Genomic DNA, 72,089 nt, shown 5'->3' with positions numbered 1-72,089 from the left:
TGCTATACATTCCTGAAGATTTGTATACCTGTGTCTGCCCTTGGGTGACAGAACCTACTGCAGAGAAGGTTATTGGTCAATGTATCACCAGTTGTTTTTGTCTTTCCTTCCTGGTCTTGCTTTTACGGCATTCTCTCCTTGCAGGGGAAAAAATACAAGTTGGTTGAATGCCTCTGAAGTCCCCAAATGAAATGACAGAGTTAACACTTGGCACTTACACGTATCAGGCCAAGATTTTCTCAATAATTTGCTTCCAAAGTTAGGTTCTGAAGTCCATATTTTAGATAATTGACTTAGCAATGCAATTTATCCCTGACTTTTCAAATCTAGGAAGCATATAAAACCAATTGGTTCCTTCCCATATAATGCCATGTTTTTAAACTAGTCTCTTGACTCTAGGGACCCAACTTCTTTTGGCATGCCAGAATCACTTTGTTCGGCCTCCTTTTAAAGAATAAAATCTTGGAAGCCAAACTTCTGCAAAGTGGATTTGTAATTGAACCTTTATTGTCCTATCTGTCTCTGGGCTTTTATCAACCTCTGCTTCTCCATTTGTCTCTTTACATAGTACTGAAGACACATTCTTGAAAGGTTCCCACCCCAATCTTCCAGAAAAGCATATAGGATGAAGTTTTAAAACATCCCAACACCTGTCTTCGGGTCTAATCTTTGGATTAGATTTACAAAGATATTCAGGTGCCTACACATGTAAACAGTGCTGCTGAGGCTTCTAGAAAGCCTCTTCATTACAGGATTTCTAGTGGCCTGGACTGCTTTCAGTCAGTGGATAGACAGACATCCTTCCAAGAGTAATGCAATTGTCTTGATTAAGGAACTAACTTAGACCAAACACACTAGCCCAAGGTGAGATTGTTTTCATCTGATCTTCACATAGCTTTAACAATCTTGCAGTAGATGCCAGAGGACAAATGTTCTCTTAAAAGATAAGACCAGTATTATCTACCTGTATCAACATTCATAGTGCACACATAGTGTTCCGCTATAGATGTAAATTATATCAGAACAGGTTCTCCTGACACCTACCCCAAGGAAAATAAACCACATCTCGTTTTGATATTAGAATTGGGTCTGTCTGAGGAGATCCTGCCAGGGCAGCTCCTTTGTTCGTGTATCAAACTCCACAACACTTCTGACCAGCCCAGATCTCTTAGACAACACCAAGTAACTTGGGAATTGGAATGTGAGTAGACTCGAAAAGGTCTGGGGTGCTCACCTAAAGCAAGTATACAACCACTCACTAGCCTTCTGTGGCATTTTTCAATGGAATGCAATGATGGCAGCAGGCAGCAACATCCTCATCCACATCACCCGTTTTAAGGAGATTTTCTTCATTGCTCTGCATACTATTGGAAAATTCTGCTTGGACCTTCAGTGTCATTTGGAGGCCTATATCCCACCATCTGTGGCTAGATTTCTATTTCTGCCCCTACCCGGCTCTGAAAATATGGGCCAAGGACGCTAGAAAATCCCACTGACATTTGATGTTATTTAGGTTCCCGAGACACTTCATTGCTCTGAAGAATTTACTGCAGTTCTACTGTCTGCAGCAAATATTATTTCACATTTCCTTAGTTTCACATAAGAAATCTTCTCAAATGGTTACCTTGCTACTTGAGTTACTCTATAAAAAAAGGGAAAATTTACAAAATTATTTTCTTCTGTGCCTGTTCTTCCTATGTATAAATAGTAACCTGTGAATTATGTGTAAAAAAACCCTTGTGAGTTATATAAAGAAGCCTATACTTCAACATCAGGTAAAACCTGAAAAGTCACAGTGTATTGCTCTATAACAACACTGCGCTGTGGTTAAGTAACCTTTTTTTGAATTACCTCCCAAGCTAGCTGAACCACTTTAGGATATCATAAATGTGAAACGTATCTGGATCGTTTGCTTACTTCTTCTCTTCGCAATTAATGAAAAAATGCATGGAATCTTCATTCCCATTTCTTTTATCCTAAATACAGTCTGAACAAAACTAAAGTTCTCTAATACACTCAATAGACTTCCCTAATCCAGGTAGACAATAAGAAATGTGTAGTACTTTGCACATACTGCATGGCACAACCAATGAAAAATTCATTACTGCAGTAACACTAATGAGCATTCTCTACAAAATGCAAGTAACCTATGCAGTGCACAGATATGCGCTGCTAAATGAGGTTGTCTGCCAACCCACATCCTCTGAAGCAGCATTAAGTACTCACTCATACTGAACCCTTCCAACCCATATTGAATGATGCTGTGGGCTTTCTAAGGGTATGCCCTTACACCCTACAGTGAGGCTTCTTGCCATTCAAAGTTCATGTAGGTGTCAAATAAGACAGCAGAACCGGGGCTGAAATTATTGCTTATGAACAAAGCCACTGGGTGGCTCAAACCAGAGTACATGAGTGCAATGGGTTTTGGTTTCTTAAGTGTTATATTTTGGGAATGCTTTGCAACACAGAGTTTGAGAGTTACATTTTATCCAGTGGAAGATTTTATTTCTTGAAAGTCTACCACCTTAATTTGCTTCCTATATGCCTAAAAATAGAATCGTATTAAATACTGACACCAAAAATATCTAAAAACGTGTTATTTTCTGCTTGGTTAGAGGAGTGCTTTTTTAGAGGAAGAGGAAACATTTCTGGTTGTTTGGAAACTGAGGAGCTGGTGTTCTTAATTTTGAATATGACACAATTCCATGAAAGCAAACAGAGAAGACTAGGTGAATAGTCATTGTGAAAAATTAAAAGTGTTTCTTGGACATCCATGTCTTAGATCTCCCTCTCTCCTTATTTGAGAAGGATTACAGTAACGCAGAGGTAAAAATAAGGAGAATGGTGCCTGGTACAAGCCGATCAGCAATTAATGCAGAAGACAGACAACGCAACTATGTCATAAAAAATGTCCATGAGTCTCCAGGCAGCCTCATACAGCTCATATAGCTAAATAATGCCTCTTAAATTGTCCTTTAGCTTGGGTACTTCTAAGTACCTTAATTAGAATAGAGGAACAACGTGGATAACAGAAAAGCACAAACCGGTATGTATGATTTTCAGATATGATTGTAAAGGTCTGGACAATTAATACTACCATGAATTTTGAATCAGGCACTGCTGACTCTGTCTGAGTAGCACCCCTATATGATTATTATTTATGTTGTATTAACTGTTACACACTTCCTTTCTGTTACTGCTTTAGCTTAATCTGATGCATACTATTGTTTCTGTCCTTGCAAAGGAAATCCTTACAATAGCTATCAAAAGTAAATTCCAGGCAAAATATGTTCTGCACACTGTATAGCTTCATAAACCTTCAAAAAAGTTCATTGATGGGGGTTTCCAAAATAGTTCATATCTCCTGAGAACGAGTGGACATGTTAAAATTTTTCTTCTTGATTAGAAGGTGGCCCTGGCCAATACAAGGGAAAAAACAATACTACTGCACTTTCCTGGCAGGTTTCTAGCAGATGGAGAGAAGAGAGTAATTAATCCTGTTTAATCTTGCCGTAGTTATATACACACTTAAAGTATAATCATTTTTGTTTTTCTTTAGAGGACCAGGAGGCAAAACATTAGGACTGATCATTTTCGGTTAACAGAGCAAACGCTTTTGGCTTATATTTGGCTTCGGATCTTTTCGAAGGTAACAAATTCACACATTCAGGTGATGATTATTGAACAGAAGTCGTGTAAGATGATGCAGGCTGGGATATACTTTGCACTTATTCTAAGGAAAACTTTTTTATTTCTTCTGACCTATGTGTAAATTATTTTCCATGGGGAGGTTTATATTCCATATAATTTATGCCCCAGTGTTATCTATTAGCCCCAGTTAAAATCAAACATCCTATCTAACCTAATTATACCTACAAGAATCCTATTTAAATACTCAAGACAGACAAAGGGCAGGAGAGCCAAACAACTGTCCAGATTTTCACAACAGAACAAAAGTTTCTGGTCACAGAAGTCTGCAGCAGGACTAGAAACTGTGACTGCAGGAATCCCAAGTAATAGTGTCTACAAATGTTTTGTAAAGGTACTTGCATCTATTGAGCGGCAGGTCACAGGAGAACATCATTAACACATAAAAGGGTAAAACTAGTTTGCAGTGGACATGCTTGACAAATGAAAGAGAAATATAAAAAATTAAGATAATTTTATTTTTGTTCATACAACGTTTTGTTCATTTTAAATGTTTTATCTGTAGCTTTTCAAATTGTCAGAGTTAGCTTCTGTTCATCCACAGATTAATTCCTCCTTGCTCTAGTGTATTTTTGTTATTTAAAGATGTGTTTTGTTTTCCCTACCACTTTTTCCTCAAGAACGGACTGTAAATGTTATTTTTTGATATTCAGTTATTGAAACTAGGCAGTTAGTTGCCATTCCTCAAATACTTGCACTTTTTCTTTTTTCATTTGCTCTCTTTGTTTCTCAAGAAGATGATTATGCCCAGTCTTTTGTGGGGGGAGCAATATGTGAAAACTTCAGAACTGATTTTAAGGCATGCAGCTTTGCAAACATTTCTGCCAGTCAATTTTGGGGCAGATGGGTCAGCACCTGCTTGTAGGCCCTGCAGGAGACTTGTCTGCGTGCTCCCCGCGGAGAAGGGGAAGAAACCACTGCCTCCTCATAGCTGCTTTCTTTCTTCCTTGTTAGGCCCAAATGGGTCTTCTGCCCTCTTCCTAAAGCTGGCGATTCTCCTGCTTGCCTTCACGTGCATTATGGTACCCCTGTCCTTCACGTGGTGAGGACAAGGCTGGCAGAAGCCGGCTCTTGCCTTGGCTCTCAAACAGGCTTCTCTTACTCTTCGGTACCATCTACTGGGGGAAGCTGGGTAAGGCACCACCTTAGAAACTCCCCACTCCCAACCCTCTCCCTGCCAGGTCAGTGCCACTCAGGAGCGAATCAACTGGCACAAATCATCTACACATGACAAACCTGACTTATGGCAGCATCTGGCACATGCCAGCTATCGAACATGTCCCCATCTTATGAGAAGGGGACAGATACAGAGCTATCTTGCAGACAGGAGGCTGAGGCCAATGCCATTTAAAACCTCACAGAAGCAGTGAAGTTTTCGTTTCTTCTGCTGCAGGTGGAACTTGTGCCATAATCTACATCAAGTAGACACACAGTCTGCTCTTTGAGACAAGGAGAGCCATGAGAAGACAGCAACGTCAGTGAACAGTTTGTGAGAGTCATGAACAAGCAAAATCCATCAATGATATTTCAGTGATGGAGAGCAACAGAAATCTTTTGCAACCTGAGAAGCAGGTATTGTAAGCAGCACTACTGTACCCCCATGGTAGACAACTAGTACACACTTCTGTCTCAGAGGAAGCCCTGCCTCAGTGCTTATATGTGCCCAGCATACTTTAACCTTTCATACATTACTGAAACACCAGTAAACCCTCCCAGGGTGCTCCACTCCTGATAGCTCTTGACAGTCCAAGTTTCAGTCACAGTATTTAAAGCTAGCAGGGCAGGCATACCCAGTCGTATTTACCTGGGGTATAGAAGGAATGCACCCCCAAACACTTATCTACAAAAGTCTCAGCCCTGAAAAACCCGCTACAGGTGTGATCTACCTCTGCCAAAGTGTTTCACCACTGGCTTCAGAAACGGGTAAGTATGAGTACTTTTCAGATTCTACATCTAGCATATCTTACTGGGGTTATTCAAGGAGAAGAAACTAACTTCTCACTCTAGTCAGGTGTAAGTGTTTTACTCTCACTTCCAGTAGCACAGCTGAAGTTGTCTAACATTGCGCCCGTGCAGTATGGAGATAGTGGATATTGAGTGACAGTGGAGCACTAGGGAGCCCAGTCTCAAGTGCTAAGGTGCTGAATTATAGCAGTGCTATAATTGCTGAAGCTAATTATAAGCTTCTGCTTCCTGACCTGGGAAGAAAACCACTGGCAGACTATCATAAAAACTGGTGTTTGGAGCCAGGAAGATACACAGTACACAGTAAAACAAAGCATCTTCAGGACTCAAATTCATGTACTCCCCATCTACAGGGACCAAACGGCAGGATGAAGAAGAGAAGGGGGAGTGGATATGCAACCAGTAATGGAGTATAATGCAGCTGCCTTGGAAGGCAGGAAACATTGCCTAGGAATAGACCTTCTGTATACCCAAACACTGGTAATAACAGGTCAGAGAATGTGTTATTGGTCTGCTCAGTGACAAAAGGTGCAAACTGCATCCCCAAAGACTGCTGAGGCTTGTTTTTCAGAATGGATTTAGCAAATGCAGCTAGTAAAAGCCTAAAATAAACAAACAAACTAATTTCAGGTACAAAATGCTGCAGCAGAAGGTGTTCCTGCCATTAAAGTTCTCCCTTTGTTTCAGAATCTCTTACGAGGATCCCAGCAGAAGGCTTTTTAGCAGGATCTTTCTTTCACTGCAACCCAACAACTTTCTCACTGCTCTCCTCACTCTCGCTCCCAATTGTGAGAAAGCATAGATTTCCACATTTGCATGGTTAAGCACACTTTATTGTGAAGCTTTCTAAAATACACTTTGTTGCCACACTAGGCATTACCACAGGTATAGGTAAGTAACCCAATGCTTTCCATTATAAACTGTTCTTGTGGCTTCTTCCATTTTATTTTTAAATGGCACAGACAGCTCTGTATCTTGTATTTCTCAACTTTTCCATGTTTAAATCTTAATTTAATTAAAATTAGATATCTTTCTCTTGACATCTGTTTTTACACAGCTCTTATTGTATCTAGAAGAAGACAAAGAAGGGACTATGCAGCTCAGGAAGCACTTATTTAGCTCCATCCTGATATTTGGATAATTCAACATTTGAATTTTGCAGGCAATTTTATTCTGTTCTATAAAGTCTCAATTAGGTAGAGCCTCCCCTAAAACTGAGGATTTCATTTTGTCTTAAAACTTTCATTGGCAGTTGTGAGTTGTGAGGAGAAGCTGAGTACTGACTTGAAATCCTTGCCACTGCTCCGTCTTGTTTAAAACACTGCAATCAAAAACTTTTGCCCAGTTTAGTGAGTGAAGGGTCTTGAACATTTCACATTTCCAATCAGTCGGTGACGTACGGTACTATCTCACCTGCTACTCCCACAGTTCTGGTTTGTAAGAGCACTGTTTGTCCTCTTCAAAAAGAAAGTTTTAACATCTCAAAATGTTCCAAAAGCAGGACTGTTGCTTTCTGGTCATCTTTGTTAGTAAGAGCCCAAATTAGTTGTCACTGAAATCAGAAAGATTATCTACAAGGTTTAAGGAATTCTGGGATATCTAGGCAGCTATTTTTGGTAGCACTGTGTATACAATTTGAGAAAAATAAAATTCATAGGATTAATGTATTTGTAAAAAGCTTCAACACATCCCAAGTAAGGCAACCTAGGTCATCAGCTTGTTTAGTAGATGTGAACATACTAATGCTATATTTTACCTATTCATGAGCAGTGCTAGGTCTCTGCCTGGATGAAAAGGCCCAGAGACATTGCCAAAATGACTCAGAGAGATGTAACTGTGTTTACACAAGGTGTTCCCAAGCCAGAGCAGGTTCTGATCTCTATACTTTAAGCAGTGCATTTTAGGGGAGGAATGTTCATAACATTACCTTCAACCTTCCCCCCTTCTCTAAAGGAAAGCTGCTCCCAGATACCCTTGGGCAATAACTGCAAGTTTTCTAGGTCAGGGGAAGCATTCCTAGCAGTGGCAGGCATGCAGGAGTGGTGGAATATCACCCTGTGGATGTGCTACATTTGGAAGCTCAAGACAGTTCCCCTTCCGACAGGTAACTGATTGGATTAAGAGGCCTGTCTGACAGCATGTCTGTTCAGCCACACAGGCTAATCAACCTCCCCGTCCTGTCTGCTAATAAATCTGGCACCAGGGACCATTCTGCTTGATGATCTCTCCTTGGGGAATTTTTAAGGCTTTTCTCTGAGAAAACTACTTGGATTCTATTAAAATTGCAGCTCTGCTGTTGTCAGGTAGTCCCAGAGAGTCATGGGAGGTGCCTGTCACACAGGTGGAGGTAGCTATTACATATTCAAGAAAAAACATAGCCACTTCTTTGAGAAAACATATATTCCAACCAACAAACTGAATAAAAGGACCTTTGTTCCATCTCCTGGCCTGTCATGTTAAAGGATGAGCCTTAGGAAAAGAAACGTCACTCAGTAATGCCCTCACTGTACAATGGATTTTGGTGCTGAAAACATGTGCTACACATTTGCTGAAAGGATTAAGCAAAGTGTAATTGTTCCTTTGCTGCAAGTCATCAGCCAGCTTGGTTGTTTCTGCTGTTCAGATATGCATGTTGCCAGCCAGCTTTTCAGGGCTTAGGAACCCAACAGCAGGCCCTCCTAGCCTTCTAGATACAACGTCTTGGCTACAGCTTAATAATTCCAAGATAGCAGCGTTTGCTTTGCTTTGCTTGTGGGACAGACAATGTAGTAGACTTTAATAGGTCTACTTGCAATCAGCTCCTGAAGGACACCACCTGAATAAATTAGAAAACAGCAATTGCGGGATCTACAATCTCTCTACAGAAGATGTATAAATAAATCAGAATTTTAATTATTTTCTTAGATTTGTCTTTGGAAAACTAACAGGAGGCAAACTGAGAAGGGCTGACTGCAGCTAGACAAGGAAAAATCTTCCAGGATGTTTAGATGCTGTGGCTTTTGACACAACCACCACATGCAAGGATCATAAAAACCAGTTTCCTTTGTTGCTTAAGATAAGAAGCTAATGGATGCAGAAGCACAGGCAGAATTGCTGCAAAGTATTACTGTGAGATTTTAGCTTTTGTTTTCAGTGGGCTATCCGCAGAGGTGAATTCTAAATTTGTATCAGGCTAGGGAGAACTTTCCAGCATACCAGTATTAGTGATACCCCAGAAACACTCAAGCTGTTCTAATGTGTCACATATTCATAATGCATTTGTAAATGACTCAGAAGGAATGAAATACTTGTCTGATTAACAGTATTAGATTGTATTAAAAAAATAATTCAAAATAATAGAGAAGTCTCACTGACTAGAGAGATCTCTACTTCCCTGAGCAAAGATCCCTCTCCTTCGTTCCCCTCCTCGGCCATCCTAATAAAAGTTGCATTCTTTGTATCTCAGATATAAAATGTTGATTGCGGAAATTTGCCTCTCTGCTGAATGCATGGATTCTTGTCTCTCTGCAGAGACCTTTCAGTTTGCAGTCCCCTTATAAGGAGGCTTCCAGCTAAGGCTCTGAGAGGTGCCCAAAGGCACAGCTAAGCATTGAGTGGTGATCTACAAAAAAGGGAATTTGGGCTTTTTGTATGCATTGACATACCTGGGGCCTAAGCTATAGCTAGGAGGAAGAGAAAAAAGGGAAGCAGTAGCCCCTTTTCCTGGATTTCCAGTGCTTCCCTTTGTGCTGTGAGCTTGGCAGAAGGGGGTTTCTTCTAGTAGTAAGCCTGCTGCTGCTCTACAACAGTTTTTTTCTACCAGTTTGTATTCCGGCAGCAGAAACTGGAAGCCTCTTTACTTAGCAAGACACCAATAAAAGCAATGCACACTGCAATTTAAAATCCTATGGAGGCCCATGAAATCCATTTGTGCCACAAACTGAGGCATCTGCATTCAGAATGTTTGATGCTCTAAGTAAAACCCCACTTTCCCTTAGTTTACTGCAGGGGCAGAGAGAGACATCTCAGACGGTCCTGATACTGTTGAGTTTTATCAATTCTGGAATAGCAGCGCAGCGCAATAAATGCAGGGATTGCATTTGCATTTCCTTTCCACTCTTTGTCCTTCAGGGAGTTTCTCAGCAGTTGGACTCATGTTAATGTACACAGCTAATGGGCTGTGCATTGACTATAATCTTGTTGGCAGCATATCTCTGTTTCCTTGTGATCTGATTTATTAGAATGCAGTGAAGTCTCTCAGAAGGGTCAAATACAACCCATGAGCTCCAGATCTTTTTGCAGAAACAGGCAGAGCATATTTTCTTTGCTTAGTGTACTGCAAGTTACACTATTTTTCTTTCAAAGATCCATGAGTCCCATGAGTTTAATGCAATTTTGATCTCAAAATGCCACTTACAACTCTAGCTTGTAATGGATTGTGGTATGATTTGCGTGTGATACAGACATGAGGAGGACAGATCCTTATTTAGGAAAGTCAGCATGGATCCCATGGAGCAACCCCAGTTCCTTCCTACCACTTGGTAATCTTCCTTTGTCTGTTTTTACTTCAAATATTACGGTTAAAATGCGAAAGCCAAGGACTGGTTATCATTGAATTATTTCAAGTCTTCATCAGTTAAACCAAGAGAAGAGTAAAGAGCTCAGCCAGCTCATAGCGCAGAAGAAAGACTTCCAGTTTGCACAATGTGTACATGTGAAATGTGCATAACTTAAAATGAATTTAAAATTACAGGGAGATCAGGTCCTGTTACACACAGGGCCCACCCTGTGGTTGACCTGTTATCGTGATGATGAGCAGTAGGAGTAAGTACTCATCACTAATGTTATTTTAACCTTAAAATTAACATCTGTTCACAAATATTGTATAATTTCCTAGGCATTATACATAGAGGTACCAAGGTAAATGCCAGAGGAAAAAAATAAATTCTTTCATTAATTTCCATGTGCCACTGTTTTCACTAGATAGCAGAAATGGAAAACATAATCACGGAAGATGTCGTATTTTGATTTAAAACCTTCATTGAGACATGAATAAACTGGCCACAGCTTGGGTACCACCTGTTTTATTTCCTTTATGTTTAATTTAAAACACATTAAAAAATTGAATCTAGATTTCTCCTACATGATCCTAGGAGCCCACAGCACCAACAGTGGTAATAGAAACTGCATGCGGTAACAGTTTGGGCACGTGGGCACTTCGTTGCAGAGCGCAATTTTATAAGGGCTGCTCCATGTAAAGCATGAATTGACTGAGAGGGTCAGTGAATATTACAAATATAAGCAGCATGTAAAAGAGCAAATGGCACCTTCCTCTTGGCCCTCATGAGATGCTATCTCTCTCAAGGTGTAAATGTAAACAGCTTCAACTGAGTAAAGCAACAGCCATTACAAATGGTGGGATAAGTAAATTAATCACCTACAAATATTTATAAGAGGGCATTCAGCTAATCAACCACATCATCTTGATTTTGACTACTATAACTGTCTCTCAAAGAAGAATTATACCTATCTATTACAAAATCAAATTGCTACACAGTTATGGGCCTGGTTATAGCTATACCACGTGATACTTTGAGAACTGTTTCAAAGGAATTCTCTTTTACCTAGTCTCAGAGATTTTTTTATCATGGTGCTTTAATGTACTACAAACACCCTTATAAGATGATAAAAGATAAATTAAGTTAGTGTTCCACATCCAGCTCACCTCTGAATTTTGCTAGAAAAGCTTAGCAGATCCTCAACACCTTTTATTAACATTTTCTCCAGTAAGAGTTTGATATTTAGGAAGGGTAACCTGGATGCAACTAAAACTGCACCAAGGACCAAAGTTCACTTCATAGTCCAAACTCTGTTTTGCGATCATAATGCAGGTTACTATTACTGCATTACAGTATTATACCCAAGTTCTGACAATGCAAACTCATATAATGTCTAAAGGCTCATTTCACAGATACCTGTCTGCTAGCAAACATATTTAAGGAGTCTAACTCCTCTCACAGATTAGCATGGAGACACTAATAACTTCAAGGGACTAATACCTCAGGCTGGATTAAAGTGATCAAGGAGTTAAAGGGTCTGATTCCTGTTACTGCTCCTGGGAGCCATTCAGCCCCACACTAGCAGTTTGACTTCTGTGGGAGTAATTAAACGTGGAATCAACATCAAGCACAGCCTGTGAACTAAACTCCAGGTGCACTTCTTTTCTTCCATTACGTATATAGTTAACACGTACCACGAAGCAGCGAAGGGTTCACAGAGCTGAAATATTTTGTCCTCCCTCTCCTTCCATTACAGCACAAAGTATCTTGGCACGGCAATCAGAAGCAGCCTGTGAAACACCTTATATTGCAGGGAGGGTAGGGAAGCTTTTTGAAGTGATTTCCACTCTATTCTAGTGCCTTTCAACTAAGGTAGCTTTTCTGCTATATTCCAACTAAAGCGGCTTTTCTGTTTCACACATGAAAGGATGCTTCTTATATATGCATGAAGGTTGCTTCAGTAGGGGGAAAGGAAGGGTATGGTTGGAGAAGAGGAAAGGTAATTTGATTGACTGATGTCAGTCTGGTTGCTGGAAGCACACCACCACTGTGTACCCATAGATCAGTTGTAGAATTCACTTGTCAGGCTCAGGTTAAAGTTAAGGACTAGTAATGTGTCAAGTCTCACCTCCAGCTACACGAGGCACTTAGTATGCTAATGTGATTCATTATACGATTAAAGTAAATCTCAACGACATTAAATCATTAGTTTCATAAGAACTTGTCCTTCTAGTTTCCTAAGCAATTAAATGCATATGTCTCAGACTCACCAAAGTTTTCTCCATTCCAGCCCATCCGGAAATTTATCAAACACAGGCTATGGCTGAAAGCATATGAGAAAGTCCTCACAGGCAATGTCAGCCTGCAGTTTTCATTTGCTAATGAAGAGGACCCAACGCAGGCAACTCTAACAGCTTTAGCTGTTGCTTTAGGAGACAGAGAGCAACATCTCACACAAGCACATCCTTGTCATCTGTAGGTTGATCATGGCCTTCAACTTCATGTTGTTACAGAGACAGCTGCCAAAAAGCCAGCCTTCTTTTCTACCCCTCATTTCTCACGCATATATGGAAGCCCTCTGCCAGGGGCACTGTGGAGCTGAGAGGACTGTCCATTATTCTCTCTCCACATCTACATTCGTAGCAGATCCCAAGACTTTCTTTGCTTTCCATAGAAAAGGAAAAAGTATTATAAAGGCAGGAGGTTGTTCTGCTCTGACCACAGGGTATTTTTAAGGGGTGATTATCAATATCACAGCATCGCTTCTGCAGATGTTGCCTCTGGAGGACATGCAGCCCATGGGCTTGCTTTACCTGCTGGAGTGGAAATTTGGGACCAGTTCTCCAGATGTGCTATGCTATCTAACCGGAAAACATTTTATAGTGGAAATAAGAGTTTTTTCTTGCCAGGAAGACCAAAATAAACAGACTCTTTTTCAGGTCCTGTACCTAATACAGATTTCGGAGTAGCTGATTGCCCCCTGGAATGTACTGTCTCAGACTTCAGCAGCTCTTCCAGTCATGCGCCCACAGGAACAAGCACAGTTTTTCAGTGGATTATGCAGGCTGAAGCCTGGCAGCTACAGCAGATCCAATTGCTTTCTTCTCTTTTACAGTTTCTCTTTCTCGATAACCCAGTTGACAGACTTTTGTCCCTGTGTCTTGCAGCCCATCGTATGTATCCATACATACATGGACTGTCCATCCTTGCCATGTCTTACTGCTCAATTAGGTATTGGGTTCAATAAAAATGCCTTAACAGCTTAACTCAAGTGCAGTAAGGTGCCATGATGGTGAGAAAGCCACTTACAGCCACATGCTCCTCAGCTGTCCTGCACAGTGGTAAAGGTGTCATGCTTGGTCTCTTGCTAACATTGACCCATCTCCTGTACAGTCACTTCCTGAGGTATGTATATAGTGCTCGGCACCGGAAGAAGGATAGATACTACGCTGCTGAGCTGGGGGCTCTGGGTTGGGCTATAAATAGGATAGGTCTAGCAAAGTTCAAAAACTAGTTTTAGGCAGGTTAGCACAATTCAGTCAGCAAATTAGGATAAGATTTAGCAGCCAAAGCTGCACTGAGCTAAAGCAGTGGAGACCTAGAAGCACTACTTTGAACACATGCAAGAACCTTGATTTTCCAGTGAAGTGAGGCTACTGGTGCAAGCTAAAGGCTCATCCTCTCCACTGCTCTGGTTAATCCTGCTGCCTCAGCCGCTCTTATGCAGATGAAGACAGGTCACACTCCTGCAACACGCACATAGTGAAATAAAGCCTTGGAAGGTAGAATGTTCCAGCCACGAGAGAGAAGAAAAGGATGAAAGTGCATCTGTAGTTTGTCTCCTCAGTTTTAGGGAAAATCATGTGGACACCAGTGCACTGAATGTTCCTTCCGTTCCTCTTGGTGCCAGAACAAGTTATATATAATTCAGAAACAGATTACATTTAGTGTATGGCAGTGGACAGCATGTGCCCTGGTTTCAGGCTATTCTCATTGTCTTCATGAAAGCCTTTCACAATGACATGAATCTCACACACGGTAAGTCACAGGAACACTCCCCTTTGATTTTCATAAATATTTATATATACCCTTTTTATTAGTTTGTATCGGTATGAATGCTATAAAGCATCATCACTGACATTTTGACGGCATCCTTTAAATGCCTTCGCTCCTTGTCACTTTAGCAGTGCATCAAGAGGCATGGGGCCTCTGCAAATCTCTCCCAGAGCAAGGAGAGTCTCTGTGCTGGGAATACACCAGAGCTTATTTTGATCTTTCTTCCCCAAGCTCCCTCTGTAGTCACATGGTCCTTTGGTCAGGTAGGGATCCCAAACCCACCAATACCACTATTTGCTTTTTGCAAGCCAAGACAAGGTTCCACACCCCCCACCCCTTCATCAAGAATGGAGATTGATTCAGAGCTAGATGCCCAAATAACAAGGCAAACAGAGAAACACAGGGGTAGCTCTTCTTAGGAGAACAGCACAGAAGCTCTGTCCTCCATAAGTCAACTTAGGCCTACATAGGCACGTCTCACTTGATCCTGGAATAGCCACAAGACCTAGGAGTCTCTCAGGTCCTTCTGCGTCCACTCTCAGATGAACAGTCCCTGTTTGCTGTACTTGCTGATCAATGGTAGGTTTGGCCCTTTTGCCTCTACCCTTGGAACAGTCCAGCAGTGACATAGGTAACCCACCATATGTACTGCCATATTATACTTGAAAGCTTAAAGTCTAAATGTAAGCTTCTGTTATACAGGAAAAATAAGTAATCATAAGAGGAGGAACATTTCATGGCATTGGAAAGGAAAGCTTGGGCCAGAGAAGCAGTGTAGATAAGAGGAAAGGATAATAGAAAAGGAACCCAGGCGGCAGAGCCAATACAAGAGTCATCATCATCTTCCTTCAGTTGCTGGGAAGATGTTAGGAGCCCAGTAATAGATGGCAGTACCACAGCATACACACAAACTGGCTGCTTAAAAGCATCTACTCTCTCACAGAATCACAGAATGGCTGAAGTTGGAAGGGACCTCTGGAGATCTTGGTCTAGTCCAACCCCCCCACTCATGAAGATTCACCTAGAGCACATTGCACAGGATTGTACCCACATAGCTTTTGCATATCTCCAGCGAAGGAGACTTCACAACCTCTCTGGGCAACCTGGTCCAATTCTCTGTCACCCTCACAGGAAAGAAGCTTTTCCTCAGGTTCAGATGGAACTGCCTGTGTTTCAGTTTCTGCCCATTGCCTCTTGTCCTGACACTGGGCACCACGGAGAAGAGTCTGGCTCCATCCTCTTGACACCCTCCCTTCAGATACTTGTAGACATTAATGAGATCGCCTCTCTCAGTCTTCTCTTCTCCAGGCTGAACAGGCCCAGCTCTCACAGCCTTTCTTCATAGGAGAGGTGCTCCAGTCCCCTCATCATCTTTGTAGACCTCCGCTGGACTCTCCCCAGTAGTGCCATGTCTCTCTTGTACTGGGGAGCCCAGAATTGGACACAGTACTCCAGGTGAGGCCTCACCAGGGCTGAGGAGAGGGGCAGGTTAGCACACCCTCCCTCCACCTGCTGGCAACACTCTGCCTAATGCACCCCAAGACACCATTGAGGTTCCTCTCTGCTCATCTCTCCAGCCTGAGAGAGGGGTCCCTCTGAATGGCGACATAGTCCTCTGGTGTGTCAGCCACTCCCCCCAGTTTAGTAGCATCAGCAAACTTGCTGAGGGTGCAATCTGTCCTTCCATCCAGGTCACTGATCAATAAGTTAAACAAGACTGGACCCAGGACTGACCCCTGGGGGACACCGCTAGCTACAGGCCTCCAACTTGACTCTGCACCATTCACCACAACCCTCTGAGCTCGGCCATCCAGCCAGTTCTCAGTCCACCTCACTGTCCACTCATCCAACCCACACTTCCAGAGCTTACCTAGGAGGATGTGATGGGAGACAGTGTCAAAAGCCTTGCTGAAGTCCAGAAAGACAACATCCACTGCTCTGCCCTCATCTACCCAGCCAGTCATTCCGTCATAGAAGGCTATCAGATTGGTCAAGCATGATTTCCCTTTGGTGAATCCATGCTGACTACTCCGGATCACCTTCTTGTCCTCCAGATGCTTAGTGAGGACCTTCAGGATGAGCTGTTCCATCACCTTTCCAGGGATGGAGGTGAGGCTGACAGGCCTATAGTTTCCTGGCTCCTCCTTCTGGCCCTTTTGGAAGACTGGGGTGACATTGGCTTTCTTCCAGGCCTCAGGCACCTCTCCTGTTCTCCAGGACCTTTCCAAGGATGGAGAGTGGCCTAGCGATAACATCCGCCAGCTCCCTCAGCACTCGTGGATGCTTCCCATCGGGGCCCATGGATTTGTGGATGTCAAGTTTGGACAAAAGATCTCTAACCTGATCCTCCTCCACCAAGGGAGAGTCTTCCTTTCTCCAGCCTTCCTCTCTTGTCCCCAGGGTCTGGAATTCCTGAGGACTGGCCTCAGCAGCCAAGACTGAGGCAAAGGCAGCATTCAATAACTCTGCCTTCTCTATATCCTTTGTTACCAGGGCACCCGCCCCATTCAGCAGCGGGCCCACGTTTTCCCTAGTCTTCCTTTTGCTCTTGATGTATTTGAAGAAGCCCTTCTTGTTGTCCTGGACATCCCTTGCCAGATTTCATTCCGAATGGGCCTTAGCCTTCCTTGTTGCTTCCCTGCATACTGTGACAACGTCCCTGTATTCCTCCCAAGTGGCCTGTCCCCTTTCCCACATTCTGTACACTTCCTTCTTCTGTTGGAGTTTGGCCAGGAGTTCCTTGCTCATCCATGCAGGTCTCCTGCCCACTTTGCTCAACTTCTTCCTCAGAGGGATGCACTGATCCTGAGCCTGGAGGAAGTGATGCTTGAATATGAACCAGCTTTCTTGGACCCCTCTTCCTTCTAGGGCCCTACCTCATGAGATTCTTCCAAGAAGATCCCTCAAGAGGCCAAAGTTAGCTCTCCTGAAGTCCAGCGTTGCAATCCTACTCATTGCCCTGCTCCCTCCTCACAGGGTCCTGAACTCCACCATCTCATGGTCACTGCAGCCAAGGCTGCCCCCAACCTTCACCGCGCCAACTAGACCTTCTTTGCTTGTTAGTACAAGGTCTAGCAGCACACCTCTCCTCGTTGGCATCTCCACCACCTGGGTCAAGAAATTATCATCAGTGCTCTGCAGGAACCTCTTTGACTGTTTGTGCCTAGCTGTGCTCTCTTCCCAGCAGATGTCAGGGTGGTTGAAGTCTCCCATGAGAACCAGGGCCTGTGATCGTGAGGCTACTTCCAGCTGTCTGTAGAAGGCCTCATCGACTTCCTCTTCCTGATCAGGTGGCCTGTAGTAAATCCCCACAACCGTGTCACCCATGTTAGCCTGCCCTTTAAGCTCCTTACCCATAGGCTCTCAACTCGCTCTTCATCCACCCCTCTAGGCAGAGCTCCATACATTCTACTTGCTCCCTCACATAAAGGGCAACTCCACCACCTCGCCTTCCTGGCCTGTCTTGCCTGAACAACACGTAGCCATCCAGGACAGCATTCCAGTCATGTGAACTATCCCACCATGTCTCCGTAACCGCAACGAGATCATGGCCCTGCAACCACACACAGAGCTCTAATTCTTCCTGCTTATTCCCCGTGCTGCGTGCATTTGTGTACAGGCATTTCAAAGAGGCCATCGAGCATACAGGTTTCTCAGCAGAGGTGCAAGAGGATACTCCTTTAGCCATATCCTGTGCTGACTCCCCTGGCTGCATGCACCTGCTGGCAGCATCCTGAGTTGAGCAGTGTTTTACTGACTACTCTGTCTCTATAACAGTCCCCTTCCCCCATCTTGCCTAGTTTAAAGCCCACCTTACTAGGTTGGCCAACCTCTTAGTAAAGACACACGTGCCCCGCTTGGTAAGGTGGATCCCATCTCTCCCCATCAGCTGTTGATCTTCAAACAGGGTCCCATGGTCATAGAAACCAAAACCCTGCTGCCCTTAATCTCCTTCTTAATCAACTAATTTCTAAGCTCTGATATGCCACTGATTCAAGAGTGGCTGCAAAGCAATCAGGGATGATCTTGCATTTCTCTCTTCTTAGGAGTTCTATCCCCTTCTTCAAATTGTTGCCCTAATGGTCTATCCCTGCTCCCTGTCTGCTCAGCAATGTCGCAGCCCAGAGGTCCCCTTTCCCTCCTTAGCAACCTCCATGTGCAGAATGACTGCACATCATTAATGTGCATCTCAGGATGATCTGAGGAGACAGACAGGCTCCCACCCTCATTTCTTAATACTTGGCAGCCAACACTAGTCAGCCCAAGCTGGGGAGGCCTGCTCAGCCTGGCAGCTCTTATGTAAGGGGTATGAGGATTGCGGCCTCATTGTGATGCCTCAGCTAGAGAAACAATTACTTTAGACACAGTTCTGATTCTTCCCAGTGCCAGGAATATTTATGCTGTATGAAGCCTACTGTAGCTATGCAGCTAAAGTGACCAGAAAGCTTGAGCTGGCTGTAAGCAGCCAGGTAGTAACTAACGAACTAACAAGCCAGCCTACGTAAGGCATCCATGGTTCCTCCGGAGCAGAATATGCAGATTTGGCAGTTCCCAAATAAAGCATGTGAACTGAACATGAGGGTGTCAGAGTCTGGAACCTGAGTGCATGCTTAGCTTATGGATATAGTGATTAACCAATTAAAAATGTGTGGTAGACAATGATAAACAACACAAAAATGTCTAGAATAATGTAAACAGATGTGATTAAACTACACATAGAGATGAGCACAGCTGGGAGTCTTTGAACCCAAACAGGTGGAGAGCCGGATCCCATAGTGTGCTGTTTGGTCACTGTACACATACTGCTCCTTTTCTACCTACCCTACAGTCCAGAATAAAGAAGGTCCAATTGGGAAACCAACATCAGGCCAAATTATGTGGCTGAGTGAGCCTGGTCTGGGGTTAAGAAAGGCTCTGAGATAGTCAGTCTTCATTAGTGGGTTTACAGTTCCACCCTTGGGAGTTTGTCCCTTAAAGTGGCCAGGAGAGACAGACAATGGAAGGTACAGAGTTATCGCAGGGACTGCACTTCAAACAACTACATATAAGGGGAATAAATCGCACATTTCAATGTGTGTGGGGGGGAATAGAAAGGCTACAGGTTAAATGAAACATTTTGGATGTGCTACAGAGGAAACAAACCTTACGCTTGCACGTAGAATGGGATGTGAGTATAATGACAGACATATTATCCTCATGAACCTGGCTATTTTTGCACTGAGCAAATTTGGGTGTGGATTCCAAAGTCACAGCTGTCACATGTAAGAAAGTTCCCCTTTCTTAGCTTTTCTCCTATTTGTTTTGCACATTATATTATATTGCAGTATATTATATTATATTATATTATATTATATTGTATTGTATTATATTATGCTAAGTTATGTTATGTTATATTATATTATATTATATCTTGCATTTTTCCTTATTTTTGTTTTTTATTTCAGCTTTCTCCCTCAGCAGGTCATCTCGTTGGTGTTGTGGGAAACTGTCTGCATGGGCTGACAAACCTGTACAAACCTATTCACTCATACCACTCATCTAGACATTTGCATGAAGCCGGACACCTTCTCTGAGTACATCTTCTAACTTTGCATTGGCCAGAGACTGATGAGACACGACTGTAAAACACAGTACTTGCCAGAAGGGCAGAAATAGGAATTTTTCTCTTAGCAAACGGTTTACAATGAGCTCTTCTCTTGCTGCTGGGAGCTGTATCTGTGCCAGAATCAAAAAGGCAGTGCAAGTTACACATTCTTTTCAAATTCTTCTCCTAGCCCATAATTTTTCCTCCCTCCCTCCTTCATTCCATTGCTTGCTTGCTTGCTTGCTTCCTTCCTTCCTTCTTTCTCATTTTTTTTTGTTTATTTTAACTTCTCTTTGAAGCTAAAAAGGTAAGGGCTTCATAGAACACTCAAGCAGGTAAACATCAGCTTAAAAGACATGTCTTTTTAACATTTCCTGATATTGGGAAATGGTTCAGGTTCTAGCTCTGAAACACTGCACAGCAGAGAGGATTTGAACACCAAAAATTATGAAACAGCCTTCATTTCAGAATAGCACCCTACAATAATCACAGATCAGATAAGAAATCTGCATTTGTGTGTGGCTGTAGGTATAAGTAAATAAGTGTGTTCTTGTTACCTGGTCAGCAATTCCCATAAAAATAAAATGTAGTAAATTTAAGATAATTTTAACTAGATTTCAAAGACTGTGTAGATCTTGGAAGCTCATGATAAGTCTCAGTTCCTGCACAAAGGATTTACTGGTCAATCAGAATCAAAAGGTTAAGCCTTTATAGTAAAAGCTGTGGAAGCACTTAAGTGGAATTTCCTTAGAAATGACCGGATATTAAGTGAATTTTGTTCTAAAAGAATTAAAAGAATAAAAAAGCCGTCACCAAACAACCCCAGACTGTACAATGTTATGCAGAGACATGTCCTTGGCTTTTTAAAACTGTTCTAGAATGGGGATATAATTATCTGGTAAATCCTATTGGTTATCATTTTCTATTAGTTCTATAAGACACTTCCATTATGGAAGGTCACTTTTCTCCAGTTACTATATTGCATTTTGTACAACAAAGTACTCATAGAGTGTGACATTTGGTTATCTGCAAAATAAATTATGATTCTTGTCCAGGGAGAGCAGCTAAAAATAGGTAAGAGAGAGCAGACAGTTACCTTGCAGCATATGCCATCTTTAAATGCACTACAAAGTCTCCTACTTTATGGGGATAAGAGTCTTAACACTAATGTATATTGCTAGTGCTTTGTGACTTACTAGTGGATATTTTGGAGGGGATATATCTCATGACACTGTCATGGCTTCTTTGTTAATAAATATCAGATCCCATGCACTGTAACAGCTTTGTCTGACTGCCTCTTGCATACAAATGAAAGAATGGGATTTCAGGCCTGTTTTATACCAGTGATTAGGCAACAGAAAATTTTCAGATTTTATTTTGATGAAAATTGGTATTTTGCTGGCGGTTCCCCTGCAGACCATGTTTGCTATGTTAAGAAGCAGCGCTTTAAAACTCATGCAATTATTATATCGTGCTATGCATGTTCTAAAAATGCCCTGAAGGCAAAAATGTTGATGTATGAATTGTTTGCCATGGCTCTACATTTCACGCTCAAAGTCCATATTAATTTGCACTGATCTGGTGCTAAGCTCTACAGTCAAATCTTGGTGTTGCGAACTGAGTACATACTAGGACTTTGTAATTCTGGCTTGCAAGAGAAACATTTCAAATATTTTTCCTTAATAGCCAGATAATTGAAGAGCTTCCCCTGACACCGACTCCAATCTTCCTGGCTGGAAAGAGCCTGATAACTAAAAATAAAAAAACAGCAGCTTCCGGGCAAGATTAAATGGGATACTTTCTAAGCAGGGCTAGCAAATCTCTCGTTATCTTTGAGCAGGTTGTTGCTCTTGCTTAGAGTTCTCTTGGTTTGCTCTCCCACCTGGTTTTTAGGTCTGGATATGTTTTATGCCACTACTGCTGAGCCCATATCATTTGTTGCTAGTTACACAATATTATCTTGCTGCACACAGAAGATACTCATTTCTGACTTATTACAGAGGAATAAAAACTTGCATTAATAGTTAAAAGTAAAGTATTAAAGCTGTACTTTACACAGGAGTGATTGATAGCTTCCATTACACTCCATTAGATATTTTATTCTTGTTAAATGAAGAGCAGCCAACTTTGTCAAGTATTTTTAGTTCCCTCTGGTCTTATTGGCCCAATCTATTCTCAGGGATGTCCTGTAAATGGCCACATATGGCTTTGTGTCTGTAGGAGTGATGACCGTACAGCTGGCTTTCATTGCCCACCAATTTACTGGAGCCCCCTTTATTGTGAGCCTGACAGCACCAGGGAGCTTTGCAGATCTAACAAAATATATCTATTTTCTAATTGTCTATTTATCACCTTCCAGGGATTTGTGGGCCTCTCATCTGAAAGCAAAGGGGGGACGGCCTTGAACAATGATCCTTGTCAGGGCACTTGCTCACTTTAAATTAGGGTCTCGTTGCTAAATAACTAATTTAGTCCTGCTATCAGACTGAAAAAGTGGGTATTCAGTGTAAAGTGCCAACTGGGGAATTGATTATGTCTTCTCTTAGTGTGCATGATAAAAGTGCCAGACCTGACCACTCCTGAAGGCTGTAGGTAGCTCCCAGGAGGCAGGCAGCTTTTCATCATGGAGAATTAGCACAGGAACTACCAAATAGGCCTCTCAGCATGGCAGCTGAATCCCAAAGAGCCGCAAAGCCACCGAATCACTTCAGTCTCAACATGTTAATTCGTTGTTTGGGTTCTCCTCCCCTTGCAGAGAGTGCAGTGTGCTCCATTTTTCTGAGGGAGAGTGCAGTGACAATTGCAAGAGACAATTGCGACTGCTCTCTCTGGTCTGGAGATATAAAGCACTGGGGAAGCAGGTGGAACAGAGGTAGCTCAGAAATACTGGAAAGAGAGAGGGCCCTGACTGGATGCAGACTGTTTGCAGTGATCCCTGGTTTAGTCCCTCAGCAGAGCTCCAACTAAAAGCAATTTGTCCAATATCTCTATCTACTCTGAAATCCATTCTCCTAGCAAGACCCTGGCAAACAAGCCTCAGCAACTCTAGATAAAATAAAAAAACTTCCACCCGCCCAGACTGACCCTCCTTATCAGGTTCAATCCCCTATCAGAACCCAGAATTGCCGCCCAGCATTTTTCACCATGGGTAGGTTTACGTGGGTGACGAAACTATGCACTCAAGAGAGTATTACCACCTGGTCTGAGCACTGTAAAGACTGTTTCTTGACTGTAGCGTGTATTTGGACTAGCTCCAGTCTCTGAAGGATGCTGTGCATATTGTCTACCCCACATTCCCTTGGGTCCCCCTTCTAAGAGCTGCTCTGTGGGTGACTTATTTCCTCTTATATGAGGCAGAATAACAAACAGCATGGATGTAGATGGGAACTCAAGCATGTATTGGCAGCTCCAATGTTTTTTAGATGACAGGGAGCACATCAGAAAATTTTGTTGTATAAAATAAGAATAGTACAGACTATTCATTATAAACAGTATGTTAATCAGAAGAGCACATTTATTTTCTGTATGTTGGAAAACACACACAAAAAAATCTCCATTACCTTTTTGGGAGGTTGTCACTTTCTCCCAGGTGCCCCCTTTCACATTTAGCCTGAGTTGCCACACGCCCACCTCTGCAAGTTTGGTGACAGCCTGTGAATTTCCCGTTGAGGACTATTGTACAAGTGCACAAAAGCATGAGAGCCCTGTAATGCATTTACTGAACTTGTTTTTCAACACAAAAAAAATCAACTAAAACCTAAATCATTACATCTGCCTTCTTGAAAGGAGGGCTGAGGTATTAAAGCACAGAGGCGGACTGCCAACCTCAGCTAGAGATTAAGCTAGGTAATGTTACAAGAAAGTGCTGGACTTGGAAGGGGAAAAGTCCAGGTGGCTTACTCCAACCTGGGCCTAAACTAATAAGGCAATAGCAGGAGAAACTACCAGCCTTTGAAACTACCAGATAGTGAAAGGACAGCTTGAGGAACTCTCTCCAGTGCTGATTGCTAAAGTGTGCTGAAAGGAAGCAGTGGCTTACCAGGGACATTGACTAAGGCCAAATTAACCAAATAAGGGTGCAAAATCAGCAAAACAGGAATCAGTATGGAAAGAGTAAATGTGTGTAAGTTGTTTATTTGGGAAAGGGGGAAAAGGGATTATACAAAGGAAGACAAAGCACGTGCTCAGGGGTGTTCATGGTTCCCTGGCAAGCAACCCTGTACCTGATATGTGTACCTGATCTGTCTGCTTCCCTTGTGGTGAAAGGATGTTCTCACTGGGATTCAGGCTATCCAAGGTAAGACTAGCAGAATACGGCCTGCAATATTCCTGCTTAAAATAGTTTCCCATTTCGGCCCAGTGAAATCATAACATTCTGGAGAGACAGTAAAGTACAAAAGCTCTGATATTGCTGGCAGACACACAGATATGCAGATATGCAGAGCCAGCTGCTGGGCTGTTTGCTGCTGCCTAGCACTGTGCTGGACCTTTAGCTCAGGCCAGCCATGAAAACAGAAAAAGTAGCACACAAGGCCCACACACAGTGTTGCTGTCAAAGATATATTTTATCATTGCTCACCTAGGTACACCGTGTGACACGTGATCTCGGCAACCTACTGTGACAACACATGACAAACGCACTGGTTCCCAATGAGACACCCACTGTTCGTTGTGCTCAGTCTACAAAACACAGCAGTGCCTGAGACATCTGTAATTCCTAACAAGAGGAGAGCTGTAGACATTGCTGTGTAGGTCCTTCCTCTTTTTTCAAAAGCGCTCCTGTAAAAAAAAAAGCTACCACATGCTATTGGGGAGATCTTTGTATCAAAAAAAGCGCAGAAGTTTCCCCTAAACCTGCTCAGATTCCTTTCAAGCAGCCTGTGTTATGTTCAGCTATAAAATGTTTCATTTTCAGTCTTTCAAGAATTCTTCCTTCCACCAGAAGCTCTTATATGTTTAGCAATTAAAATCGGTAACTAGACCCATCTCTGATATCTAGTAGAAATCAGCTAAGTGACCTATGTTGGTAACACAAAACATGCTAAGAGGCATTTTACCTGTCCAGATTAGCTTGAGTGGAGTAGACTGGCAAAGCCGTCTTTAGTGAATGCGAAGGGATACGAAAGGGCTCTGCTGTTTTGGGCCTTGACCTGCTGCCTCACTGCCTGGCCCATCTTTGGCACATCCCCCTCTCCACAGAGGTAGCTGATACCTGGAGCTGGGGCTGCCCCTTGGCCTGCCCTGCTTCCTCACAGGGCGGTGGGATGGGCCCTGGCTGGCAGGCCCAGCCCTGTCAGCTGCCAGCCCCTGGCTCCCAGCCATTGGTCCACACAGTGCTGTGAAGCTCGAGAACACGAGGCACGGATAGCTGTGGACTGCTTGAATATGTTCTGAATATGCCTCTGAAAAAAACAGATGTTCTCTTATTAAAATTAGCCTGGTTGCAAGACGCAAGCTGGGCTTGTGCATCGGCCGCTGCCCAAGCACAAGCTTAAAGAACAGCTACAGGTAGCTTTGTCTGGACCAAATCCACAAAAGCAGAGATGTGTACCGTTGCCTGATGGTACTGAATACTTTCCTACAGAAATGCACCGAAGATGGAGGTACCAGGATGCAAGCAAACTTGCAAACGTTAAGGGAAATGCAGAGATGAGAGAGATGGGATATGAGAAGGACGCTATGAGAGAGTCTCCTGCTCTACAAACGATAGCCAAAGTTATGTTAATGGGACTGTCAGGTGAGGAGCGTTCTGCTAGAGGCTCAACACCAGAGTATGCAACTGCTCTGCTCACACAGTAGCCACGTACAACTGGCTTATGCAAAACGAGCCACTGGCAGATCCACAAGACATACAGCAACAAGTTCAAAAGACACTCTCGCAGAGAGTATCATCCAAGCAACACATTGGTGTTGCCTATGTGGTACTAATAGTAAGTACCACTAACCATGTTTGTGTGGGTTCAAGCTCTCTGATCACACTCCTCACCGTGGGGGTGGTTTCATACACTCTCATAGGCAGAATGTTGTGGCCAGCCGGGACGGAAACAGTGCACATGGAGATACCAGTTTTCTGCTGCTGAAAATACAAAATCTTAAGAAAAATATAAAGCCATCATAACCTTTTTTGTCAGCTGTGACAAAATTCCAGCTAATTCCGACTAGCACAGGGCTAAAACCTTGGTCAGAGAAACTCCAGCCAAGGAAATATTCAGATAGCACGATGCAGAAACCTTAGCATCCTGTGGGGGAAAAGTTTAGCACAGTATTATTAAACAGATTTCTACTAATTATTGACAAGGCATATCCTTAAAGAGCCTTTCTAAGATTAAATTAACATAAAATATATCGATAAAAAGATCCCTTGCAAATACCTCCTGTTTCATGATTTTCTTGTATTTTGTTTACATTTGATAGGACATAATGAGGCCATCTTGGTGCTAATTTTGTCTCTGCTAGAGACATGATTCAAGACCACAGCCCACTATTGTTGAATGAAATTGCCCAGAGAAGTAATTGCTTTTCAGGATGAGCTTGTGCTCATTTATATGATTATGATTTGTTGATTAACCTTTTTTTCTTCCTTTCTATTCTGTGCATAGTAAGCAGGATCTTCTGCTTTTGTAACTTTATCATTTTAATAAACCTTGGCATGCCAGCAGCAAGCCAGAGATCATTGTGACCTGCCTAAGACCACCTGAGCCCTACTTAATCAATTTAATTAATTTACCTTCCACAGTCTCTGGTATCAAGTTTAATCAATGCCTTTTGATGCACCAAGAACCCGCTTACCACTCTTGTTACACTTTGTGTAAGAGTCTTGTAAAATCTCTTGAGTTTCTCTTTTTAAAAAGAAATTAGCTTTCTCCCTAAGTCCATTGCTAAGAAAAACTATATGCGTGAAAAATTGTTAGAATAACTTCCCCCAAAAAAGCTGAAAAATAAGAACAGCCATATAGGTTTATCCAGCCCAACTGACTTTGACGAACGTGGGATATCTAAAGAAGAGTATAACAAGAGGGCAATCACTCTATTAAGATTTTCTGTAAATATTCTCCCACCAAATAATGATTTAGAGTTCATGGGCTTCAGACACCTCACTTTCAGGTGAGGAGATCTCCAACTCAGAAACACAATCCTTATTGTGTGTGTCCTGTGGGACAGGACTACCCCACCAATCCTCAAGTTTACAAAATGACTGCACAAATGGAAAAGAAACCCAAACAGATAAAAAGGACACGTTGACTGTAAAGCTCAAAATCTGGTTAAAATTGCAAAGTCACAGCATATTAAAAAAAACATACACAGGGAAGCAAGTCTTCAAAACAACACAGAAGACCACAAGAACATCTTATGGGGTCCATTATGCAATAACCTGTAACATGCCACAGAAGCATCAGAGACATTTACAACTGCAGGGCTTGCCCTTCACCTCTGTAGTCCAAAGAGATTACAGCAATGTACTCTGGCAGGCCCAGTCACCTGCATGGAAAGAATTTGCACTGAGCCGATGCTCACCTTTTCTGGGCCGTGGCACTTGCCAGATTCCTCTATGAGATGTTTTAAGCTGCTAACATGGCAGCACAATAACGTCTGTGTGTATTGTGGCAGGAAAACATATAGTTTTGTGTCAGGCTGTGAACTGAAAGAACTCTGCGCAAAGCCTGGCAAACACCAGAGTTGACATGAAAGGCCCTGGAGCTGTGCAACCCTTTTAGGGAAAGACTAGGAAGAGTGAGACTAGGGTCTGGAAAGGGTCCTCTTGAGGAGGTTTCTGTTACATATCAGGACAATTTGAATGAACTTTTTCAAAATCTTCTATTGGGTATACTGAAATTATTTCTAACCCCTGCAACTGAGTCAGCTCCTTTCTGAGAGAGAGATCTGCATGAGAGTCAAGATATGCATTCCACTTAAGGTTGAACAAAATATCTTCCCTAACTGTGAAAATAAAGTCAACCCAGAATGATTCGCAGTAGCTCACCTGGCTCATTTTTTATGGGGAAAAGGAAACCAGCAAACCAAACGCTCATATCGGTCACAAGGCTTTGCTTCCACTGAGGGAAGACAGGCTTTGCCCACATAAGGTGCACAGGAAATCCCTGCCAAAGAATGAGTACTAGCACCAGCCAGGATTTTGAGGTGGCAGAGGAGCCCAATGATCTGCAAGCCAGCTCACCACTGTGTTCCCCTCAGCTTAGTCCCTCTCCACCCTTCCCTGAGCCTAAGCAATCAGCATGCAGGCAGTCTCCCCTGGCACTGTCACCATCTGTAAGCTCACTAGTGACGCTTATGAGCTCAAGGTTAATCATATGCCTGAACCTTGTATTCAAGCTAGTATTTCACAGCTCTGCTAGAGTGCAGCTTGCACAGGACAGGGACACAACTTACATGACTAGTTAGCTATGAGATCACAGCATTAGAGCCAAGAATTTAGGATTTAGGGATAACAAAATAACCTATGTTGAAGGTTGAGCTTGCACTTTCTTTCCCAGCCTTCCAACCTACATGTCCAGAAACACCTTGCAATTACAATATACAGATTTTAAGTGCACAGATAATCATATGCATGTAGTTTGCATGAAATGCTGTCTCCATAAGAGGGGAAGCTGACTCCTTCCAAGCTCTCTGCTCTAAGGTTCAATTCATTCAACTACAGGGCCCTTCATTCCCAACCCCAGATGCTAACTCTTCTCAGCCCAGCCCCAGGCTTACTTCACACTTCCTTCTCTCTGTGCAGCTATAAGAACAGTTTGATCCACAGTTTACCCAGAAGGGGATGTAAATGCAGCACAAGCTTTTACCTCCCAAGTCTGAGCTTGTAGCAGCTGAGAAGAGAAAGAAGCTTATTTCGTTCACCAAACAGAACCTCGTCTAAGCTGCAGGACACCTCCTTTTCCTCCTGCCTCTTCTAAAATGCCTGTCAGCCCTTGAGTGAGAGGAAATAGCCACACTCCCATCCCCAATGCAGAAGCTTTCTAATTACTCCCCTGCCTAGGGAGTACTTGGGGAAGGGTAATCAATTATGCCCTCTAATGCACGAAACTAGAGACTAGGTGCCCATCTTTACTCCAAAATAAAATGCCTTTTTTCCCTCAAAATTAAAGATATCCCCTTTAAAAACAGGATCCAGAATAACCCCAGCATGTGGACCTCTTTTGAAAAAACTTTTGTCGTATGAATTCACATGACAATTACTTCAGATGTAGGAAAGATGTGTTGACAAGCACAGGGCTGGGAGCAGTGGTCCCACAGGCTGCCTGGAGAGTCAGAAGCTGTGTTCTGGGGTTACTACTCTGCACAAGATCTTGTGTCCTGGACCAGGCTCATGAGCGCTGAACATTCTGCTGTCCTGAGTTTAGGGCACTTTATAGAAAATCAGATGTAACAGCTATTCATTTGATTTCTGCACAACAGCAGATCAGATCCTACCGAAATTCCCATTTGCCCTGTCTTAGTACAATTTTCCTTTTCTTTACAGACATATAAGGCAATCATCTTTCATGACCTGTTTGTCAGAAGCATGTCTAAACCAGCATTTTAATATAGTGGCATTTTATTATTTTTTACTTCACTTTTGCTGCTATGTAGGTGTATACTAAACATGTCTTTAGTTACAAGCAATCCAAATCCTAAAGTTAAACCTGATCCTGATTAGGGACTAAAGGTGCAAAGTCTAGATGGAGGCCTGTAGCTAGTGGTATCCCCCAGGGCAAATACAAAGTCCAGGCCTGCTCAGTTTATTCATCAGTGACCTGGAGGAAGGGACAGAATGCACCCTCAGCAAGTTTGCTGACGCTACTAAACTGGGGGGAGTGGCTGACACACCAGAGGACTATGTTGCCATTCAGAGGGACCCCTCTCTCAGGCTGGAGAGATGAGCAGAGAGGAACCTCAACAAAGGCAAGTGCAAGGTCCTGCACGTGGGGAAGAATAACCCCATGCAGCAGGACAGGCTGGGGGTTGGCTTGCTGGAAAGCAGCTCTGCCGAGAAGGACCTGGGAGTCCTGGTGGACAGCAAGCAGACCATGAGCTAGCAATGTGTCCTTGTGGCCAAGAAGGCCAATGGTGTCCTGGGGTGCATTAGGCAGAGTGTTGCCAGCAGGTGGAGGGAGGTGGTGATCCTGCCCCTCTACTCAGCCCTGGTGAAGCCACCTCTGGAGTGCAGTGTCCAGTTCTGGGCTCCCCAGAATTCTGGCCTGTTCAACCTGGAGAAGAGAAGGAGAATTTAATCAGGTATCTGAAGGGAGGGTGTCAAGAGGATGGGGCCAGGCTTTTCTCAGTGGTGCCCAGTGACAGGACAAGAAGCAGTGGGCACAAACTGAAACACAGGAACTCCTGCCTTGAATATGGGGAAAAAGTTATTTCCTGTGAGGGTGACAGAGCGCTGGAAGAGGTTGCCCAGAGAGGTTGTGGAGTCTCCCTCGCTGGAGATATTCAAAAGCTATCTGGACATGGTCATGGGCAGCCTGGTCTAGATGGCTCTGCTTCAGCAGCGGGGTTGGACTGGGTGATCTCCAGAGGTCCCTTCCACCTTTGACTGTTCTGTGATTGTATGACAGACATTTCCTTTTATTAGTCACTTTCCCTGCTGAGGGAAAGCTTAACCAATATCTTCCTGCAGAGAAGTTCATAGGGATCTTATTACGTGCTATCAGCCAAATCAATCAGGCAAGCTTGAATAACTTGGATATGGGAGTCCAGATTACTTTGCCTGAAGAGGATTGGGAAGCACTCCCATAAAACAAAGCACCAGCAGAATAGGAGGAGCTACAACATCAATCAAATGGGCAGTAACAAACAATATATCAGTAATAGCTTACCATACTTGAGATTATTTACAAATCAGATTAGAACATGGATAAGACAAAAACCTGATCAGATGTCTGGTTTTTGGGGGGGTTGCTGGGTGAGGTTTTTCTATTTCATGTTTTTTTCCTACCTGCAGTTGGCAACCCAGAGAAAAGCTGCTAGTTATAGCATCCATTATTCCTTCTGCAATGGTAACACAATGAAATTTGTGCATTACTCTCAGTAAGATTGCTTTTCTTTCCTCTCCTTACACAAAAAGAATGAGAACTTCCTTAATTTAAACTCATCTTAAAATATAAACACACTTTATTTTCCCAACACTTGAATGGCTTATTGTTTCCATCATTTATATTTAACATTAAGCTTTAATCATGAAGTTGTTAACCATAAAAAATTATTAAATAAGTGACTATAGAACATTAAAAAAATTAGTAAGCATATCAGAACAAGCTCTTGAAAATAAAATTTATGCATAGAAACAATGGAGAATTACAATTAAGAGCTCTAGGGATCTCAGAATGATTTGTCCAGCCATTACATAGTCATTTCAATTTAAATTAAAATTGTAACTATTTTCTAGTCTACTAAAAATATGTGGTGTCACATTAAGAGTTTTAATGGAGCTTTCTCTAGGGAATGCAGAGAAGCTAGTCTGTAGCACATAAATAACTATATATTGGAGAATGAATAAATTTTCTGCCAAAAAACTAATACGATAAAAACAAAAATGACAGTGGATTATTCTACGTTCTCTAATGAAGCACAGCCCTAATGTTAAACCAAGGAAACAGTTCACAGGATGTCTGATTCTACATCACTTTGTCAGAGCTGACTGACAAAAATAAATAAATGTCTGCCTGATGTATTTTTTAACTTGATAAACTCCTGTGTAAAATGATGCTGCGTATGTTGTTCACACACTATGTTAATATTTTCTAACTGTACAATCTCTTCTTCTTCCCTTGGAAAATACAGAATAAGCTGATATGGTCTATCCAATATCCCTGATTTATGCAGAATTGGATTAGTCAAGGTTTTAACCACTGCAGAAAATACTTTCAGAGATAAACAGAATTTTTCACTGAGTCAGTTTGTTCAAGTCTACTTAAACACACAGATCTGACCAGACAAAATATACCAATATGCTATTACAAAACTAGTCTTAATGCAGAACTGGATGGTTTCTGTAATTTAGAAGGGGCTTAAGATCTTGGAGTGAAATGCTTCTGCCCTGGAAGTCAAAGTCAATTTTAATAAATATCAAGATAGTAACTTACTCCTGCTTTACTCACCAGAACTGTACTTTGGATTTCACAGAATCACACATCATTGAGGTTGAAAGAGACCTGTGGAGGTTACCTGGTCCACACCGCCCTGCTCAAAGCAGGGCCAGCTAGAGCAGATTGCCCAGGACCATCTCCCATAGGCGTATGAATATCTCCAGGAGTGAAGATAGCACAACCTTTCTGGTATACCTGTTCTTGTGCTTGACCACCTGCACCGTGTAATGGTGTTTTTTTGTTCAGACAGAATTCCCTATGCTTCTCACTTGTGCCCATTGCCTTTCATCCTGTCACTGGGTGCCGTGAGAAGAGTCTGGCCCTGTCTTCTTTACTTCCTCCATCAGATATTTATATACATTAATCAAATCCTGTGCGAACCTTCTCTTCTCTAGGCTGAGCAGTCCCAGCTCTCTCCTTGGATGACGGATGCTCCAGTTCCTTAATTGTCTGAACTCACTCCAGTTAAGTCCATGTTTTTGCACCTTCTGTATGAAAGTGCAATACGTAGTGTGACAGATGGCAGAATGGATCAAAGAATGTATGTAAGCATTCTGAAGCGGCAAACAACATCTTCCAGGTGTGAAACAAGCTTTGAGGACAGAACATTATGTTGCAAACCTCTTGGTGAAGCCAGTTTACTGTTTCAGATTTCAAGAACCCAAGGATTAAAGCTTTAGGGTTTGGCAACTACTCTCAAATATATTATGACGAAGTAACTGCACTTTTGTTATCTATCTCTCCCAAAAAAGTTTAGTGCTGTCTAGACATTTGATAAGCTTTCCATTTGTTTTTTAAACCCTTAAACTATTTTCATAAATCAGATATCAGCACGGTAATTCCCTTAAGCTAATACATTGACTCTAGTTAAATAAAACAAATGGCAGATAATTAGTCTAGTTGTCTCAGCACTGACCAAGTTTGGAAAACAAGTTTGTGCTATGCATTTGTGTTGTTTTTAAAGCAACTCTCACTCTAGACTCAATCATTAGCTTAGTAACCTTTAGTATTTTAATATCCTTTGATTTTTCCTTTTTGTCCACATTGGTTTTGTCTTCAAACTACGGAAGTCGGCCACTTAAGGTTTCTCTTTATTAGTTTCCTATTATACTGGCATCCTAACTGATCACCTGCTTGCCTTTCTGCAAAATCATCCAGTCAGACAAGTTCCGAGGGAAAGGGGCAGCGAGAAGAAAAACAATGAGAACGTTTTCTAGGAAAGGTAATTCCTCTGTGATAACTTTTTAAGTAAGAGTTTTCAGAAAGGTCTTTACATCAAGCCTCAACAGAAAGAAAATCCACGTAAACAGATGAGCTGTGTGGTTAAAGCAGGAAGGATTCTCTCCTATCTGTTCCTCAAAATAAAATTAAAATGAAATACAGTTTTGACAAAATGCGAAAACTTGCTCACTAGTCCTTCTTTGGAAACTCTTTTTCTAAACCGGACACACTGATTTGTGCTTCCAGACAGCATTTGATATTGTAATACATAGGGAATAGATTAAACTGGGAAAAAGAGGGATTACTACATGAATTACAAAGGTAAGGGAGTCAAAGAACTGAAAGATGACCTGTTGGAGTGGGAAGACATTCTAATATTTTCAATAATTGATCTGAGACTATTTTTATTACACACCTTTACTAGTGACCCAGACACAAACTGTAGTATGCGAATGAAGTTTGCTAATTGGACTAAGTTGGAGGTGAATGGAAAGGAATAGAAAGGATGGACTGAGAACTTGTGCAGTGGAAAGAACATGAATATCCATAGAACAAAATATTATCGTAAATATTTGTAGTAGAAGAGCAAAAGAGTTGCTACTCATGAACTATTTATGAGCCCTCCTTATTCAGTCCCACAAAACAAATGTTGAACAGTCATGATTATAATCATAAACACAACTTGGAGAAATGGTAGCATCATGGAGAGGTACAACTTATACTTGACAACAATGACTAGAAAACATTTATGTGCAATGACCATGACTTAAATTTAGACCTCAAAATAGGTTTCTAGCCGTAGGAATTCAGTTAGGATAGCCTCATACTAGATGCAGTATGCCAAGAAACTTAGCTGATTTCAAGATTAGAGTCTGAAGAGTGCAACTTCATATAGCCTGACTGCCTGCAAAAATAGTAGTCAGAACTCAGGGAAGCGAAACCTCCCCTCTTCCCCTTTGTTCCTACGTATAGAGGCTTCTACAAGCTTGGCATACAAGCCATGCTACTGGTTATACATATATTTCCCTTATTTACTAACACTTATTTTTGTCTTGCTCTGAAAATCACCTAAGATCAGCTGAAATTATCTCCTCAACTTCAGCAAACTCAAACTTCAGCAAAAAGAAACATTTCTGGCAGCATAGTACTGCAATTTCAAAAAATGCACAAAGGAATCTCACTTCTTGCCCATTCTGATGATTCTTATCATCAGATGTCATTCATTCCCAGCAAAGGATCCTAGCAAAAAAAACCAAAACACAGTACTGTAGCCTATGAAGATGAACCTTATTTCACAGAGCGTATAAAATAACTTGAAAAAATTATCTCCCAGTTTTTATTTTAAAATGAGAAGAAGTAAAGAACAAGACACATTAATCACTATTTGTCTTTTCATAACATCAGTCTTGTCACTCTTAGTGAGAATGCAGAAATTCACACAGAATGTGCTTCTAAACACAGGATACTTTAGTATTAATTTCTGAGAGTAAAATTAATACTTGAGGAATATAAAAGCAAGCAAATGTTTCAATTCTTCAGTCACAGCCACTGTACTCAAGTTGGAGTTGGTGATCTAAGACGCATATTATGCTATTCTTTAGAGAGACTATGTAATCAACATAACCTCATTCGATCACTGCTCCCATTTGCTAGTCTTACTTCACTTCAGATGAGGTTCAGGCAGAAACCATATTCTTGGGGAAACAGTTGGTAAGCAAAACAAACAAAAAGAAAGCAAGCCAGCTAGCACAATACTGCATTACTCCCGATATACCCCATGGCTGCATTTTCAGCTAATTTCCAACTGATATTTAACAGACCCTAATTTCAACACCTAAAATCCAAGCAAGAGTCTAATGTTGCAGTAAGAGTAGCCAAGTACAGAAGGTTTAAGTGTTGTTTAAGTTCAAACACAAATTCGCTAAAACAATCGGCAGTAGGCATGCTTTTTCAACACTAACTTAATTACTGTTTGTGTCAAGTACCACTTGTAAAAGGTAAACTCAACAGAGAAGATGTGTCATTTCTTTATAAACACTTCCACTTTTTCTTAAAATTCGGGCGTCCCACATCCGTTACCTACGTGAGCATCATAGGGACAACTTGGCCTTGGAAAAAAAAAAGTTAGATACTTCTACCTTTGTCAGTAGCGGGTTTGACGAGCAAATCCTTCTACCTTGCTATATTAAGAGATATGCATGACAAGTGGACTGCTTTAATCAGCACCTGCATCTCATGACCCCTAGCCAGAAACTTCCAAGAATACTCAACTCCTGGATAGGCGAATCCAAGCTTTAGTTACAAGGCAACAACATATGCCACAATTACTTTTATTACACCTTAAGGAAAAAAAACTGCAACACACTGTTGTTAACTACAGAACCTTGTCCAGATTTTACTGGATGTTTTATTTGTGCCGTGTTTCTAGAGAGCGGATTTCAATAGATCTGCTTTCTCACTGCTGCTGCTTGGATTTATACCGGTGTTGTGATATTCCTGCTCAGATACATTATTTTATTTAAGACTAAAATCAGAAGCCTTGCTACAAGATAGACAACATGAGATACTTGGGAGACATGTTTCTTCAGGATTTTTTGGTTTTTTGAGTGAAGTGGCAGGATCAGCTCCCTTAAACTCTTAAAAATTTCCCTTTTAGTTCTGCATAAAGTTTTATTTGGATATCCAGCAACAGAGCTAAAGTTTTGCTCTCAGTACTGTCAATGACCTCTCTCTGAACTGCTTGTAGACAGGGCCAGATAGATAGCTTCTTCATTCAAGGCAGTTCAAAGGTGCTAGAATTCTTAATATTCTCATGATCAGTTATAATATAAGAGCATCAGAAAGTACATGCAGTTGTTAACCATCACAAGGCTCAGTAATGAATTATAGTAATGTTCTATATAGGTTGATAGTTTAAATCCTAGTATCTTTTAGGTTGATAGTTTAAATCCTACTATCTTTGTTTTAATATTTATTGAAGACAGTCCCATTTTGTACAATGCATTGAGTATATAGTTTAACTCACATCTGTGGTTACCAGAGTTAATGACCTCAATAAATCTTAAGGCAAAGATAGTAAGAGAATTATGTAAATCAGTTGCTGAATAACATGTACTTGACACCTGAAGACATATCAAAACCAAGTCTGAGCGTAAGACCACTACTGCCCTTTTTACCATATATGTGAAAAATATAAGAGGGGAGACCAGTTTACAAAATTTTATTTTAATGCATTTGCAGAATAGTTCAAAGTTGACAAGTTTCTCCAAGAAAAAGGAAACATACAGAAAGCATATATACAAAGACAGACGATTTAGAAAAGGCAGAGACAACAGATTTGTTTTCCAATATAGCTGTGACTGTGACAAAGAATTAGTTTTCTGAACAGGTTTTTTTAAATGATATTATGATTAAAATCTCAGATGTCTTAGGCAGTACACAATTTCTGCTTTCTCAGCACACGCGTCATCCAGTCACACTTTGCAGCTAGATAAAATGTCTTCCACTAGTCGCTTGTAGACCCAAGCATCACCTTTAAGCCGTTGTCTCCTGATACCCACTGCTTCAGATTTACTGAGATGGCACACTTCTAAGTCAAACTCCATAGTAACTTTGCCAAAATCTGACCGTGTTTGACATTTCAGCGTATAGCTGCACAAAAAAGAGTAAGGAGAGACAGAATAATCATTGAATTGTTTCATGTTTGTTTTGCAATGAAAGTCTGAATCAATAAAGGACGAAAGCACTTTACGTAAAGCACCCCATTGGCATACAGAATGCTGGGAACCAACTGAGAATGCAGTGAACACAGATCTTGGGGTACTTCAGCCCCAGAATATTATCTCTATGCCCAAACATTAAGATATAACAAAGGGCTTCCCAGCAGTAGACCCTGACTCTCACAGAACCTGAAGTCAAGGAGATGATCTTGCATTTTTACTACACAAGATCACTCTCTTCTCTGCAGAGAAACTGTGGTAAAAGCCTAGCTTTAGCTCAATTTTTGCTCTCGGGCAGAGCAGAATAGCTCTGACCATGAAATTTAAGTTACAACAATGCAGAGAGGCACTTCTGGGCAGTTAAGCATCCTTACAGGTTTCGAGCTTGGAAATGTGAAAGATTAGTATGCATTTCAACCTTTGATACAATACTTATCACTTACAAAACTCAAGAACTTTAGAAGGTGCATATTAATGAGCCTAAGGCACGACAATTTTTCATGCATTGAAAATTTAGGAAGAAAACATTAAGCTGTCATCAGAAGTAGGAATCAAGCACAGTCTCAGTACTTTAGTCCAGTTAGCAAACCCTACAAGTTAACATAGTCTTATATAATGCTGTGAATTCTGCGCAGGTTTTAAAGCACACTAATTTCTTGCTGAATAACTATTTAACTGCTAGGAGTTAGGTCATAGGCATCTGCATTATATTACAAAGTTGTTAGGATACAGGAAGAAAGCCAGATCAGACAAACCTCTTGCATTTATGATTTCACAAGGGATACACAAATTCACATAAGTCTAAGATTTACCTTGCTATTACTAGCTAATATCTGTTAACCAAGGAGCTCTAGAAGAGTTAATTGAACATTTCATTTGTTTTCCATTGTTTGGACAATTTCTACTGCATACATCTTGACTCTGTGTTCTTTACATAGAATAGAATCCTTTTACAGAAAGCAATGTGGCACAGAGAAGGTAAGTTTAAATCTTTTGCTTTATCAAAGACTGGAGTACTGACTATTTCAACAAATAAAATCTCAAGTCAAATTTTACACTTACCCTTTCTGAATATATTCTACATTTTTCATTGAAAGGACAGTAATTATTTCATTCAACACCTGGTCCGGATTCAGTAGCTGAGTTGTGGTAACATTACAGTGTGCCTAAAAGGGAACAACTCATTAAAGAAGGGGGAGGGGGTGGAAGAGACAAGAAAAATATATGCTTTTCCGAAGACTAAAGACAATATGAAAGTTTTCACACAGAAAACTTTAGGAGACCTAACCATAGTGACAAATGCTTCAAATTCCCACTCTTTTTATGGTTAAGACATTGCAGTAGAGACAGGAACATTGAAGAAACAGCTTTTGCACAATTAATATAAAAGTATGTACAAAATCTAATGTAGTATAAAACCTAAAGTAGCAGTGATGGCCTAGGGCAGCACAGATATTAAAAGCCTCTTGCAGGACTATGGAAGACAGACATATGACTTAAGTCACCCTACTGCGAACTCCACAGTGGGGAGACTGGCTATAGTATGTTGCTCAGCTGGGACTACACTTCTGTTATCAAGGAACAGGCACAATTCCTGGGTCTTTTCTAGTCGTAAAGCATCACAATACTGAAACATTAAAAAAGTAACTTAATACTATAATTTTATATATGTAATTTTTTTTAAACCAATACTGCATATAAAATTGGTCTAATAGGGGACATCCTGAACATCTTTCAGATACCCATATGTAAGAAGAGAACGGCTATGTCAACTGTAATATGTAGCAAATATCCATCTAGCTTCTGAAAGTCAAAGACGACCACCTGAGAAGATAAGATTATAAAAAAGCTTGAGAAATGAACATAGGTTGAGATGCAAAGGAACGAAAACACGTGGTTCTCTGTATGTTCCTGCTCAGCCTAAAAAAGTATGTAACCCCCTTCTAGAACTACTGTGGCAATGTAAAATGCAGTTCTCTTCCACTACTGCACTCCCAACGTCCCTAGAGGTCTACCAGTAATTTTGCATATACTGTGGACATGGGAAAATGATGCACAAGGATAAAAGCTTTTGGAGACTGCAGAGTTAGGTTTTTTTTCCTCCTACTGCTCAAGTTCCTGAATTCCTAGTGCAGTGTGGGCTCCTGTCAGATGATTTGGTCAGGCTTGTAGCCCAACATGTCCTGAACTTGTAAGACTGCCATCTTGCCTTTGACAAATGCCATTTGAAACAGCTTCAACTGGAATACAGGGGTTGAATTGCATTTACACAGGCTGCACCACACAAAATGTTAAGTCCTCTTACTGACAGAGAGCTCATACTGTCAAGCAGGCATCCTAACAGCTGCAGCTTCAAGAGCCAAACAGCTGAAGATATACATCACTTATTTCTATGGAATTGTTTAGGCCTCAGTAAAAGCCTGGCCTCCTTCATGTTAATCCCTTTTCCAAACTTGTTACCTATAGATTCAAGTAGAAGTTCCTCCTTGCATAACTTTCAATGTACACCAGCTGCTCTTTAGTTCTGTAATCTTATTCACTACATGCAAAATTCTAGTAGTATGCCAATGTTGTTTGATGCAAGTTCAGCAAAACTAATACTCATCTTTGAGCTTCTCATTTTAGTAGGTACTACAAATAATTAACGTAAGGCTAAATTGTTATGTGCAATGCAATATTTCTATTGATATTTCTGCATTTCTGCCCATGAGCAACTGGTATTTCAACAGCTCCTGACAGAAGGACAGGTAATGAACTGGATTAGATGCAGATAACATCAAAACATTTTCTAGCAACCATACCTTCAGTTTCCTTGGACCACCTGTGCTGGGTCGTTTCTTCTTGCTTGGCGTGAGCATTGCGATCACTTTATCTAGTCCTCTTTCAAGACTTCCAAACATTTTGGCTTTTCTCTTCTTTTGGCTGCTACCCACATGAGCTAGGTTGAGATCTAATTCTACTGAGTGACACCTGTTACATGAGCAAATTAGTTCTTTTTCCTCAGTGTTCAGGATTAATTTCAGATACATCATTAAAAGATTACCAGACAAGCAGAAAGAATAAAACCAAAGCAAGTGCAGCATCTCTTCAAAATATTTGAGATTTAAACCTAAAGTTGTGTATAAAAACTGCAGCCCTCTGGGGAACTAGAAAAAGAAGAAATCTGTAATTATGGAAAACAAATATACTCTGAAGACAATTCAGTTATGTAACTTTAGAACTTTCTTTTACTTTCAACATTCTAGTGAATGTAGAGAAAGCTTTTAGGAAGGTTTTTACCAAGACACAGAACAGCCAGTACAGCCTGTCATTGCACCAAGGCTTCCTATTCTCTACACAGATTAAGGTAGTCCTATTCTAAATCAGGAGTGTGCACAAGTAACTGGACTTTTACCTTCTTTCAGAAAGGATTTCAGCTGCTGTTGATTCATCTGTATTTGCCGAGTTTGTGGGTTTCTTAACTGGGGTAACTGTCGTGAACTGGCTCTCTGAAAGAAAGTCCAAGCCAAAGCAGGTATATTTCTACAGTGAAAGACTTTCTTTAGCAAGGATATCTTATGACTAGTAACCTATTTTTAAAATCAGCTCCCCTTTTCTGCCTCTGTTCTATATCTTTAGAATGAGAAAATAGATTTTTTTTTTTAAATAATCACAAGACTTCCTCTGCTATACAAAGAAAAATTCAAAGTGATTTCCCCAGTGCTCTACAAGTCAAACCTCACAGCAACCAATACAGTTCAGTATTAGAAATTTGGAAGGAGAAAGGATTGGAACTGCTTTGCCACTGGTCCCAGGATAAATATTAAGCCATTCGCTATGTCAAATATTAGCATTCTGCACCAAGTCATTTATATGAAGGCACCCTTTTATATAAAGGGTGTGAATTATATAGCCATTTTTAATAAAGCAAGCTCAATAACAGCCTAAAAAATTCTATCTACACTACGACAGCTTCAGCTCCAAGTTCTAGCTCACTACAGAACTGCCTCTAGCCGCAGACAGTGATGATCTCAAAGTTTTCCCTACATACTTACACCATTTTGTCTCAAAGAAAATATTACTACTACCCTTCCCAAATGAAAGCTTTCAGTGTTAGCTTTCATTTGTTTAATCCTCAGAGAAATATCTAACTGAGCTAAAACTTCATTCCTACATTCAATTTCAGAAAAAGTACCTACTTTTCTTCTTTAACTTTAACATGGAGACAAACTGTCCACAAGTTACCTTGTACGATTTTAAGGTAAAAATCAAGTTAGTATAAAGAACTAGCCTTTGCAGTATTCTTCTTCCTTCAGTACTTTGCAAAGCATACTGCAGCTGAACATAGGTATGGCCAGGAGCATTTATAACTTAAATCAGCCTGCAAAGACCTACTGTTTCTGAATTATATCCCCTAGCATTTGAAACAGCAGGTTCTCCTATTGTAAGTAGTCCTTGCTATTTGAAAGTAAGTTAGCACTTACATTACCAACATCAGAGTTTTTATGTTAGTAGGTAAAGGGAAGAGTAATATATGTACAGGATCAATCATCAAGAACAGACTAGAGAGACTGAAGACAAATCTTTGGTAACTCAGAAGAGCTGACAATTTAAACAGACAGATGCCTGTAGTTCATTACGAGTAACAGTATGATTTATACACTGTTAACAGAAGTATTTTCACTGCCACTTTGGCCTGCTATTGTGAAAATGCTGACATGCTACCATAAGAAATCCAAGCAAGAAGCATTAGATGCCAACGTGACTAAAAGCATCCCTATGTTTTCATTCAACTAATAACAAAGAAAAAGCAAAAAAAAAATACATGAAATTTTGTTCTAAACCTTGATGGAACAGAGGAAAACCGATACAAGTGAGTTTTAGAAACATAGCACTTAGTTCCATATTAGAGTGCACTGAAAGGCCTGCACATGTGATTCTGTAAGAAGCAATGACTTCTGTAATTAACACTGCAGGAGCATGCCCTGACGAATGGTTAAGCTTCTTGCAGCAACTTATCAGAAGCAACAGAAGCAGACTGGTGAATGTATGATCTTGGACAAAAAGGCCTTCCAGAAACTTGCGCTGGAAACGTTAAGTATTAAGTGCTGCATATTTTAAGGGCCAAAATTCCTAACCTGTACACATGCTGTAAGTATTTGTTACATACGAGGTACCTTTGAGGACGAGTGCCTGACAGGGTATGGGCTGTGCTTGCTTTTCATTCACACTCTTTGCAAAAGGAGTCTTTGGAGCAGGAAGCGCAAAGGGCATTTCAATTTTTACAGCAGATTCTGTATCAACATTCTCTTTGTTTTCATGCTTCTTCGATGCCACTTTCATTGTCACAGGAGTTGACAGTGTGAATTCCGTATCATCCATTTCAGCATCATGCTCTGAATGCTGCAAGAGATGTAACAAAAAAAAGAAAAGGCTTCCTGTGCTGTATTCTTACCACATTCAGGGATGCTGCTGAAAAGGAAATTCTAAAATCTAAGCAGGTCAGATGCAATGCTTATGAAAGTGTTATACAATACATGTATATAGTCAAAAAGTGAACTTCAATACCTCTGATCCTCCCCATAACTTGATAAAGAAATGGCAATTGAATTAGCAAGACAGTTTGTATCTGTTCTTATTTTCAGCTTCCATGTTTAAGGCTATTTCCCACCAACTCATCTGAACTTATCTAAAAATTGGCATTTGGTCTAACTGTATAATTTGAATGGCTTCATTGGATTTTCTTGTCCATTGTAGAGGCTAAACTTCTTCCCTTTACCTTCAAAGGCTTGTCCAGCTCTAGTCTAGCTCTGAGATCTTGTTTTATCATGCCTCATTCTTTCCAGTGAGTTTTAAAGTCAACTTGGCCTCATTTGCACTGCTTACATGTTGTTGTAAGGCAAACCAAGTGTCAAAGTCCAGGTTTACATCAAACGAATCATGACCTATGGCCAGAGGAAAGCTACAATTTATGTTCAGCTATGACATCTGAATTTCTTTACTCAGTTTACTCCCTTGGGCAAAGTGCTGTAGACAACCAAATGTTCACATACATAAGAACAGTAATTTGTATAATATCTTATGTTCTCATTATAAATAATTGTTATTATTTCAAAAGTAGTAAGATGAGTTCTGCAAACACCTGCTTTGTTCTGGGAACAGTTAGAATTAATTCCTCAAATGGAAATTCTTCAAAGAGCGAAGCTGAATCAGAAAATTTCATGGGACCAAATGCATATGGCATTTCACTGCTGTCTAGCACATCTTCGTATGTAATGTTCTTTTCAGACTAAAAAAATGAAGAGGAAGGCTGGAAAAATTTTATTCTCTCCAAGTTCCCAATTATGGGTAACAGTTAACGGAAGTTCCCATGCCAGTCACCTAAGCTTTGTAACATAATTTTAATACTGTCATTGTGGTGTTGCCATTTATATCTAGAACAGATGTGAAATTATACTCAAAGGAGCATCTTTCATGATCTGCGTCAAGAAAAGAAGCAACTTGCAAAAATACCCCACTTCGATTTCATTCGGATCGCAAGCTCTTTTAAGCAAAGCTGCATAAACTGCAAAGAACTCAAGAAAGGAATGCAGTAAAGCCTTGAAGAGGGCTGGATAAAGGCAAAAATAATCATATTTTCCTGATACCAGCATTACCACCTGAACCAGCATTAAGAAGCCTTCATCTAACGGCCAGCCCAGTAAAGGAAGTTTTTTTGTTGTTATTAAATGACAGGAGTCACAACTTCAGTCAAGAATTCTAACTTTCATGTTTTAAAAGTTTGCATTCAAAGTACTGAATATTGTGTATCTTACATTCTGCTTCTTGAGTCATCTTCTATTATCTTTCATTTAGGCACTACAATGCAAACATACCCTACCCAGCTTCCATTTACTAAAAACATACTGATGATGTGAAATGAAAGAGGAAACAACGTGAAACAGAACCTTCACAGATAAACCACACGGTTCACAATCAGGGCAAGGAATCAGGAGTAGCTGTATTCTTCTGCACGGCTCTGTCCTTCTTTTCTTAGGAAGAAATATGTTTCATTATAACATGGATAACCTACAGTAGCTTTTTGAGTCAAGTTTGTTTATATGTGGATATTACAATCTGAGCAAAAGCTATACTTATAGTATACCCTTATACACCAATTGACCCTTTAGACCAGGATTTGGCAAAACTTCTGACATTTGGAAAAAAGCCAGCAAAAAATTCTACTCATCCGCATCTTTCCGATATTAAGGAATGTTCTGCTATTAAACACTTCAAACAGAATTGATAACATTTCAGAAACTATCGAATTCATGTCCCTCCTTCTTCATTAGCCTTGTTTGCCCAGCTAGACCCTTTTATGAAGAAAGCGGCTGCATTTGAACACCACATGATGGATGGTTGAGCAGGGTTATTTGGCTCTCCACAACCCCTTCCCAGACCAAACAGATCTTACCAACTCTTTATATGACGAAACTCTTCTCCAGCATTACACTGGGAAGGGGAAAGATAACTGCAAACTAGAAGATGGAAAAAGAGAAGGCAGAAGACCACGCTGCCACAGCTCATCCTTTTCCCCACTACTTAGAAGTGGTGAAATAGGAAATATTATTCCATTTCTGAAAAGGAGGAAGAGTTACAGACAGGCTACAGCACACGGATGTCACAGATAGAAACTACAATATCACAAATAGTAGAGACATTCGTGCTTAGTTTTCATTCCATATACAATCAGAATCAAAATATTACAGTATTCTTGGTTTCTAACCACCTTTTGGTGATTTCAGGAACCTCTTCAAGGACTTGTTTTGTACCACTTCCCTGAAATTGCATACAATTAACTGTTTTGTCCTCAACTGAAAAGAATGCCATTTTTGGAATCTATCTGTCTGTCTGCCGTTAAGTGCCCCTGGGCCTGTGATCAAGGATACTGCAATGATCAGATATTTCAACACTACTGAAAGTAGAAAAAGTTTCCTAGCATGCTATCAGATGCACTACAATGACTTACTATAATGGCCTTATCAGACACCTGTTGAACTCTGCCATAGCCCTCTGTAGTTCAAATCTTGTTCCAACACGCTATGAATGCCTGAATAGGATATGCTGGCTACTATGTTCCAGCAGAAATTCATGCAGTGGCTAGTTTTCTGGAATATCTGTATACTTCAAAATGCTTGAAATAAGGTACTCTTGTGTACAAGGCTATGCCATGAAATTGTCAAACTTGCTGGAAGTTCAACTAGTTTTTTTTTTTTTTTTTTAACTAGACACTAGACCAGCGGTAGCTAGAGAACCTTGCTGGCTGGATATTCCAGAAGATTCAGTTGAGATCCACTTACAGAGGCAAGCAAACTGTCCTGAGCACTGTATTGGGACTAATGGGTTGTTGCATTGTGTAGACAAGACTATCACAGTCATCTGTCAAAGCATAATGTATATACCAACGGTACCATTTTGCCTGATCTAATTAACCTGGGACACCATTTCACCAGCATTCGTTCCACTGAACCTAGAGAAGCTCCACCTTTAAATTCCCCGAGTTTAGAAGACTAGCACATTATGCATGCTCAGTAACGCTTATGGTTCATGCTCTTTTATATAGTACTGGCAATCTCAGAATTCTGATTTATACTTCACAGCAGTTTTAGCAAGAGCGACCTGAAATGATTTACAGGCAGCTGAATCAGACTGTTATGAAAGTATTTATTTTGATTGCATATCGTTAAGAACAGCACATTCAGACAGCTAGTCAATTTCACACTGAAGTTTACAGTTCAAGAGGGAATGATTTAGAACTATGGCAATTTCTTTATTGAATGCTTTTGAGTTTGTCAAATATAGATGACTATCACTGACATCGCACAGACCTGTATAATATATAACATATTACAAGCAGCTTAGCAACTTCAGGCAAGTTCTGAAGTGCTCTACTTGCACTTTGCTATCAAAGCTCAAAAACAGAATTTACCTTACGACCTAGTTACATGCATGAAGCCACTGAAGAAGTAGTTTAGAAAAACCTTCAGGAACACATTTCCTTTACTCAAGTTGAACAGCATATTTTCAAATGTTCCAAAAGAGAACAGATAAGAAGGAACGAGTCTCTTCCCTTTGACTATCAGCTAATGTAGCGTCCATTTCCTTTAAAAGTAGGTCACCCAAACAATAAGCCAGAGCGATTGGAAGACCTTCCTTATTAAGCCATGCCAAATGCAAGAAGGCTACAAAAATATTTAGACACACACAGAAAAACGCCAGTTTGCCTAAAAGCATTTCTGCAGTGAGAACAGAGGTGGCATAACGGAACATCTCCTCTAATGCTCATGAGGCCCAGAGAGCAATTTTGATCTATTTCCATGAACAACTAAGGGTAGATCCTGTATGATAGTGAGTTATAATGCACTACATCCCCCCAGGCAGTTATTCCTGTAACGTCAATTTGTAGTACTTGCTCAGCTTGCTAAAACATACTAATGAGGAGACTGAACTGTTTAATGACCAAGACTTTGGCTGACTGCACACATTCTCTTACTGATGTTTAGTGAACCAGTCTCTTTTCCCAGGCAGAGCTTGGTTAATGAAGAGAAGTACTTCAATCAGTATTTTAACCTGTTGAACTCTAAAACTTACCTCCAGGTCTGCCAATTGGGTTGTACTGGCATGCCCTGTTAGAGATGGAAGCCTTAGGCGAACACACTTGCCACGAGCCTTCTTGGACTGAAGCAAGAGATATGTTGCTGACATTTGGTCATATTTCCACTAAAACAAATAAACAAAACAATAAAAAAACCAACGATTTCAATCTGTGTTTGGAAATGTAAGCACAAGATAAGTTTGGACTTCACTTTCTGCATTTCTGGGAATTATTCTACATATTCTGCATTCCTGAAACTACACTTTGGTGATCAAATATAAGACTCCAGCTGATTCACACTATGCATGGCAGGGGAGATCAAGAAACAGACTGTGCTTGTTTCTGCTTGAAAATTAGTGCATGGTACAATCGCTGTGAGAACTAATGCTGGAGCCGGAATCTGTTTATTGAAGTGAATGGAAAAGCTCCTATTCCTAATGGAAAAGATTCAGTGTGGCCAAGATTTCAACCAGACACCCAGACTTTTTTTTTCCCCTCCAAACAGGAGAGACTTTTCACTTGATCTTAGGCAACTCAACTTGCATGAGGAAAACAGGTATGATGCTTGACAGTCTTGTAACATACTACATTTGGACTTCAGTTATAAAGGATGTGAAGCCCTCCAGTAAAGTACTACATAAATTCAACAGACTTATTTTGGATAAAACAAAGATTTCCACCCCCCCCCGCCCCCAACTTGTAGGGGGATTTTCAGTTACAGAAAATAATTTGAATAAACAAGTAGCATTAAGTTCACAAATGATCCAACTTTACTATTACAGACATTTTAAAAAGTCTGTTTCTACTAAAGCTAGGTGGGAAACCTATCACTTTTTTCCAAAGCGAAGAACTATTTCACTGCTGTTATGTAAAAAGAAATCAAAATTCAATTTCAAGGCAAAAACGTCACTTGCTAGAGTATACATCACGCATGAAGTCTGCTACAAATGGCTAGGAGTGCCATTACTAACATATGTACAACTGATGTAGCAGTAATCAGTACACCTTATGTAATTTGTATTCAAGAGTGACTAAACAGATTCTTTCTAGAATAGGAATACCCGAGAAAGTATTTTGCATTCTGTTGGGGTGATGCTCTGATGTTTTTCTCTTACTTATTGACTGTTATAAAGCAAAGAGTTAACCCAGCATAGGACATATTTTGTTCAGCTAAAAGTTAAGAGACTTGGAGAAATTTAAAGAGAATCACAAGAATTTTCGTTATCGTGGGAAAGAGCAATAAAGTTTAGGTAACATCATGAGCACAATTGAAAGAGGAAGAAAAAAATCATTTGAACTTTAGAACTCTAGTTATAATCTACAGTTAGATTCTGAAGCTCTGCAGGGGCTCCTTATGTCTGGAAAGCATATGTCATATTTATGAATAAGTGAACATTAAATTTACTGTATTAACAGGCTAATTAGTTCTACTGACATATTTCTTACCTCTGATATTAACGCCGACATACTCTCCTTGCTCTGTTTATGAAACACAGACAGCTCCGTAACGCAGTCTTCATCAAGGTGTCCCAGCTGCAAAAATATGATCTATATTGATGCATGAGACTTTCAAGTTGTCTTCTATATCTATATCTGACCATGACATTGTCATGAAACCCACTGGGCTGAGTCAAGAATCAACCATTTTAGATCTTGCGTTTTAAACAGCTGACGTCATGTCTAGATATTGTAGAGAGTAGAAAGAAAAAGTCACATAACTTCCGCAGCTTCAGTGTGGCCCCTTCTGGGTAAGGGGTCCCATATTCACATGAGAAACCTTGTCAGCAGATGAGATTTTTTTTTCACTAGAAAGCTGCACTTTCATCTCTACTGAAATACCCCAAAAGCTACAGACATACACGTTTTTAAGAGAGCTACACGTTGCACATACAGTAAAGCAGCTCTTTATACTGAGAAACAGTGACACCCAGTGGCCAAAGGCAGGCACTGGATGCAAACACTCAAGTTCTTCTGTTTAGCACCTATGACTGACAGCTAGAGTTTTTTCCATATTGTCCTAGCCTCTGACTTAAGTAAAACAACTGTTAGAGAGCTATGAAGAACAAACTTGAGGCTCACTGAAAGTAATCCAAACTAGCAATCCACTAAAACAACTAGATATAGGACAAACCATAACTGTGTGTGATATGTCCTGAAGAATATTTGCATTTTGCACCTTAAATGAAGTATTGACCTAGCAATATGGAGAATTAACTGCTGTTTGTATACGGAAATACTTCAGATTACGGTGAGAAGTCAATTACTTTTCAAATTAAGCTGCAGTGGCAAAATACAATGAAAATACACTTTTAAATTCCTCCACCAGCAAGAACAGGGGCAAGTAATTTCAAATACACATTTCGACAGCAAAAAGAGTTAAAGAAGCAACCACAACCATCCCAAACATCATCTTTGGAGAGCTGTCATTGTACCACCACACGAGGGTAGAAGAAAGCCAGTAACGCTGACATAAAATATTATGGCATTCATTTGCCAAATGTACTTACTGGGTATTTGCTTTGCCACTGAACAGCATCAGAATAACCCTGCATGAGCCAAGGATGACTTAGTAAATGTTTAACTGTAATTCGCTTCTTTGGGTCCACCTAGCGGGCAAGTAAGAATCAAGTTGTTACTTAAAGCACAGAAACAGAGAAGACAATTTGATTTTTGCCCCAAACGTGTGGGTTGTCAGAAGCTCAAATAGAAACTAATACTGTTTCATAACTTCTCCAAAAGGAAGGTCAAACATCTGAGTGGTAACAGAACCAAGATCAAATCCAAGAGCAGTTACAGAATGTATACTCGATGATAAACATTCCAGGAACGTTTAGCACTGGTTATATCAATCAACTATTGTGTATTTGGTATATTAAGCTTCATTTATAAAAAGGTTGGTTCTTAGTTATATAGCAAGATTACCAACTTCTGAATGCAGACTGTTTGAAAACTAATAGCTTTGTTTACTACATCAATAATTCTTACCACAGAATTTGAAGCAGAACACAATGTCAATTGTTTCTTCAGTGATCTGGAAAAACTACACTTACTGAAGTAAACTGAATATTTTCCTAAGTATTTGTCACTGTAATATTTTGAGCTATGCAATAGCATTTTATGGACTAACTTGAATAGAAGCTTTATCTGTTAAAATAGGTTTACCTGCAGCATTTGGTGAAGCAGTAGTGTACTGCTAGGAGACAGCCACTTTGGAACATAGTATTTTCCTCTCTGCAGAGAAAAGTGGGTTTAGAATGAACTTTGAACAGTTAGCTCAACTGATTCATTAGGTTACTTGGATGATTGACATCCATCTTCAGGCAAAAGAGGAAGAAAGATGAGCACATTAAAACTTAGCTATAAGAACTACCCAAATAAATTTAATATTAGTTTATCATTAAAACTGAGAAATAGCTGTATTAGTAAGGAAAATATTGTATTTTCATCTGTTAGGTGCATTTCTAAGCCAGTCTTCACCTACTTAGCTTGTGTGACATTTCCACCTCAACCCACTTTCACAGCTAACCTCCTCTTTATCTGTTAAATTGTTTTATCATATAAACTTGATATTTAAGTTTAGAAGCATAAACAAGTTGGAGCGTGAATGGTTGATACAGTATTAGTATGTTGAAATCTCAACTCATTCAAACCACTATTTTTCAGATACCAAAAAATGAAGAGGCCTCAAGATTTAGCTATTCTTACTATGAACAGATTACATCTTTCAACCTCTACACAGATGATGGTGATAAAAATATTTACAGGCCTAAAAAGGTGAGTTTCTTTTAATCCAATGATTTATTGTTCCTTTGGCAACTCTGATTAATAAAATACTGAAAACTGCTTTCAGATTTGAGGTAGGACAATAGTAGTTATGAAAAGAACTGTATTCACAACAAAGGATCATTTACTCCTTGGTAGAAATGGAAATAATCAGTGAACAGCCACCATGAAATAACATTTAAGTATCAATTTATCATGAAAGTTTCATTTCTACAGACAATTGCCGCAATAACAAGTCAGGTGATATCATATTTACATTTATATACCTAAGTAGAATATGTATTGCTTTGACATTAAAGACATAATTTAAATTCTTTAACCTGTAAAGATATTCCTAATGAGCTATTTAGAAATAACAGGCAGTTCCACACCACAGCTTTAATCTCAAACTAAGCAAAATTGAGCAACACCTAATTCCTATGTTGATCCCAGCAGCCAGTTACCTGCTCTGCTTTCAATATATTGCTACAGAACATGAGCCAAAGGAAAACAAAATTAGCACCTAGTTGACTGAGAGCAATGCTGGAAAGGAAAAAAATTACAATACATAGCAGATTCAGAAAATCACCAGAAATAAGTTTTTCTTATAGAAGTAGTGTCAGATGCTCAATTATTCACTCAAAAAGTAATTTACTCAAATACGCCCAAATGAAGAGACTTAAAGAGCGTTGCAAGGAAAGAAACATATTGCATGCGAGTGATATGATCCTAATCACATCCAAGCAGCAGACTGTACTACACTGACTTGGAACAATAGTTTCGAGCTGAGATTACAATAAATTTCAGGATCTCTAATGTGTAAAATTAAATTCCACAACAATGTACAAGTGTCCTAATTTGAATCAATTTTCAATTCACAATCCTAAAATTAAAACAAATTCTGAGGGGAAGTAGTAAGCCTGCATTTTAACAGCCATAATTAAGATTACCAGTTTTTTACTGCACTCAAAGAAGTTTTACAGCTCATTAATCTCAGTTCACTTAAACAAGTTTCACTAGTCAATGTTCTATCAGCCTGAACAACTCAGCTCCTAGTCCTCACACGTATTAAACAAATGAATTTGTTTTAAACAATGTATTAAACAATGAATTAAACAAATTAAACTATGCAGGAATAATCACTGATGTTCTTAAAATCTCAATTCTACATAAAAGCTCTTAGTTCTTACATTTCCACTACTGACAAATCTTTATGAAAAGAAATACCTTAAGCAATGACATTTACCAAGTTCTGCATCCTGGCATACTCTTTAGCATAAAGGATCCTCTGCAGTACCATGACAGTATGCATATACATAGGCAACTCTTTCATGTATGCTTGTTATGGATGACGAATGAATGATCTTGTTATGGATGACATCACAGCTCACAAGTAGAGAAGGAAAGGTAGTTCAACTCTGATTGATGACTTATTCTATTCCCTTTTATGGGCATTTTACTGAGGAATTACAAGTGCTTGCTAATAAGCATTATGCAAGAAAGTGGTATCATTTTCATGCTGAGTTATCTGCGTGCCAACATCTTCACAAGATCTCTTTGGATCAGTTAGTCTTTGCTTCCTTTTAAGTCTTCTGTTACAAATCAAACTATAGATCTTTATCAAGGTATTCAAGTCCACTTCAGTCCCAGTCTGAAAAGCTACATTATCTGGTGAACCAATCATGCATTTTCTAGAGCTCAGATTGTTATGGACTCCAAAAACAGCCTGTGTAGATGACCTGTCAGCTGCTTCCTCCTGAAGTAGTACTCGAGTACTCTTGAGGATTCTCCTTTACCTTTTAGAAATTATTAGACTCCAGATTAGAGAAGGAGAAAAGGATAGAGGAAGCCAAAGCCCTCAGGCAACACAGCTCCTGTTCATCTCACCCACTTACTGAAGGCTGTATCAAAAGGAATTTTCAAGTGGTTGCTAGAGGTGTCTGTTCAATGTGGAACAACAGAATTTTAGCTACATCACGAGGAATTTACATGGAAACAGACTTCAATAATTGGTTCTATTTATGATTTAGCTTTTTTGGCTGAAGCTAGTTTAGAGTGTTTTATGCATTTCCTCTTCATTCTGGAGGAGGAAAGTATAATAGCAGATTTAGAATTTTGCTGTTCCTAGAAGTCAGAAGAGTTGATGTTTAGGAACACTATTTTTGGTGAACTAAATGACACAAAATGCAATTGTACTAGAGGCAGTAGAGGGAGAAGTTGCATACAGCACGAGATACAAAAATCCAACCTACTGGCAACAAAATACTTTTACCTAAATTCTATTTGCTGTCATTCTATAGGAGCAAACTAGAGTACTGTAAAGGCCAGCCAAAGACAAGAGTGAAATACACAAATAGTGACAGGAAAAGGAACAAAAGTCAGTAGATATGTATATTTGTTCCGGGGCATAGTCCAACAGGCTCTGCCATTACAAGAACCAGAGGCCTCTACTAGTGCTTAGCAGTGTACGTTCCTAGTATTTTCTAGTAAAACCAGCACATACCATTATTTTCCTATAGACAGCCATGACATTGTCATCATCAAAGGGGAGAAAGCCACACAGAAGAGCGTACAGCAGTACTCCCATACTCCAAATATCTGCCTGAAAAACAAAGGTGATATGGCTTAGTGATAGATCATATTGTCCAGTTTCGGCAGAGTCCTCCTTCTGGAGGAAAATCTTACATTCCTCGTCCAAGCACACAATCCGATATTCAGTTTTCCTTCCACTCAAGCTAGAGCACAACTAAAACCAATGTCCTCTCCTCATGTAATCAGAGGCAGGCTTCTCAAATTTGGACAGGGAAAGAAATTACTGCATTACTGTCAATCTACAAGGATTTTTACTTGCAAAAATGAAAGCAAACTCATCACAAGGAACTAGTACAGTTGCATCTGTGCAGTACTGCAACACCTGTCAGTATAATCACAATTATCTTTAAAGCTCTAGAAGATACTGCTTGTTCTCTAGTAGTACAGGCATGACAAGGTCCGTATGCCTCACTGATACTGTAGTTCTCACTAAGACTCTAAAGAAAATGGAGGCCTGAAAAGCATTGAAGTCATAACCAAAGAAAGCAAGGGCTGGAGTCCAACAGCACTGGTACAAAATATGTGACAGGAAATACTTTGATGCCATCCTAACAGAGTAGCAGTTTAGGAAGTTTGGGGAAATTCTAGTTCTAGATGGACTGACAAATGCAAGTGGCATGTCCTCACATTCTAGATATGAAACAGAAGCTGGATACATTCTTAATGTTTTTTCTTCTCTCACATTTTACTATACCACACAGCATAAAGCGGGCAAACTTCTCATATACAAGCTAAAAATAAGCTTGATAGCATGTGTAAGATACTGAGACAGACTGCACAAAAATCTGGGAGAAATGACGGATCATTAACAGAATCTAATGCTTCTTGAAAGAACTGGCAGCAGGAGAGCAGTTCAAGGTATTGTTCTGCAAGACATATAACACAAGAGCAACTCATGGAGACCCTGAAGGATTAGTCAGAGAGAAACAAGCCAACAGCATGACCTATGACCAACAGAGTGCAATATGGGTTATTCTGCTCTGTGACATTTAAGAGTAGTCATACAGCTTTTGAGAACTACCTAGGCAATGTTATACAGGAATATTTGAGAGGGAAGTCAAGCGTGCATATCTGAAGCTCCTAACCTTTAAAAACTCCGGGGCGGGGGAAGAGAGCAACAATGTGCTACATACCTCTGAGCCAATATATGCTTTGCCTTGAATTAGCTCTGGTGCTGCATAAGCTGGGCTTCCACAGCATGTGTTAAGATGGTAATCAAGGCCACCCTGGAACACCACAGAAAACTCAGTCACACAGAAGCATTAGATTTTAACATAGTTTAAGTCTCCTAGCAATGAGGCATTAGAGGCTACAGAGGCTTTATTTTCCTCTACCATGCATCTGCGTTGACCTCTTCTATCTTGGTATAATGTATGACTTCATTAAGTGGAAGTTGTCCAAGACAGTAAGCATCCTATAAACATTCACTTCCCCAACTGCTCACTCGTGCTGTCTTCAGAAAGTAATAGTCTTTTCTTCAGCTCCTCATCTAACAAAAACACTTCCCTTCCCAATCGCAAAGGGAATACGTATATGAAACTTGGCAGAAAGTGATCCAACAGCTACTGGGCATGAGGCCAGTTGGCTCTATATACCAATATTCAATGAAATAGCTTCACGAAGAACCACTGATAAAAATATTTTATTAAAGCCATCTTACTTTGCCAGGGCTTCGTTCTAGACAACCGGAAATCAGATATTATATCACTTAGCAGATGCTACTTTAATAACTCTAAAGTATCTTGCACGGCCTGACAGTCAGGCAAGCAGTTTCAATGTAGGGGCTTAAGTCATCACATTGCACTCTGAAGTCAAATATTCAATCTTTCGTACATGTGTGTAGCATTTGACTTAGTTCTATTCTGTGAAAGCAACTCATGCTTCTACCTTTGGCTTTGCACAAAGTCCGAAGTCTGTCAGCTTCAAATTATGTTCATCGTCAATCAGCAAGTTTTCCTGACAGAAAAAAGTGATAATGAATGCTTTTCACATAAATATCCAAGGAAAGACATTGTCTTTCACCTCGTTTCGGCCTGCCATTAGCAGCTAGAACCTACGTGAAACTCTCCTCTGGAGACTGAGATTGCCTGCTAATCAGTACATACCATATTTCAGATGGGGAATAAAAGTTCTAATCTGCTGAAAAGGACCTGGGGGCGAGTCTTAACACAGCAAGCTGAAAATGACCCAGTAGTGTGCTCTGGCAGAAAACGCAGCCAACAGTATCATGGGCTGTACTAGAAGAAGCACAGCCAACAGATTGAGGGAAGTTACTACAACCCTCTGTTCAGCACTTGTCGGACCGCATCCAGAACACTGCATCCAGTTTTGAGCCTGCAGTAAAGGACAGATAGCAAACTGAAGCAAGTTCAGTCATTGGCCACCAAGCTGCTCAGGGGGCTGGAGCACTTGCCCCACGAGGGGAGAGAAAGTGACGTTCAGGCAGAGAAGACAGACTTCAAGAAGGCAGTGGGGCAGGAAACACCTCACAGCAACCTTCTAATGCATCTACAAGAAGGGTATGAAGACTGGGCCAGGCTCTTCACAGCAGTGAATGCTGGGAGAAGGACAGACAACAGGCATAAGCCGAAATAAGAGCCCTTCAGACTGGATATAAAGGAAAAGCTTTTTCCTTTATGAGGACAATGAAGGACTGAACAGGCCACCTAGAGACTGTGCAGCCTCCATCTTCAGGGAGGTTGAAGACATAACTGGATAAAGCCCTGAGCAACCTGGTCTGACCCTGCTTTGAGCAGGAGGTTAAAGTAGAAACCTCTGCAAGTTGCTTCCAGCTACCCAAAATTTGCTCTTTGGCTAAAATCTCACTACCTCCAGAGGTACAAATAATGCTTCTCTGTGGGGCAGTTCTTTGGAGGCAAAAATTTCTTAAGTTGTCTAGTAAACTGCTTGTGCAGTTCAAGTTTGCTTTTTCGAGGAAAAAGCAAACAGCATCACTAAAAATACAAAGCTCTAATCAATTCATGGACAAACAGACTCAACGGATTCACTGTCCCTATGCTGAAATGAGAAAAAAGACACAGGAAGGAGACAATGGGATGTGTCTAACCATACACACTCTTTATAGGCACCATTTATTCAGACTATCAGTGGCTTTTCCCTTGGGGCATGAAAACAGAACAGCCTGTACAGACAGGTACCATAAAGGTTCTCTCAAAGTACAAACAGGAACAGAGAAAATAAAAACGCCTAATTCTAATTCAAAGTTAGATCCATGTCCCTGTTTCATTCTCATCCGGCCCATGTTGTTCTGCTGCTCTTTCAGAGGAAGATCATTCTTCAGATACAGTCACATTCAGCTCTACTGAGGAACGTAGCAGTAGCAAGTAGAAATAATACATTTACAGAAGAAGTCACAGAAAGAGGTCTTCTATGGACAAGATAATGAAGAAGGTATAACTTACTTCAGCTACTAATAGGGAAAGAGAAGTCCATATTCACTATTATGAATATTTTACTACTCAGGCTTACTGGTTTAAGATCCCTGTGGGCATACCCCTGACTGTGAACATAAGCAATTGCTGAGACAATCTGCCGAAAAAATACACGAGCTTCTTCTTCTGAAAGGCGGTCCTTCGAAATGATATAATCAAACAGCTCTCCTCCAGGACAATACTACGTGAAGACAGGAAAAAAAAATGTGACAACGTATTTAATTTATTAATGAGACATAAGTAACAGTGAATGCAGGGAAGACACTGGCCAGAGTGTGCCAGAATATACTGTTTGATTCCCTTTGCCTTATAACTGTAGTGCCTAAAGGTTCCCAAGTGTGCCATAAGTCACCTCTGTGGCAGGCCAAACAACCTTAAAAAGTATCAATTATAAAATTTCAGGCAAGCATCAGACAAAACATAGATCAGCTGGGAGATGACAAAGTTGGGTCTATTTAGGATCTTGCAGTTCTTGCTGTTGCCATTTTAAAATAATAGAAGTGCAAGTTAAGAACAACATTATTTTAGTTATTGCAAACATTCAATAGCGGTTTTTACAAGAAGCTAGAGTGCATGACAGATCATCATCTTTGTTTTTAAATTAATGAATCTTGAACACATGTATTGAGACAACATGTTTAGAATACTTGAACTTCATTCTCATCTACTGCTAAAGCTAAGATTAATAACCTTAGCCATGCCACAAACATCAGTAACAGAATTCTTACCTCTAAGACCATGAATATTTTCTTGGATGTCTCTATCACATGATACAGCTGGCAAATATGTTGGTGACTTAAGCTCTTCATCGCATCAATTTCTATTTTAACACGAGGCAAGTCATCCTAGGAGATAACAAGATTCATGAAACTGCTAACTACTTTTACATACTGTGCATCATAATAAGCAAACTATCATAGAAAAAAAACTCCGTTGCATGTAAATGACAGCATAAGTCAACTTCTCAAATTCAACTCAGCAACAACTTTGGTATTACTCCTCCAGATTCCGGCATGCTCATGAGCAAAACTTGAGGTAGAGCTAAAATATTATTCTCATTAATATTTTGGTCAAATCAGTAAAAAAAAAATCTCAATTTAATCAATTTTCCAGTCAGAGAACATCGCTTGCTCTCTGAGACAGGGTACAAGATTTATGATGTTTTACTAAAATTCTTGCAAACCTGAACTGTCCTTCAGTAGCTAAGGGAACTAACAGGCACCAGGTCTACATGGCACACCCCGCATTGTTGAGAAACTCCCTAGGATAAGCAGACAATGTTACCAACATTTATACATCTCTTGACTTACCCCTAGAGCCAGTTTGTCCATGATTTTTATTGCAACTTTTTCACCAGTAAGAAGATGTTGTGCAAGTTTCACCTTTGCAAATCCACCTGAAATTCCAAAAGAGCCATTTAAAGAACAGTTTCTTCCTTATAATCTTTCAGTTACATTAGAGCATGTGGCATATAAAATCTGCAATGTTTTCATTACATTACACTGTCATCAATGTTATCAGCTTCCAACTACAATTTCAGAATTCTACTCAAAAAAAATCTACAATTGAAATCAGATCTACAGATTTTAAAATAAGATAGTCTGAATTCAGATAAATACTTCAGGTCAAGAAAATGCAAATCCATCTGTTTTCATTCACAGATTAAACCTACCTGTTCCAATTGTTTCATATAATTTGTAATACTTGAGAATTTCCTCATAGTTGTCTGTAGCCATTCTGAAACCGGTAGAGATCTGTAATTCTTCTCAGCACCTACAACAAGAAAGTGTAACTGGTGTCCATGTTTCCCTATGCTACATACAGTATTAGGCTTGGAAAGAACATGTGCTGTTGCTCCAGTCACCTGTTCTCACAACCAAATGCTAGATACCTTTCTGTAAACTCACTAGATAAAGGTGTTCAGCATTACTTGGGTTAACGATGCAAAACATAAGCCCCTTTTAAGGGCGCACAAGGCTGGGTAGTTTTCACTGCAGTGCTGATGTTACAGCTAGGCATTATCCTCTCTAAGGCAGCGGCCAAGCTGAAAGACAACCTTTCAGCGCTCCCACGGTCCACCCCGCCTCAGGGTGGGGCAGATCGCGACGCAAGCAGCACGTCGCTCCGACTACTGCTCTTGGAAGGGGCGGCAGCCGCAGCCAGGCCGCTTCCAGACTCTCACCGCACCGCGGAACAGGGGCCGCACCAGCTCCGGGGACCCGGTGCGCGGGCAGCTGCCTGCCGAGAGGCGCTGAGCGGCCGCCCTGCTCCCTCCGGGCGTCCGCCAGCGCGAAAACCCGCCAGAGGCCGCTCAGCCGAGCGGGGCAGGGGCGGCGGGTGCCCCAGGCCGCCCTGCTGAGAGGAGCATCGGGCCTGGGCCCGGACCGGACCGGACCGGACGGCGTTCGGGCTCCCGGAAGCCCCAAACCCACGACCCGTGCCAACCGGCCGGTCCGCAGGCGAGAGGGGGCTCTTACCCGCGCCCACCCGGCGCCGCGAGGACCCCGCTCCTCGGCAGGCAGCGCGCTGCGGCCGTTGGTGTTCAAATGCCCCGGCCGGCCAGCCCACATCCGGGCAGGCCCGCGGAGCGGCCAATCCGCGCAGCAGCTCGCCCCGGAAAGGGGCGGGGACCAGCTGCTCAGGATGGGAAGAAGGTCGTTGCAGCGTGCGTGCCGCGCCCCGGGCGCCATGTTCGGAGGGTCAGAAAGCGCCCTCCGCTTCGGTGGGCAGTTTGGTTGTTCAGCTACGGACAGAAGCCCAGGAGCAGCTGGATGAGGAGCTGCCGGGGGAAATGGCACCTAGAGAGTCCCCTGCCACCAGAGCCACCTGCCACGCTGCAACACCGACGCTGTGCCGGAGGCCGCACTGCTCAGCCCTGAGAGCTGGGCTCCCAGCCCCATCTCTGCCAAGGCACCGCATGGCCTCCTCAGAGCCCTCACGGCAGGGCTTCTCTCTCTGACTCTCCCCACACCCTCCGACCAGTCCTTGCCTGCAGGCTCGGTCTTCACCCTCACTGACTTTGTGCGTGCTGTCCTGAGGGAGCTCTCTTGCCTGCAGGCTGCGGCGCCTCCACTGCAAGGAGTGCCTGTGTCCAGCCAGCAATGCCAGTATTCCCAGTGCGGTGCTGTCGCTCCGTGGGCAAAGCTGTGGGCCAAGGTGGGCTCACAGCTCCTGCTGCAGCTGGGGGTGCAGAATGTGTGCACGCCTGCCTCCGCTCCGTCCTGCAGGAGAGCAAGGGTGGGTGCTTGGCTTTGAATTCTGGACTGCTCGAGGGCCGACACAGCGGGAAGCCCTCAGCCCAGGGATCGCCTGGGGTAGCTATGGAGCTGACACAGCCAGCCCAGGGACCCTGGGCCCACACGGCTGCAGCCTCCTGGCTCCCACTGCTTTCTGCATAGATCTACAGCTCTTCCTTTCCCTCCTGGCTTTCTTGCCCAGGGTGCCAAAGGTGTGGGTTGCTGCTGCCCTGTTCCACGTGGCGTGGGGCAGATGTGGCACCTCCCATCAGACTGCAGATACCCCTTTTCTGCTTGCTTCTTTGGACCCTCCAAGTTTAGTACCCACACTCAGGTGCCAGCATTGCCCTGGGCAAAGGTAGTGCATCAGCATGCAGCTAGCACTGATCAGGGAAACCATGGCTCTGCCTCTTGTTTGCAGTGGTGACCTTCCTCATGTTCCAGGCCCGGAAGGAGGACTGCTAGTTGGAGACCCTTGAGATGAGCGTCCCACAAGGACTGGGTGGTCTCTGTCTGCTGCCTGAGGTGTGGCAGGGACCCCTCTGCTTCTGCCCACCAAAGGCATCTGTAGCCAACCCTGAAGCTGGGGGCTGACCGCTCCTCTGTGCTGCAGGGGGTCTGGCCTGGGGTATGGATGCAGAGTAATGAGGGCAGGGCCTGGCTCCGGCAGACATCCCCATCTCACAAACAAGCCAGCCCCGCTGCCATGTCCTCGTGCTGCAGCCCCACAGGGCAGGAGGGACTGCCTGGCCCTGAAACAGCCTTGCAAGCAGAGGAGGCGCCATGCCCTGGGCACTCAGGGCCCCTGGCAGCCTGCCCCAGCCCTGGCCCGCTTTCCCTTTTGTTTGTCCCGCGGCACCACTCTCCCCAACAGCACGAGCCAGTGCCACATGGATGGGTTTCTTTGCTCTCCCCTCGCCGGGTCCACCTGCTTCCAAGGACTCACCCTCCGCAGACACAGCAAAGCTCGACACAAACCCATCATCAGTGCAGCTGAACCAAGGCCTTCCTGCTCATGGTGAAGCTGAACCTCCCTGAGTCAGAGTGCCTTGCTGCCCACCCAGGGAACTGGGCCCCACTATTGTGATCCAGCTACAGTCACATTGGCCTCAGAAACAGCAGCATCCAAGGCAAGGCTCGCGGCCAGCCCATCCCAGCATCTGGCAACACGAGCATTCCTGAGGAAGGGCCAGAGACAGTGGTTTGCTCTGCACTTCCGTCTCCACTCACCTACGTCTTTCCTCCTCATAGCCACCGCAGCACCCTGGATGTCCCAGCTCCCTCGGGACAACAGCCTTCTCTCCGCCTGAGAGCTCTGCAGGCTCTGCACAGCATTTAGTTCTGCTGCAGGGCAGATGGGACCACCGAGAAGCTGGAGGAGGCAGAGTGAAGTCAGAGTGAAAATGGTGGAGAGAGTGAAGGTGTTAGAGCAAGAGTTTCTGTGTAAAATACAGAAAGAGGATTCCTGCAGCCACAGTGCTGCAAGGCCTCAGATGTGCATGATAACTGGGGCAGGAGGAGGATACGGTTGTTGCAGGACTGGGTTTGGGAGTGTCAGCGCTGTGCCCTGTGCCTAGCCTGGGCTCTCAGTCGCTGAATGCCTGGGGATCCTGGAGCTCCCCTGCTGTGCCCTGCACACAGTCTCCAGGCACTGACTGGGGATAACAGGCTGTACAGAAGGTTTAGCTGCAGTATTGGTTGGGGAAGCGCAATAAGGATGAACAAAACATGGATGGCACTGAGTACCTTGGCAGCTGTGGGAAGCCAGAAGCCAGCCAGAGCTGAAGGGCCTTGATGTGCTGGTGGCATGCAGGGAGGGGGTGGCCTGTGCACGGGCAGCTGGGAAGAGCATGCAGCTGGGGCTCCATGGCCGAGGGGCTCGGCTCCACCAACAGCATGGCTTCCCCAAGGCGGATGGCGGTTGCGTGAAGGCTCTGGGGGTGGACACAACTTACAGGCTGGCCTCCTGAAGCACTCCACGGGACTTGGGCTGCCTGCCCACTCCCACCAGCGAGCCTGCCAAGGAGAAGGGACTCTGTTGAAAGGTGCTGCTGTGCTGAGCTTCGCCAGGCTGTGCTGCGCTGCTGTGGGCTGCCCTAGGGCAGACACCCTAGCCCCTGCCCTTGGCCGGGGGAGCCCTTGCGTGCCCACTGCTTCTGCTGGCCCTGCCTGGCGTGCACAGCGCTCTTGGTGCCCGTGGCCCTTGCTTGTCCGTGGGCAAGGGAGGCAGCACTTCCTACCTGCTCTGCCTCGGTGCCTTCGGTGCGCACCAGGAAAACGGGCTGTGCGAGCCCCTGCACGATGGCGGCGATCCTGCGGATGTGGCGGGGATGGGGGCTGTTGTGCAGCTCGGGGAGCCTCTCTGGCGGCTCGGGGAGCCTCTCTGGCAGCTCAGGGAGCCTCTCTGGCGGCTGGGGTGCGCGTTTCGGCCCCGAGGACGTTGCGCGGCACTCTCTCCCGGTGGAAGATGCGGGAGAAGGTGTCAGGGCTGCGAGAGAGCAGAGAGCACCATGAGGTCCTGCAGGCGCCCGGCGGCCGCCTTGCTGAGGGCTGCCCTGGGCACAGCGCAGGGCGAGGCAGCCAGCGAGCCGCAGAGCGGCAGTGGGAGCCAGGGCTGGCGCCTTGCTGCCTGCTGGCTGCAAAGCTGGCCCCAGCGGGGCGGGCGCGTGCTGCTGGGGGGGTGCAGCTGGCGCTGGAGCAAGGGAGCGAGCGAGCAGCAAGGGGCTTTGCTGGGGGCCGCGCGGGGCAGTGCGGGGCCAGCGCAGCTGGGCCCGGCCGGCTCCCTCGGCGGTTGCCCAGCAAGGCTGAGGATGTTGCCCAGTGGCACCCAGTGCCCAAGCTCCAACCAAGGCAGCTGTTGCCGGCGGCTGCAGGCCGCTGCAGGGAGCCCCCAGTGGCCGAGCAGCCGTGGGCAGCCGTGGGCAGAGGGCCGGGCGGCTGAGGGAGGGCAGCGGCAGGGTCGCGCGCGCAGCCACGGCACTCACCCGTCCTGCGGAGCCGCCTTCCTCCTGCGCTGCCCGCCCAGCTCGAGCGTCTGGTAGTCGGGCGCACGCAGGAGAGGAGGCGCCGGGCGCCGAGCGAGGGTGCACGGCACGCGCCTCTCAGCGTCGGGCAGGGCCCGGGGCAGAGCCCGGGCTGCGCTGCCTGCAGCATGGCTTGGCCTCCGGGCATGCGGCATCTTGCTGGGCTGGCGAGGAGGTGCAGCCCCAGGCGATCCCTGGGCTGAGGGCTTCCCGCTGTGTCGGCCCTCGAGCAGTCCAGAATTCAAAGCCAAGCACCCACCCTTGCTCTCCTGCAGGACGGAGCAGAGGCAGGCGTGCACACATTCTGCACTCTCAGCTGCAGCAGGAGCTGTGAGCCCACCTTGGCCCACAGCTTTGCCCACGGAGCGACAGCACCGCACTGGGAATACTGGCATTGCTGGCTGGACACAGGCACTCCTTGCAGTGGAGGCGCCGCAGCCTGCAGGCAAGAGAGCTCCCTCAGGACAGCACGCACAAAGTCAGTGAGGGTGAAGACCGAGCCTGCAGGCAAGGACTGGTCGGAGGGTGTGGGGAGAGTCAGAGAGAGAAGCCCTGCCGTGAGGGCTCTGAGGAGGCCATGCGGTGCCTTGGCAGAGATGGGGCTGGGAGCCCAGCTCTCAGGGCTGAGCAGTGCGGCCTCCGGCACAGCGTCGGTGTCGCAGCGTGGCAGGTGGCTCTGGTGGCAGGGGACTCTCTAGGTGCCATTTCCCCCGGCAGCTCCTCATCCAGCTGCTCCTGGGCTTCTGTCCGTAGCTGAACAACCAAACTGCCCACCGAAGCGGAGGGAGCTTTCTGTTGGTGTCACTATCCACTGAGGTTTCCGTCAGGCCTAGAGTGCACCTCCCAGAGCGCACCTAACAAGAGGCAGCCAACAGATGCAGCCATTTGTACAGCAGTGATTGGGCTCTACTTAGGTCTTCTGAGAACTTTTTTGGAGGTTGTAGGGGCTTTCTGGGGACCCTCTGAGGGACTAGGGGGTGCTTGATGCTGACAGGTAAGGAGAGCTAGGGAAGGACAGCCACAGGAGGCATTAACTTCTGCTGGGAAACTCTAGCTAGGGGTAGCTGCTGCTAACGAGCTCTGTTTGTTGCCCCTGATCAGAGGGAGTTGGGGCCTTTGTTCCAGCTGACTCTTGATTAGGTGGATCAAGCACCCTTTCAGTCAGTGCCACAGAGTGCGTTCTCCCATAGGCGTTGGAGCTGCTGCGTTTGCCATGTTGGAGGCCTCCACCCAGATAGACCTTCTGAGGGCAGATGCAGCTCCGCAAGTCTCAGGCTGCAGGGAGCGCTGGGGGTCTCTCTTTGAGGCTGGAGCTGACAGTCAACTTTTCTGCTGAAGGTGAGCTGTTGTTGACGTGTCGCGTTGCCAGGTCAAGGAGTTACAGGAGGAAGGCAGGAAGCTGCGCAGCATCCAAGAGGAGGCGTGAGAGATAGATGGGGTATTCTCAGAGATGCTATGGCTTCAAGAGTCTCAGCGCTCAGTGGAGACGTAGGTGGGCTCTGCGCCTTATGGAACGGTAAGTGATAACTCCAAAGAAGATGAAGGCAGGGAACTGGTGACTTCTCGTCTGAGGAGAAAGGCTCCTGCTCCTCCTGAAGACTTGCAGCTGATGAACAGATTCACTGCCCTCCAAGCTGAGGAGGAGCTGGCCATGACTTCCTGTGAAGCATCTGAGCTGGTAGACCCTGTGCCATGCAGAAGCTCCCAGAGAAAGCAGCGAGTGATTGTAGGGGGTGACTCCCTGCTGCGAGGGACAGAGGCACCTGTGCCGATCTGACCTCTTGTCCAAAGAGGTTTGCTGCTTGCTGGGGTCTCGGTTCTGGGATGTCGTGGAGAGACTGCCCAAGCTTTTCCACCCCTCTGTCTACTACCCCCTGATGCTCTTCTAAGTGGGCATTGAAGTTAAGTTGCCAAGGGCAACTTGGAAAGCATCAAACATGATTACAGAGTTCTGGGGGTGGTGGTCAGGACTGTGGGGGCGCAAGTGGTTTGCTCCTTGATCCTGCTGGTGAGGGGGAAGCATGGGAGGAGGAGGAGCAGATGGATACGGCAAGTAAACAACTGGCTGCGCAGCTGGTGTCAGCAACAGGATTTTGGTTTCTAGGACCACGGGACCCTGTCTGAAGGTCAACATCTGCTTGGGAGAGATGGGATCCGCCTCGCTAAACGGGGCACGTGCATCTTTGCCAATAGGCTGGCCAACCTGCTCAGGAGGGCTTTGAACTAGGAAAGATGGGGGAAGGGAAGAGTTAGAGGGAACACGCAGTCAGCAAAACAGGGCTCAAGTGGTGATGCCTCAAGCATTTGCAGGCAGGCGAGGAAGTGCCTACAAGACAAGACTATGGGGAAACCTCTTGCACCCCTTCTGGGAAATCAGCAGGCTCGGATATCTCTCTGAAGTGCCTTGACACCAATGCTCACAGCATAGGGAATACATAGGAGGAACTAGAGATCTGTGTGCAGTTGCAGGGCTATGAGCTCATTGCAATTACAGAGATGTGGTAGGATAGCCCCCATGACTGGAATGCTGCCGTGGATGGCTACAGGCTCTTTAGGAAGGACAGGCCAGCAAGGCAAGGAGGGGTAGTGGCTCCTCATGCAAGAGAGCAGCTGGAACGAATGAAGCTCTGCCTGGGGGTGAATGATGGGCTGGCCGAGAGCTTGTGGGTAAGGATGAAGGGTCAGATTAACACGGGTGATAGTGCTGTGGGTGTTTCCTACAGGCCACCTAATCAGCCAGAAGAAGTAGACGAGGCCTTCTACACCCCGCTGGAAGTAGCCTCACGTTCACAGGCCCTGATCCTCATGGGGGACTTGAACCACCCCGATATCTCCTGCAGGGACAACACAGCAAGGCACAAGCAATCCAGCAGCTTCCTGGAGAGCACGGATGATAACTTCCTGACACAGGTGAAAGAGGAGCCAACAAGGAGAGGCACACTGCTGGATCTTGTAATTGCACATAAGGAAGGGCTGGTTGGAGAGGTGAAGGTTAAGGGCAGCCTTGGCTGCAGTGATCACAAGATAGTGGATGGAGGATCCTAAGGGGAGGGAGCAGGGCAAAAAGTAGGATCGCAACCCTGGACTTCAGGAGAGCAAACTTGGCCTCTTCACGGACCTGCTTGGAAGAATCCCATGGCATTGGGCCCTAGAAGGAAGAGGGACCCAAGAAAGCTCACCTCCTCCAAGCTCAAGAACAGTGCATCCCTCTGAGTAAGAAGTCAAGCAGAGGGAGCAGGAGACCTGTACAGATGAACAAGGAGGTCCTGGCAAAACTCAAAGAGAAGAAGGTAGCGTACAGAAGGTGGAAGTAGGGATGAGTCTTCTGGGAGGAATACAGGGATGTTGTCCAAGTATGCAGGGATAGGGCTAGGATGGCCAAAGCCCATTTGGAGTTTAATCTGGAGAAGGATGTCAAGGACAGCAGAAGGGCTTCTTTAAATACATCAGTAACAAAAGGAAGACTGTGGAAAATGTGGGCCCACTGCTGAATGGGGCAGGGGCCCTGGTGACAGAGGATAGACAACAGGCAGAGATACTGAATGCCTTCTTCCCCTCAGTCTTTACTGCTCAGACTGGCCCACAGGAATCCCAGGCCCCAGAGACTAGGGAGAAAGTCTGGAGAAAGGAAGACTTTCCCTTGTTGGAGGAGGATCCGGTTAGGGATCACTTTAGCAAACTGGACATACACGAGTCCATGGGCCCTGATGGGATGCACCCGCAAGTGCAGAGGGAGCTGGCAGATGTCATTGCAAGGCCACCCTCCATCATCTGGGAAAGGTCATGGCCATGAGGAGAAGTGCCTGAGGACCGGAAGAAAGCAAATATCACTCCAGCCTTCAAAAAAGGGCCACAAGGAGGACCCAGGGAACTACAGGCCAGTCAGCCTCCCCTCAGTCCTTGCAGAGGTGATGGAACAGCTCGCCCTGGAGGCCATCTGTAAGCATATGAAGGACCAGAAGGTGATGAGGAGTAGTCAGCATGGCTTCAGTAAAGGGAAATCATGCTTAACCAACCTGGTAGCCTTCTCCGATGACTGACTGGCTGGGTAGATGAGGGGAGAGCAGTGGCTGTTTTCTCCCTGGCCTTCACAAAGCTTTTGACACTGTCCCCCCTAACATCCTCATAGACCAGCTGATGAGGAAGTGCGGGCTAGATGAGTGGACAGTGAAGTGGATGGAGAAGTGGCTGAATGGCAGAGCTCCGAGGGTTGTGATCAATGGTGCAAAGCCTAGTTGGAGGCCTGTAGCTAGTGGTGTCCCCCAGGGCTCAGTCTTGGGTCCCATCCTGTTCAGCTTATTCCTCAGTGATCTGGATGAAGGGGCAGAGTTCACAGAGGAGGAACCTCCTAACGTTCAATAAAGGGAAGTGCAGAGTCCTGCACATGGGAAGGAATAACCCCAGGCCCCAGTACAGGTTGGGAGCTGACCTGCTGGAAAGCAGCTCTGCACAGAACGGACCTGGGAGTCCTGGTGGAAAGCAAGTGGACCATGAGCCAGCAATGAGCCTTTGTGGCAAAGGCGGCCAATGGCATCCTGGGTTGCATTAGGAAGAGTATTTCCAGTAGGTCAAGGGAGGGGATCCCTCCCCTCTACTCAGCACTGCTGAGGCCACACCTGAAGTACTGTGCCCAGTGCTGGGCTCCCAGTACAAGAGAGACATGGAGCTACTGGAGCAAGTTCAGTGAAGGACTACCAAGATGATGAAGGGCCTGGAGCAACTCCCATCTGCGGAAAGGCGGAGAGAGCTGGGACGTCTACATAGAATGGCGTTCTGTTTTGTCACATTTGCTACACCTTCTGATTCCTCTTTCCTTTTTTTCACTCCTAAGGATGCACATGTGACTGTAAATTCCTACCACCTGCCTTCCCTTGCATTTGGGAGAGAGAGGGAAAACGATTTCTCTCTGGGCATTCAGCTTTTGGATTATTTGACCTTTTTTGGCAGAAGGGAGAAATGCATTCTTCTTCTGTGCAGTGACACAGGACCTACCACGTCTTTGGAGAGTGACGCTCTTCTGGAATGGCTGGGAGCACTATTTCCTGTGAAGAATCCAGGAAAGTGCCTACAGACTTGAGCTGCAAGGTTGAGCATCCTTTTATTCAGTCAGGTACTGAAACCATTCCCAGCACAGAAGAAGCTGCTGCAAGCCTTACAACAAAAGCTGATAATGCAGATCTCAGCATCTACAGTCAGTGCAGGGCCAGGAAAAGATCCTTGGGCACTGAGGGTGAAATGCTTCCGCATTGTCTGAAGACAGAGAGGACCAAGGCAAGCCACGAAAGCAAAAGGACCTGGAACCCAGAAGAAGCTGAACTCGTTTCAAGAGGAAAAACCCTTTGTCCATCAAAGGGGCTCCTGAGACTGAAGAGAAAAGAGGAAAAACTTCCTCTGCAAAGTCTGACAGAGAATGCAGTTCCAGTCCTGCGTCTCTGGACAGTACAGATAAATGCCAAGATACAAAGGACATTCCTAGTAACTGTACAGACCACCCACCTGTAACTGACGTTTCTATTACAAAGCTGGAGGAAGCGCTGGGGAGTCAGTTTGTCAGAGAAGCTGAGGGACTGATGAATAAAGAGTGTGAAGACCATAAGCGAATTGGAAAAATACAAGAAAAAAAGACACGACTCTCAAGAACCTTGCAAAAAGCACTGCTGAAGCAAGGGAGAACACTCTGACTTGACGAGTCAGAGAAGCTCAGCGGAAGCAAAACACATGGTCTTCCTCACAAGAGGAGGTGCTCTCGCAGGGTGGAAACAAATAAGCAAAATCGCCCTAAGCAGGAGTACTGCAATGGAAGCAGGTGCGGATCTTCCCATAATGAAGGAAACAGCCCTCACTATGGCAGAAGCTCAGGAAAATATCCTCATTACAGATCCCAAAGCAGAGGAAGATCAGAACAAGACAGCGACAGGTATTCTCATTCCAAAGGGGAGAGAGCATGGAGTGCAGAAAGATCCTATCAAGATGAACAAGCGGGTCAGCTTGTCGTGGTGCTGGGCTTTGCAGGAGCATCCCCAGCGTTAATGCTAAACTTTGAGTCTCATCCCTGGTGAGGGCAACCTGATTTGCCCCTTAGGAGGGGATGCATCTGGTGTTTGCCCTGTTTTTATCAAGGCAGCAACCACTTTCACATGAGGTCCTTTTCCAGGGGCCTCTGAATCATTATTGTGAGGAGGATGGAGAGAATTAGGATCAAGCCAGAGCTCTCCTGACCGTTCATCCACATCCAAGGCATACAGAGCAGCCCTTACTTACACAGGGCCTGCTGGAGTGGAGCACAGAAAGCGATCCCTAGGAATGTGGGCATCAGCTGTGACAAGGGGCTGTAATTTGGACTCAAAAGACCCTATTCTGATTTTCTAGCTGTGTACTTCTCCTTTTATACATCACATCACCTTCTAGAGCTGTTTCTTTTTCTCATTCTAGCATGTTAGTCCTACATGTCTCTTCTATCTAACGGTTCCACTACTGCTTGCAAACAACTTCCTAACAGCCAGCACATGCCTGCTTTTCCCTCTCCTTTCTTCTACTTTTCAAATCCTTTCCATTTTTCAAAAGGTTCCCTCTTGTGTAGCTGTGGTTTCAGTAGCCGATTACTTCTTTCTACTATCCCATTACTTTGATGTTGCTCTAGCAGGTGGAAAGTCCATTGTACTCCCTTTGAAGCACCCCAGGTTTGCACTTCTTTATTCTTAAAACATGATCCATTATCCAGTTGCACTTCTCTGGACAAGGGAAAAGTAGCAAACCACCAGCACTTGCTAGTCCAGTTGCAGCTCAGGTGCGGTGCACATTCCCTCTACCGCTAATTATTCCTGCTCCTTTAAGGATGTATTCCCAGCCTGCAGGTGCTCACTTTAGCAGGTGAATGTAACCTACTTGCCAAATTTCCCCCAGCAGCTTACCACCTCTGAGACACCTCTGCCAAACTGCTGTCCTTCTGACATGTACTGTACCATTGTTTGACCAAAATGGCATGAGTCTACACGTTGTTTTGCCAGCACTTTTGTCACAGGTCCTCCTCTCCTTGGGATCTCTTGATATAAAACCTAACTCCCAGGATGTCCTGCCATGCATGTAAACACTGACCTCGGCATTCTGCCTCACAATTTTGTAATGCATTTATTCTACACAAATGATCAGCCATGTGATTCCACTTTACCTCAGGATTTCTCAGGTTTTGGTGGGCGGATATATGACCTATGGATATGTTCTTAGATTGAGCTATATGGTAAATCTTTTCCCAGCGTGGCTTTCCCCATACACTGCTACCATTTACTTGCCGATTCTTTTTCAGCCGATTCTCTAGCCACTGGGTGGAGCCAGCCTGTACAGCGTATGACAGAAGGGGCTCCTTGCTCCACGGCCATTTCCACCGCTCTCAGCTCTGCCGGCTGGGCCGAGCCATCCGAGTCCTCTGGGAAAGCTTCTCTGGTCTCCACTGCTAGAGCTGCAGCTTTGCCTCTGCCCTCTTTCTCCCGCTGCTCAGCACCTCTGTTTGTGACCCATACCCCTGCTTCTGTCTTGCCGTCCCAGGGCGGGCCATCAGTTATCGGGAAGAAAGGCGGCTGGGTGTACTCCACAGGCATTCCAGTTTGCTCTACGTTCTCTAATAATTTCTTTCTTGTACCTATCCCATTGCTTGGCACCTGGTAACGTACATGCAAAGCCCACTGCAGCACCACAGTCTTCCGTGCTACCTCTCGGAGCAGCAGCTTACCAGTTAGAATTGCCTTTGAAAGAGGAATAGGCACTCATCCCCTTATTTCCCTTTCTTGTGTTAACGGCTCGGTAGTGCTCAGTAGCGAGCAGCCCTTCAGATGCTGCTAACACCACTTTCTCAAAGGCAGTGTGGTTCCCTTGAGAGCTGAGCCTTGCCACGATTTAGGGCCAAAGGCAGTAGGGCCTTTTTACCTTGCACATCTTGTTGCCATAATCCTCACCTATGCCTCTCTCTAGTGTAAATGGGCGTGTAGGGTGGACAGGTCCCACACACCAGTAAGCAAGCATTTCTTCTGTTAAAGCAGTCAATGCTTCACAGTATGTGACCTCCAAAACTCAAAAGGTCCTAATAAGGCTCGCAGTTCTCTTTTATCAGAAGGTGCTGGAACATTTTGTTCCTCTGCCAAGAGAGATTCTGGCAGAGTTTTCTGTCCTCCTATCCATGGGGTGCCTAACATGTAACCTCCTGATGTAGTCCTCGCCATTTTGAGCCAGCAGTGCTAATATTTACTTCTTGTAAATACTGGACAATAGCATTCTTAGTTCGGCAACCATGGCCTCATCTGGTCCTCTGATGAGACTACCATCCATATATTGTAAAATTGTTATTTCAGCTGCGAGCATGGTTGATTCTAGTTCTTATGGGCAACGGTGGCGCTATGTTTAAAATCTTCTTTAAGGTTAATACCTACTACTGAAACAGCTCATTTCTTTACAGGCACTTTATGTTCATAGCTACGCTGCAACTTGCTCTCTTGTTTCACTTAAAAATAGTGTGGGACACTTATTTACTGTGACCAACATTTCTAGACTTGGGTTCCATGTAGCTGCCTCGAGGGCCACAGCCCGGACCGCAGAGCCAAGCTGGTTCCCCTAGTCCCTAGAACTGCTTGGTTCAAAGTGTTGAGTGACACTCTCTAACTTTGGTTATACGCAGGGCCCTAGTCTGAGTCCTGACATGGGCTCTTAAGTTTCTTCTGTGAATTGGGTTAGCAGTGCAGTTTCAATACCATGCCATTGCCGCCTTGTTAACCCTCCAGCTAAGCATTTTCACCTAACATGACTTTGTCCCTCAGGCACACCATCTGGAGGACTTCTGCCTTTATTACTTCTTCACTGGAGTTGAGGGCTAGCGGTATGGTGGCTGGGTTTGCATGTTTCATAGAAGACTAAGGCAGACAGCATCTGCGGCAAAACCGGCTGCCACCAAGTACCTGCCTTTATCGTAGCCTTTGCAGAAAGAGCAAGCAGCACAAGTGCTGTAGCTGCTCCCTGAAGTACAGGATGCACACACCTTTGAGTGGCATGGCATTGCCAAGGGCTAGCTAGTTCTGCTAGAGTGATACAGCAACAGACTGAAATCACAACATCCTGGCAAGCTGCACTCATCAGACTAGAGCCATCGCAATCCGCCAGTGTTCTCCCCGCCACCAGTCTCTGCAACACCCCCTGCCTTACAATGCATAGCGTCCCCAGTCGCCGGGAAGGAGGTCTGGCACATTCACGCTCTCGATGAACTTGGGCAGAAACAGGGGCACAGCCACCTGATCCTCTCCACTCATTGGGCTGCTTGCTGGGAACCGCAGCCACCCTCCAGGCCCCTTTGGGATACATTCAGCTCACTGTGCCGCAGCGTGTGGCAGTCGCTCCCCGCGCCCGCGGTGCTCTGTGGGCCCTTTGCCCAGGCCCAGCTCTTCGGAGCCGCCCTTCCGTTGGGCCCGGGCTGTCACATGGGCCGTGCTGCCTGGCGCCGTGCCAGGGAAAAGGCCTTGCATCTCTCCCCACAGCTGCAGGGCCAGGCCG

General features: G+C 43.5%; 1 protein-coding gene across 4 annotated transcripts; it reads right to left on the bottom strand.

The window, feature by feature from the left end:
* Positions 1-36,364: 36,364 nt before the first annotated feature.
* MELK (maternal embryonic leucine zipper kinase) lies at positions 36,365-58,922 on the bottom strand. 4 transcript variants are annotated; one of them, XM_068927733.1, is made up of 18 exons: positions 58,777-58,874; positions 57,972-58,072; positions 57,610-57,695; positions 57,028-57,144; positions 56,337-56,480; positions 54,735-54,803; positions 53,981-54,073; positions 52,759-52,857; positions 49,656-49,724; positions 49,001-49,099; positions 47,940-48,026; positions 46,490-46,618; positions 43,807-43,890; positions 42,037-42,262; positions 40,275-40,368; positions 39,682-39,850; positions 37,943-38,046; positions 36,366-36,812 (listed from the first exon to the last, which is right to left on the bottom strand). In XM_068927733.1, exons 2-18 carry the CDS (start codon positions 58,033-58,035, stop codon positions 36,635-36,637), a joined length of 1,911 nt encoding a protein of 636 aa, XP_068783834.1. In that variant the 5' UTR covers positions 58,036-58,072; positions 58,777-58,874; the 3' UTR covers positions 36,366-36,634. The 4 variants fall into 4 exon arrangements, with proteins under 4 accessions (XP_068783835.1, XP_068783837.1, XP_068783834.1 ...); XM_068927734.1 differs by lacking the exon at positions 43,807-43,890 and having other exon boundaries at positions 36,365-36,812; positions 58,777-58,922; XM_068927735.1 differs by lacking the exon at positions 56,337-56,480.
* Between the last annotated feature and the right edge of the window lie 13,167 nt (positions 58,923-72,089).

This window comes from Struthio camelus, chromosome Z (assembly GCF_040807025.1).
Source record: "Struthio camelus isolate bStrCam1 chromosome Z, bStrCam1.hap1, whole genome shotgun sequence".
Lineage (NCBI taxonomy): Eukaryota > Metazoa > Chordata > Aves > Struthioniformes > Struthionidae > Struthio > Struthio camelus.
Note: the sequence above shows the minus strand (reverse complement) of the source record. Positions and strands in the feature narration are given on the sequence as shown.

Excerpts from the sequence above, each read along its gene's own strand:
- MELK (XM_068927733.1), bottom strand. The coding sequence starts at position 58,035 with ATGGCTACAGACAACTATGAGGAAATTCTCAAGTATTACAAATTATAT. Across the intron at positions 49,725-52,758 it reads CTGTCTATAGGAAAATAATG|AGAGGAAAATACTATGTTCC; the intron begins GTATGTGCTGGT and ends TTTTCTCTGCAG. Across the intron at positions 38,047-39,681 it reads GTGGTCCAAGGAAACTGAAG|GCACACTGTAATGTTACCAC; the intron begins GTATGGTTGCTA and ends GTTCCCTTTTAG.